General features: G+C 33.7%; 3 protein-coding genes across 12 annotated transcripts; 1 reads left to right on the plus strand and 2 right to left on the minus strand.

Moving 5' to 3' along the window:
* Positions 1-11,570: 11,570 nt before the first annotated feature.
* Positions 11,571-19,861, minus strand: LOC132625837 (uncharacterized). 4 transcript variants are annotated; one of them, XM_060340420.1, is made up of 8 exons: positions 19,707-19,861; positions 18,819-18,945; positions 17,921-17,996; positions 17,010-17,082; positions 16,219-16,314; positions 14,358-14,408; positions 12,494-12,880; positions 11,571-12,154 (listed from the first exon to the last, which is right to left on the minus strand). In XM_060340420.1, exons 1-8 carry the CDS (start codon positions 19,809-19,811, stop codon positions 11,816-11,818), a joined length of 1,254 nt encoding a protein of 417 aa, XP_060196403.1. In that variant the 5' UTR covers positions 19,812-19,861; the 3' UTR covers positions 11,571-11,815. The 4 variants fall into 4 exon arrangements, with proteins under 4 accessions (XP_060196403.1, XP_060196405.1, XP_060196406.1 ...); XM_060340422.1 differs by lacking the exon at positions 19,707-19,861 and adding an exon at positions 19,315-19,466; XM_060340423.1 differs by lacking the exon at positions 19,707-19,861 and adding an exon at positions 19,244-19,429.
* Positions 19,862-27,055: 7,194 nt separating this feature from the next.
* LOC132625838 (dolichol-phosphate mannose synthase subunit 3) lies at positions 27,056-33,470 on the plus strand. Of its 5 annotated transcripts, none has more exons than XM_060340426.1 (4): positions 27,056-27,193; positions 30,969-31,075; positions 31,702-31,809; positions 33,011-33,470. In XM_060340426.1, the coding sequence occupies exons 2-4, from the start codon at positions 30,974-30,976 to the stop codon at positions 33,068-33,070; spliced, it is 270 nt and encodes an 89-aa protein (XP_060196409.1). In that variant the 5' UTR covers positions 27,056-27,193; positions 30,969-30,973; the 3' UTR covers positions 33,071-33,470. The 5 variants fall into 5 exon arrangements, with proteins under 5 accessions (XP_060196409.1, XP_060196411.1, XP_060196408.1 ...); XM_060340428.1 differs by lacking the exon at positions 27,056-27,193 and adding an exon at positions 27,224-27,457 and having other exon boundaries at positions 31,014-31,075; XM_060340425.1 differs by lacking the exon at positions 27,056-27,193 and adding an exon at positions 27,233-27,457.
* Positions 33,471-33,782: 312 nt separating this feature from the next.
* On the minus strand, positions 33,783-39,968 carry LOC132625839 (uncharacterized). Of its 3 annotated transcripts, XM_060340431.1 has the most exons (4): positions 39,829-39,923; positions 39,603-39,662; positions 36,810-37,274; positions 33,783-36,315 (listed from the first exon to the last, which is right to left on the minus strand). In XM_060340431.1, exons 3-4 carry the CDS (start codon positions 37,163-37,165, stop codon positions 34,407-34,409), a joined length of 2,265 nt encoding a protein of 754 aa, XP_060196414.1. In that variant the 5' UTR covers positions 37,166-37,274; positions 39,603-39,662; positions 39,829-39,923; the 3' UTR covers positions 33,783-34,406. The 3 variants fall into 3 exon arrangements, with proteins under 3 accessions (XP_060196414.1, XP_060196413.1, XP_060196415.1); XM_060340430.1 differs by lacking the exon at positions 39,603-39,662 and having other exon boundaries at positions 39,829-39,968; XM_060340432.1 differs by lacking the exons at positions 39,603-39,662; positions 39,829-39,923 and adding an exon at positions 39,443-39,461.
* Between the last annotated feature and the right edge of the window lie 18,169 nt (positions 39,969-58,137).

Genomic DNA, 58,137 nt, shown 5'->3' on the forward strand with positions numbered 1-58,137 from the left:
AAACAAAACAAAGTAAAGTGTTAGTCATACAATACAAATCAAACGCACAAAAAAGAAAATATAATAGAGGTCAAATAATCGAATGGATTTGGCCCATTTTTAGGCCCAACTGCTGCGATCTGTCTGCCATTGGGCTTCGGCCCAAAATTCTTTTTTTACACGGCTGATAGTGGTGACTCGAGAGGGAAAATCACGTTGGGCTTTAGCCCAACACCGAATGCAGGAAGGAGACGAGCCCATTGGACTCGTACGTGAGGGTCATGCATAAAAACGAAAGAAAAAGGATTAGTAAAGTGAGGATTTACAGGACACGTCCCTCAAATAAAAAAGAAAGCGAGTAGCCTAAACAAATATGAAATATTACGTAAATAATGCCAACTCAATAGAGCAGCTTCAACACTCGAGACAAACAAATGATTTATGTATACATTATGTATATTTAAGTACATCTCACGTATACACATTCATAAGGATACTTAGAAGGTTAATATTGGAAAGTTTTTGCCCCCGTCTTCCCGATGTTGCACAAGTTCCAAGGGATTTCATGAATCCCAGGCATGCCTAACACCGGGGAGGGTTCAAGCTTAATCCATAATAACCAATCTAATCTCCTCATTAACGTGCTTAACCGAAAGTATACTAATATATACATTCATATACATACTTCAAATGAAATATGCTTGCAACAACGCACAAAATTTAAACCAATATGTACTGATAATATAGACTAAACACAGGACCTGCTAATACATGTTTCACTCACACGAAGATGCACAGAATATAGATTAAGTATACTGGCAACTCCCAACACATACCGAGTCTAAACATGGCATATTTGCAATATGCAAAACACCTACTGAATTCAGGAAGGACATTTATAGTATTCAGGCACATTTTCCAGTTCCCATTTTCATATTAACAAAGCAAAATACTAGTGTTTATAGCATAATATCATCACTGCCAGTGGCTTGTAGTACTAATAACTATAGCAAAATATCATCACATTTTCAGTTCACATTCTCAGTTGTTTCCAGAAAGAACACTTCAGCAGTCATTAAGGCCTAGACATCACCTAATCCCACAAACCCGACTAAAATTGTACCATTTGAAAGGGGCTGGTCATGTTTTAGAGGAATACTTGCATACAGGGAATCATACAGAGGAGAACAACTCCTTTCAAAAATAGGGTGATCTTTATGCCTTCAAATCTCCAACTCAGTTCAAAGAAGATTTCAACAGATTCAGATTTTAACAACACCATACTCAAACCATTTAGAATCACTGTCCTATTTAAACTAACTAAGAGCTACATCTAACACAGTAGCAATTAAATGACATGCCCAGATGACAAATGAAGCAAAGAAACTGGACTTAAAACAGCAAGATTTAGGAAACAACAGTGTCTTGACCATGCCATTATCTCAACTCAACTGCCTAAACTTTTTGCAAAGCAGTTTCAAATTAACAAAAACTGAATTAATGCATGAACATGCTTGACTGGACCAGTTAACTCAACACAGATTCACACAAAGTAGTAGCATTCAACAAAGGCATTCATATCCGCAAATGGACACATTTAACAAACACAGAGATGAGATACCAAGTGCAAACACAGAGGACTAGCTCATTATACCACATTTAGCATAGTTCATACATATACACCAAATTCTCAAGTTAACAAACTTCACATCTAAGCTTGAAAGAGGTTTATCATACTAACACATAATCAAATCTAAGCATCTTTACCCAAATATTCATAATGAACAACCTGAAAAAGATATCAGACCCAATCTAGATGACTCAGATCTTACTTTAAGCTAATATTTAAGCACACAGGCTCATGCTACAAGTTAACATATCACGTATCATTACCAGTTGACATAACCATCCACGCATGAACTCATATGAACACATAAATACAAATAAGACTGAAATTAAACTAAACCAAACTGAGACATAAACATATAGATGCTATTAACTACTAAATTGAAAACTAAGCCAAACTAAGACATGAACGTATAGATATCATTAACTACTAAATCGAAACTAAATTAACTAAACAGTAACATGCATAATGCTACTAAACTGAAATTAAACCAATTGGAACAACAAACATATACGAACACATAAACACTTACTAAATTGCTAAAACATGACATTAAACTAACTATGGAAGAGTTGTTTACCTTTTTCGAGTGCAGCGAACTAGGGTGCGGGGTCTTGGATCTACACTCGAATATTAACAACCTCGAATCTTGAATGTACTCAGATCCAAAATATTGACAGAGGCCAAGGAGAATGAAAACTTAGTATTTTCGAATAAACACTGAGAGATATTGGGACTAATGAAGATTAATTTTTTCTGAGGATTGAGGCGGCTGGAAAAAAACCCCCTTTCTATGGATTAAGAAGCAAATATTTATAGGGGGATTTCTAGGGTTTTCTCGGGTTCTAAAATTTGGGCGGGATTTTAAATCGAAATCCGTTCAAATCAAACGTTAAGATGCTTTGCTATGTCATCGGATCAGGAAAAAAAAAAAGAGAGACGAAACCCATTAAACTCGTCCCATGAAAAATGCAAAGGAACTGATAAAAGACAGATTTGAATTCACAAATGGCCAAAACTCATTAAGGGTTTTCAGATTGGCAAGAAAAAAAAAGAAAAAAGAAAACAGAGAGGGGAGACACGCCTCTTCAACGTTGACCCTGACGGAGCATTAATTTCCCTTTCTTAAAACGACCATGCATGATCTGTGGGGCAAAAGGGGCTCTGCGAATTGCCCTGTTCGTCGAAAGAGAGAGAGGGAGGAGAGAGAGAGAGAGAGAGAGAAGAGAGAAGAGCGGCGGATCTGATTCTCGTAAGGTTTAGAAGATGAAATGAAAAAGTGTGGGTCGGGTCGGGTAGATAGGTAGTGGGTTGGTCGGGTGGCTGGGTTTTAAAATATGGACTGGGTCGATTTGTTTGGGCTGGTCCGAAAAAATGTTTGTTGTTGATTGGGTTCGGACTTGGGCTCAAAATTTAGCTGATGAAAGAATCATTTTGGGCTTCTAAATTTAAATAAAAGACCCCTTTTAATTAACTATGTATTAACGCGTGCTAAGATATCACTTAATATAAAATATATATTCATTAGTACTCAGATAAAATTATATGATATTCGTAATAGCCGTGTGATAATATTTTAAAGTTTTAACCATAGGTAAATGCTATTATTTAATTGCGCGAAAATAAATGCGATGCGTGTGCGTAAGATGGTAAAAAATGCTGAAATGATTATAATGCAAATTATAATAATACTGGTAATAATGGTAAACAAATAATAATAATAATAATAACAATAATAATAATAATAATAATAATAATAATAATAATAATAATAATAATAATAATAATGGTAGTAGTAACGGTAATAAAAATAATAATCGCTAGTGACTACAATAGTATAATGAAACGCTGATATTAATACGAGCTAATAATTGTAGTAAAGTATAAATAATTATTTCTTAAGTTGCCAAAAATATTAGAAGCGTAAATAAATATTTTGGAGGAAGGCGGGACAAAATTGAATGCCAACAATAATAAAAAAATAATAAAAAATAGGACCCATCAAATCTATCTACCTGCTCCTACCTATCATTCTCCTCTTAGTAATAATTTCTCTATCCACACCCTATCTTTACCTTTTTTCTTCTTTGCTATAACCTCTACTATCCTGTAACTGCACTCTCTTTGTATTTGCTTACTGATCAACAGTGGTCTAGGTACCTTTTTGTTCCACAAAGCTTCATTTCTTGCCATCCATATATGGTAAATTGTTGCAGCAGTTACTGTCCATAATTTAATTTTACATCAAATTGAAAATCTTATTGCATTCTTTCTTATAATAGGTCGAACTGTAAATTTGTAATATTAAAAATGAGTCTTTCTCGTCGATATACCTTTTGGCCATATTAATATATCTCTTAGATGAAATATTTTTTTAAAAATCTTAAGTATATAAGTAGAGTGTTTATACTCTTTTGTATATGTACCTCAATTAATTCTTGATTTTACATGTGTATGTATTAATGATTTTTAAAAATAGAGAGAAGGGGCTAAACATGAGAGAATATGAAGTAGAGGAAGATATTAGGTTTAATAGGCTTTCACCAAGAATTTAGCTCTGATACAATGTGAAAATTTTACGCATCTGATTCAAAAAGTTAAAGCGATGAGTGATGAGTGAATCATGAGATTATAAACTCCGGCTCTTTGTAGTTAATCCTTATACAATAAATGAAAAATTAATGTATCCTCTAATAATTAGGTAAAGTATCAAAATTATTTTTACCAACAACAACAACAATTAAATGAGAGATAGTAAAAGATCTACACATCGTATTATTTTTCTCTTTAATAAAAAAACAACTTTTATATTAAGTATCATTCAATAAGTCAGTGCAGTAGAGACAATAAGTATGTTTAAATAAATAAAGATTTTACATTCTTAAAACAAAACAAAAAAGGAATAGGATCAATAAAGATGAGTCAAAGAAACTAATAATTTTTCATTTATAAAAAGAACATGGCGTGAGTACCAGCAATTTAAATGACCCAACTTTGTACTATATGACCCGACATACACTTTAGCCAAAAATAAAGACAAGTTTTAGCCAAACCCTAAAATTTCAATGTACATTTTTAACACCCTTTTCTTACTTTTCAGAATTTAGAATTCCTAAAATACTTTGTCTCTTTTCATTTTCTTGGAGAACAACCGACTCAGCCTTCTTCTCCGACAAAGCTCCGTCGAACTAGAGTAACCAACGACGATGCACAAACCACTGCTCATCCCCTTTCCTCTGCCACAAGCTTCTTCGTTTGCAAGATTCTCCTGTGATAGCCGGAGAAAATTCCAGATCTGGCCAATATTCATCGGAATCGTACCACGCACCACCACTGATTCATGTTCACCACTGTTTTTCCCCTTTCTCTCTATTTTGTCAGAGTTTTCCGCTGAAATTTCGTAGGTCGTATCATTTTTTGTTTGTTGCCCATAGTCGTTTTTTCAGATTTGGAAATGATCTCTCTTCAGCCACCATTTTCCGGCCAAGAGAGCCACGAGGGAGACAAATCTAGTAACGGAGCTTTAAAGCTTGCTGCCGAAGACCGCTAATTTAAAAACGCAAAACAGATCGAAATCTCTACTCACATCTTCCTTTCTTTATCTCATTCGTCGCACCGCGATGAATCACACCAGAATCATACCTAAAACTTGCAGATCTAACTGAAATTAACCGGATCTGAAAGTCACTATCGGAATCCCATCAAGTTTATTGTCAATTATGCATTGTGTAAATAGAATATAATAAATGTATAATATGTTTATAATCTTACTGGAATCACACCTAAAACTTGCATATCTAACTGAAATTAACCAGATCTGAAAGTTACTGCAGGAGAATATATTTTTCCCGATCAAGTTTGTCACCAATTATTCCGTTGTGTAAATAGTGTATAACCAATGTATAATATGTGTATAATTAGTGTGTATATATTATACACTGAGCATACATTTATTATGCATTTATTATATACAAATTATACAAAACTGTATATAATATATGTGTGTGTGTATAGAATTAAAAGTGTATATATGAAGTATATAATAAATTAATAGATAGTGTATAATATACAATCTGAATACAATATTTTTATTTTATTTTATATGGCCATTCGATTATCAATATTTTCACAGATAACTACTTATGCGTTATATCCTTGCCCCTTATAGTTGCAAGCCTTGGTTGGATAAAATTCCCTGTAAATAAATATTCAGATTGAAGTATTCAACAAACTTTAAAATTTTAGATTAATATATCCAAGACTATTTTGAACTATCTTAACACCATTTAACTTCATAAATTATGTTAAAAATCAGTAGATGTTTTTATCCATCTTATCTATTATTTGTTCAAAGTACATATTTGTCATTGGCTTTATTAAATTTTCTTGATAATTTAGCGAAATTTTAGATTTCAGATTTTCTAGTTGCTTGTTTTAATTTCTTGGATTATTTTATTTAATTTTTTAAAAATTTCTCTTTGTTTATTTGATGGGTTACCATAGCCCTAAACATTTTCTTGTCGTTTTCTTGTTTACTTAATTTATGATAGGCTCCACAACCTTAAACTGTCGAGTTTGTTGGCTAATTTGATTTTTTTTTTTTTTTAACTTACTTAGTAAGCAAGTGCGGTGGGCCATTTCATTTTTTTATTTTTTGTATTCTAGGCAATTATGCATAAAACACACGAACGTTTGCCCCAGTAACAGGAAACACAATTACGCAGACGTGTCAAGACATTATCGATCATTTTATTGGAAAACATTAAGGAAACTGTTGTGCCACGACAATGTTTATTCTAAGCTTCCAAATGTGTGTTTGCTTCATTCTATTACTCCTAATTTACGCAACAATAATTTCTTATTAGTGATCATGGGTTTGATAAACGATCAAGAGGAAGGTTATATAATCGACCCACTAAAGAGGTCGATTTATTCACTATAGGTTGATAATCGACCACGAGAGTATTTTATAATCCACTGAAAAAAGTGAGGTCAATTATCGACAGTAGGTTAATAATCGACTAAGGTAATTGATTATCGTCCTATTCGACCATAGGAGGATAATAGTCGCAAAGGCAATTGATAAGTCAATAATCAACCACAAATGAGGTCGATAAACGATCAATAAAAAGGGTTGATTAGAGATAATAGATTGATAATCGATCAAAGAATGGGGTTGATTAATAACCATCTGTCAATTTTAATTGAAACAGTAGGAAAATATTATATTTGAGTTATTTTGAGAACTACATATCATGCATCAAATGTGTAGTAATAATACAAGTTGAAACATATTGCATGGGTAATTAAGTGGCGAAACAGTTAATAACTATGACAAATTTGTGAATATAGGCAAATAATAAAAAAAAAACATTTCTATTAATTAAGGTTAAATGTTTACATATCTTGACTCTCGGGAACAAAATATGACAAATAGCCTAAAACAATAATTTCTTAATATGGGGAAAAATTAAATAAAATAAAAAGAGGTAGGAGAGGGGGAGTAAAGATGTAGAATCTTTGGTGTTAATTATCATAGTGGATATAATTTGAATAGTGTGTCCATGATTTTGGATTAGTATCTAACAAACCTCAAGGACTATAAAATTCACAAAATGACTTCTTTTTTAATGTAAAACTTGCGTGCAGATTACAACAGTGCATCGTAGATTTAGACTAGAGTCCGTGGAAATATATGTTTTTTTTAAATTCTTTATAATTATTTGTATTTGATAATGAATCGTGACTTGTATGGTAATATTAAATTTCCATAAAACATGCACCCTCCATTATTATCTCCAAAATTTTGCAACTTGCTTTGGATTTGGTGGCATGCAGGAATATCAACCGAATGAATCAAATCGCAAATCCAAATGTTTAATTAATAGAGAGATGATAAGATAAATTCCAAGTTGCAAACACCAAGTTGTGTGTCTTTTAGATAATTCGTATGATTTGCGTGTGTATCCCATTAAGTAGATATTTATAAAGAACCGCATAAATAGAGGCAGATCCAGCTTGTTGGTACCAGTTCATATGAACACAGTACTTTCACCATGAAGTGTTAATTTGTATGAAAAAAATTACTGCAATTGCTATAAAGAGTAAATATGCATAACATTTTTTAGTAATTAAGTGTAGATATGCGTAACTTTAAAAACATAATAAGTTAACTTTAAAAAATTTAAAGTTCAAGAATTTAAATCCTGAATCTGCCGATACACATAAATATTATTACTCCTACACAAAATGTTTAAATTATAAAATAAAAATTAAATAAAACAGTATAAGTTTCAGAAAATGATGAATGTTATCTAGTTTAGTTAGTTCAACCTAAAGGTCAAAATGATAAATAACAATGAATACAAGTACGAAGGGTAAAAACTCTATGTAAAAACACATATCATCCATTGGCTTGATTAAACAATGGATGCAGATAAGGTTTTTACCGTATGCCTTTATGTTTGTTTTTACTCACCAATACGACACAATATAAGGTAAATATGTCATTATCACTTTTAAAAAATACTTCCAAAGTTTTCCACAATTCTGCTTAATTGTTGCACATAGAAATAAATACGAAATAAAATTAATATGAACATGCAAACTTTTACGTGGAAACCTCCAAAGGTGTAAAATAACTACCTATCCCTGTACGATTATATCCAAACTCCACTAAACTACATAACACTACTAGAATAACATTATTTTCCCACTAAAAAATATTCAGTGACAATTTTCACATAAATTAGTGAGAAAATACAGAATAGCAGTGTTCAATTTCACATGAAAAAGAAAGAAAAAAAAACTCGTTTCTCACCATGCTTTGTTTCCAGTGAGCTGGTTCAATGGAAATGAGGTTGGAAAATCATATTTAGAAAATAAATTTTCACTGATTTACGACGGAAAAAACTTCTATTTCTAGTAGTGCGATATTGTGTGCTTCTCAGCCAGCACGTTCCTTATTCAACTTTTCACAAACAATGACGTCGCAATATGTAATTATTAGTTTAAATCATGCGATAAAATCAACATAAGAGATTAGAATAACTCTTACTATCAATTCATACTTGTCATTTTATTTTATACATGAATACAAGCAGGCCAGTAGGCCTTTCTAACGAAAAACTCATTTGAATTATTTTTCAGTTTAACATTTCCTCAAAAAATCTATGGCATTGGTCAAACACACAAAATCCCCAGATGATTGGATGGACGGCTCAACTTGGAAGAAGACTACAATTCAATAAAAATACTATATTCAACTTTATCACAAATTGCCTTTTTTCAGATATTTTCTATTGGTAATTTAAAAGACTAGGTAAGAAAAATTATTTTTTTTAAAAAAAAAAAAAAAAAGAGGCAGTAGGTGAAAAGGATAAGTTTCTTCAGTCTTTGGATAAGTTTGGCAACCAAACAAGCTATTGGTTTGCTTAGATGTGGTTTCATTGATCAATATAGGAAATAGTTTTTAGGGAAAAGGGTCAAAAATGTCCCTCTACTTTGGAAAAAGGGCTAAAAATATCTTTCGAACTAATTTTGGGTTAAAAATACCCCTCCAGTCATTAAAGTTTTCAAACATACCCATGTCTTAACGGAAATCCGCAATCTAACCCGATTTCATTTTTAAACCCGTTACATTTAAAACCGACCCAACTGAATAAAAAACACATATGGGTTGCCGCTTCTGTGCCTAGTGGCTCCAAATGTAGGACTCGAGAACAAGTTGGTCGCATATGCGTTTTTTATGTAGTTTGGTCGGTTTTAAATGGAGCGGGTTTAAAAATAAAATCGGATTATGTTGCGGATTTCCGTTAAGACAGGGGTATATTTGAAAACTTTAATGACGGGAGCGGTATTTTTCACCAAAAATTAGTTCGGAGGATATTTTTAACCTTTTTTCTAAAGTAAAGGGGCATTTTTGACCCTTTTCCCTAGTTTTTATTGTACCTCACAAATGAACAGAGTTATTCCTCCCCACAATATAAACATGCTAGTTTATAAAATAAAAACTTCTTTTGAAAAGAAGAAAAAAAACAGTGCGGTATTCAATTTTAATCACAAGAAAAATACTACTCCTACCGTCTCAATTTAAGTGTCTTAGTTTGACTGGGTAAAGAGTTTAAGAAAATTTTCTAATCTTGTGGTCTTAAACTTGTTCATGTAGAATGTAGAAATTGGAAAACTTACTACGTATAGAGATACTCTTTTTGGGACAGACTAAAAAGAAAATTAAGCCACTTAAATTGGGACGGAATTGAAATTGGAAAACTTACTGCGTATAGAGAGAATACGTACACTCTTTTTGGAACAGAATAAAAAGAAAAGTAAAGCACTTAAATTGGGATTGAGGGAGTAGCATTTTCTTGTGATTAAAATTGAATACCGCAATGTTTTTTTTTTTTTTCTTACCGAAAAATATACTTTGAGAAATTTGGGGTTGTCTAGCACAAAGTTGTAAATTAACCACAGCACACATTTGGTAGTTATAAGATTGACCAGTAGATAACACACAGAATTGGAAAAGTTTCATGCTGGATGAGACACACGTATGACATGGCATGTGAGGTTGATTATTTTTTAAGAATTGCTTTCTCCAGCCACAGCAAAACTTCGCTCATGGATTTTTCACTTTTCTACCTGGTCATGGGTTTTTTTTCGCCAATATTTTATTTATTTCATGCATATATTAATTTATCTGCTCCATTTGATGCAATTAGTACTCAAACTTCTTTATAAAGCAGTGTTTGTCCGAAAATTCTATGGTTGCTATAGTGAGGTGTTGTTATGTATGTATACTGATATTTGATATTTACATCTCATTTAGTTGTTATAAATAAAAATGCTGAAATAATTAATTTCCTGTTATAAACGAAATAATATTCTTGTAATTTTAAAACAACAATTGATTTCATATCTCATTACTTAAAAATTGAAAAGACTATAAGAAATTACCAATAAATCCATAACTAGTTGTCCATCCCGATAAATAATTAAAATCGAAGGAACATTTGCATTTAAAATTAATTAAGAATTTAAATATTTCAAGTTTGACGTAACAATTCTACAATTGTAGGTTGTTTCGTAAATTTCAGTCTCTTAGTGATAATATAGCAATTGAATTGACGAAGAATTTTATTCAAAAGCAAAATGGAATTCACAGTATTCCCTTGAAGGTTGTTTAAGAGTTTAGCATAAATATTTTAATATTTTATTTTATACATAATATATTTCTTACAAAATATTATTATACAATATTTGAGTATGATTGTTATAGATAGATAAGTTTACAAAGAGTGTAGCGATATAATTGATATACTGAATGACATTGCTCTTATAGGTAGAATGTTGTTATATAAAAGTAAAATATAACATGAAAAATCAGTTCCGAAGAAAATCAGGCCGTTAATAGTGAAATGTTGTCATAACTAATGGTAATTAAAGAGATGTTTGACCATATAATGATATTTCAGTGCACCGTGTTAACAGATTGACCAGAAGGTTACTTTGATGGAGATTAGTTCTTGTTTAGATATAACTTATATTTAACGATTAACATTTAATATTTTATTTTTATTCTTATCATTAACCACCATTTTAAATGACATTAGCTACATTCCTGAAATTCTAATCTCATGGCATTGCTAATTATTTCACTGTGCCTTGTCGCGTTATTCAATTTCTTCAATCAGATGGTTGTGTGAACAAATTTGGAGGAAAAAAAATGTAGTGTTAAGCTTAACCAAATGCAGATTAGTAAGGGATGATGGTGTAAGAAGTGGTAGCGTGGCAGGTGAAGAGAAAAGGAGAGGTGACTAGTGAAAAGGGTAAAAATGTGAGACCTACTGTGCACTTGTCAATTAATTAACACCCTCACACAATTATGACATGACATATCTCTCACACATAAAAAATTTCCACAGAATTGCAAAGCTAAATAAATTTCACCAAGACAAGAAGTTAGTTATCATGTAAATGCCCACATGAATAAATCAAAGCATCTCTATGAAATCTGTATATGAAGTTAGACAAGCAATCAGAATGATTCACGTGAATCTAGTAACTTTTTGTTAAGATCGTAAGAAGTCCACTTATAAATGTTTGACGGTGATCTCAGTTATTATTATATGTAACTTACAATCGTTTTAGAAACTCATAAACTTCAAATCCTGGATCCGTCTCTGGTAACAATATATACAAAATCCAGATTCAATCCTCAAGATCTCCCAATGGAACACAAAAGATGGATTGATTAGTTCTCCAATGAGGTAAATGCAAAAGCAGTTCCCTCTGTAACTTGAAAACATAACATTCCCATTCAGGAACTGCAGCTGAAAAAGTAACCCAGTCAAATTCATACTCCTTGTCTTTGATGGGTCTTGAATGGCCAAAGAAACGTTCCCCGAGTTGAATATCCTTCAGAAACACAGATTTTAGACGATCTATTTCAGTTTTTTGTTTCTGGGAAGTCGGAATTACTTGTGGAGTCGTTTCTTCGACCTTTGTCTTTAAATTGGAGAACTTCCAGAGATAGAACTGCACCATCTGCTACACAAAGAAGTTGCATATGAAATCGACCTACCAATTAATCAAATACTAGTATATACAATTCAAAAGATCGACGACAGGAGGGCATTCGGTATTCTGGTTGTGACATCCGGTTTAAACTTGGAAACTTCAACTTAAAATACCCTCTCTAACAAGATTAGGGGTGTCAAATGGGCAGTTGGGCTAAAACGGGTTGAGCTAACAAATGGACGGGTGTTGAGTGGGTCACGTTTTCATGGGCTAATGTTGCCACCCTTATCAAGATCAAATAACTGATGCAATGTTCAGTAGGATGCTTGCTATACTAATCTTTTCAAGGATAAGATTAAAGGAAGGTACCTGAAGTGCATGCATTATATTAAGAAATTGGGTCTCAAACAACTTGCTTTCTCGTGCTAAAAGTAGTGGCTCTGATAGTAACTCCAGTAAGTTGTAAGATGAATCCGATGCTGATAAATCGCAAGTCTCCTGAAATGGATAGATATCGAATCCAACAACATGCAATCTTCCGCAGCGTATATCAAATCCGGATAAGAAACTTGAAGCTTCGTCTGGTGGAAACCAGTACATATTGATGGACCCCGGCAAAGGTAAATATGAACACAACTTGCTATCTACAACACCCGATAAAGCTGGTGAGAGAGATGAGATGATTTTAGGGTCTTCATCATAAGAAGCGTCACGGCTGAACCATAAAGTAAGCGTAATTCGCTCCCCTTCAGTAATCTGTATGGAAGAATTAGTGAATTAGAGAAAAGAGATAGGAAGCAAGGAAACAGGCAAACAACAACAACATATCCAGTGTAATCCCACAAGTGGGGTCTCGGGAGGGTAAGATGTACGCAGATCTTATCCCTTGCCCCTACCTTTGTGGGATAGAGAGGCTGTTTCCGATAGACCCTCGGCTCTTGAAGGAAAACTGAATCCAAATACCGGCAGGACATAAGAAGACAAAATTCCTAAAATTGATGAGATACATTCAGATGACTCATCTGAGAAAATTAATCTACAGTAATTATGCTAAAATAAAATGTCCACTTTATCTAAGGAAATGATCATTCAGCACTCTGAAGTTGAAGTTGTTTCCCACACCAGCTAATTTGTTGACAACGCTTAAACAAAGCATTAGATGATCTTAGGGTGTGTTTTTGGTATGGAGGAAAAATCAGAAAATGTTTTCCAATTTTCTCATGTTTGGGCGGTCAAAATTTGTGGAAAACATTTTCTCTAGGAAAACAAGTTCCTTAAAAATGAGGAAAATGACTTCCCTAATGGAAGTCAGGAAAACATATTCCACAAGTGACATTCCACACTACTTTTCTAATACCCACCCCACCCCAAGCCCAAATCCCATCCCCACCACCCCCATACCCCTAGCCCCCATGGCAACCTCAATAGTATTTGCCTAGATTATATACAAATGCTTTTAGAACAATATTTTCTGCTTATAATAAGTAAGAAACCCACTTATTTTCCGGGGAAACATTTTCCTTCATACCAAACACACCTTTAGGTTTTTCTGAGCAAGAGCACCTTCTATTGGTTTCATTGGCATCACAGACTAACCAGAGTTTCTTTAAGTTCAATTATTTGTCTATTTATTTTGTCACACTTCAATAAACTCCATACAACCACGAGTTGAACCAGTTGCTTCTCTTCTCTGAAGTTGGTTGATCCATTGATCCATGTGGAAGTGGTTAAAGAATAAGATTATAAATATCTTTTTTCAGTGCCAATCTATTATTTTCTCAAAGCAGTAAGGCTTTCATTAGTAGAAGATGACAAAATTAGAGCTTGTGTCTGGATTTGACAAGCATGTGTATAGTTCAGTTAAAGGTACCATGTATCTGTACAAATATCAGGAGGACGATGTATCTTTATCCAGAAAAAAGCAAAACAGAAAAAAAAAATGGAACAGTGACAATATAAGAGGATTGGAGTAAATTGGAAAACACACAAAGAGTCCGTTTGGCTTAGCTTAAAAAAAGTGGCTTATAAGCTGGTTTGACCAAAAAACAGCTTATGCCCAACTTATTATTTTTATTTTTTTTTGGCTTATTTTAAGCACTTTTTTAGCTTATAAGCTGCTTTGCCAAACACCTAAAAAACCAAAAAACAGCTTATAAGCTGGTTTGACCACTTATAAGCCAATCCAAACGGGCTCAAAGAGGTTCTACTTTTACTAAAAGAAGAGGGAGCATACCTCATCAACAGAATGTATATTTTGGTCATCAGCCGTATACATGATAACATCCTAATGAGATAGAAGTATCATCAGTAAGGAAGAGCAGTCAAGAGGGGGAAAAAGAGTAAAATGGAAATTACACAACAGAGCAGAATCCAGATAATATAATATTTACATTTCACTATAGAACAATACATTTCAGTCAGATAGCAAATTATAACTTGCATGAGAAGCTATAACAAACAAGCTTCGTATTGATCAATAAAAGGAACTTACAAGCAGATTGTTCATCAACTTCAGCAACCAAAAGAGCAAAAGGGAAGTTCCAGAAAAGTTCTACAAAATTTGCACCCAAGGGTGTGGCCTAGTGGTCAATTTTTTTCCCCATAAGAACTGTCCCTATTTCATTGCCACTTAAAGATGATTACATTTGAAGAAGGAGGACTAGACCTTGCCCTCTTGGAGAGATTTGTACAAGATTTTTGAGCAAAAAGTATGCACATCAGCGGCAACAGAGAAGCACTTCAAGGTGGTTAAAAATAAATCATCCCCGGCTTCCTTTTTTTTGACTCTAAAAGAAGGAAATTGCCATCTATCTATGTTCAAGAGTCTCCTAATTTGTCTTGGGATAGAGTTTGGATGAGTAGAAACTCTAGTAACCTCAGCAGTATGACTCATGGAAGCAAGCTTATCTGCAACTTTTTTGGCTTCTCTAAAACAATGCTTAATAATTACCCCATGTCTTAGAACAAGCTTTCCAATTTCTTCAATTGTTTCCTTTATCCTCCAAGGAGTGGTCCAATTGTCATCTATGCAGTTCCGGAGGAGTAATGAATCAGTCTCCGCAACAATGAGATTGTGTCCATTGTCGATGCACCACTTGAGGTCAAAAAGGAAAGCATTTGCCTCAGCAGTGTTGCTGGTACCATTTCCAAGTGGAAGGATGAAAGCCCATTATACAATTGTCCATGGAGTCTCTAACCACTCCGCCTCCTCCACTTGAGCTACCTATACAAGACCCATCTGAATTCATCTTGACAAAAAGAAGAGGTGGTTTAAGCCATTTGACAGGAACGGTAGTAGTATCAACTAGTATAGATTCCATGAGCTTGAGAAGGTTGTCCCAGTTATCAGGAATTTCAAGCTTTGAAAATGTTTTCTTGGTCAACTGGCAGATGTTGAAGGAAATTAAAGATACAGATCTGATGGTAGAAGGCTTTTCTTCCTCATATCTAGAGTTGCATCTTGATCTCCAAAGTTCCCACATTGTGATAGGTGGGAGAATTTTTAAAATGTAAGCTGCTACTGGGTTTTTTGTTATGCGATTCCAGCACCTATGCCGCAATCTCTGAGATTATAATTCCTGGTGTTGATGCCCATGGCCTAGTGGTCAATGAAGTGGGATGAAGTGGGATGAAATCCCTGAGGTCTCAGTTTCAAATCTTAGCCGAGACAAAAAAAACTAGGTGAGCCTTGGTCGACAGAGTTACCTGCCACCTGTGTTGGTGGGAGGGAGCAAATCTCCCATGGAATTAGTCGAGGTGCGCGCAAGCAGGCCCAGACATCACGGTTGTCAAAAAGAAAATAGAAAAGGGAGGTTCCAGAAAAGTTCTACAAAACTAATAAAGAAAATTATACGTATTAGCATAGCCCTAATGGAATATTTTCTCTTCTATATATAAGCATCTTCAGTGTACATTCTCTTTTAAACCAGGGTCCCAAATTGACAGAACTAAGAGACTTGTTCAAAATTTACATTACATTGGGGGAAAAAAAGGATTTACATTGCAAACAACCATACAAAATGCCAGAGAACGTGACATATTCCAAATGTAACTTAAGTAGTCAAATGCACCACCAAGTCCACACATTTACTTACACCAGCCACGGGCACAATGTCTGCTGGTTCTCCATCCTTGAAGTGAAAGATACCACCCTTGAAATCTGCTTCATAACTATTTAAATAACACACTGCCTTCAACAAAAGAATTAAGAATTGTCAACTGGAGTAAACAAATAAGGACCTCAAGATTTCATAACAGTGTGATTCAACATTACACCTCTTTTCACTTTAGTGTTCTGCAAATATCAAATATCCAAACATCTACTCATAGACCAATATCCATAAAGAACCCATTTGATTAATTGTCTCTGTTACCACAATTTTGACTTTCTGTATGCGTCATACAAAGTAAAAATTATTTACATCCAGCACATTAGATCATAATAAGAAGCTATTACATGGTCCATATTAATCCAATAATAAGTATTTCCATAGCATGCAACTTGACATCATGCACAAATACTATGTCTGATTTCCCGGAGAGCAAAAATTCGACCTCTCACCAACCTTCTTAAGGCATTTATGACACCACTAAAGCCTAATTAAATTCATCTATAGTCTTCTTTTACAATCCCACTTCAATGACTAAACCAATCATTTATTGGCTAACTTTTCAAAATCATTAAACTCGTACCCATCACTAGAGTGACTAAACATCATTTATAGCTGATCAAATGTTGTCGGTAATCAACAAAATCAATTTTGAGAACATGAGAATACTAATAACAGCAAGCTGCAAGAAGACTCAATACATTGTTAATAACATAAAACTAAAAATATGTCGCAGATAACGACGACGGAAGATACAACAATAAGTAAAGACGCACCGCAAAATCCCGTTGTTTAAGGTAAGGTCTATTGTCATCACTGTGCCAACCGATGCTTGCTCCTCTACACCAGCTGTAATTCATACAAACATTAGACAAATAGCTCCATATCAGTGGAAATTTTATTTCACTACGATAAAAAACAAGAAGGATAAAATCCTGAAGGTGAAATAATGCCATTGAACTATTTGCTTGTGACAATGAAGGGCTAAAAACTGTACAAAGAACTAAAAATAGAGTGAAACTGAACTTGTTAAACCCCCAAGCTTCTGATGGATTTTGTCCAAGTTCCATCTGGGGAAATATATCTTCTACTGCTACAAGAAATATCTATATACCAAACTGACCCAAAGTCTTTTTCCTAGTTGGACGGGTTATCTCTCTTTATTCTTGTAGCTTCTCTCAATTATGGATTCTATAACTTGAAAAGGCACATACAACAATAACATCAACTAATCCTCATTCCAAAATAGTTGAAATAGCCTGTATATGAATCCTCTATATTCATTCTCCTCTATCCAAGTTCACCCAGTATTTAGACGTAGACTATTTTTTCTATGTTGCTCGGACTCTTCAAAGTTACCTACGGGTGCGTGTCGGGTCCTTCATAGCATTTTTTGAGGATCCAGCACAGGTGCGGCAACATTTATTGAGAGTCCAAACAACATAGATTTTTTTTTTTTTTTGCTTTCCATCTCAGGGCCCCATACCCGTATTGGGGCCCGACTAAATCCGATTCGCGCTGTGATTGGGGGGGTAAAGCGCTCCCTAACAAAGGGTACCACATATACTAATCATCCTCATTCATCCGGGCTTGAGACCGACTATGCTTTGGCAAAGCTCACATAGGCAGAGTTAAAACGATATGATCATGAATAAGTTTAGAAGGGAAAAGAAATTGGAGTTTGAACCTGATTAGACCAGTGAATTCAACAAACAACTCATACTGGCACCCAAAATACTCTTCTGCTTTCTCCCTTAACCTTTCTACCAACACCCACAAAGCAAAAATCAAAAAATTAAGTAAAAATAACAAAAAATTCACCTTTAAACTAATAATACACTTTTGTTCTCATAGCTAATGATAAATTCTGATTTTGGTCTTTGTAATATTTGGCTAAGCACATCTAACCTTCAATTAACTAAAACGTGTGGTGCCATTTTATAGGAAATATAACTATTTATAGAATTACATTACCCTCAAATACGAAGTAACAATATAAACTTTAAAACAACACATCGATAATTGAATAATTCAACACTTGGGACCCATTTGGCCATGAGAATTATTCACTTTTTTCGGGGATACTTTTTCACTTTATTTGAAAACCAATATTTGGCCATGAAACAACCTCTCTACCTCCCAAGGTAGGGGTTTGCGTACACACTGCACTCCCGAGACCCAACTTGTGGGATTACACTGGGTTGTTGTTGTTGTTGTTTGTCCATGAAAATTCCAAATTTGAAAAACAACTTATAACTTATTTTCCAACTCCATCTTCATAATTCCAAATAAAATGCTTTCTTCTCTACTTTGCAAAAAATAACCAAACACAACTCCATCGTCAACTCCAACGTCATAAATTCCAATTAAAGTGAATTTCTTTTTTTTTTTTTTTTTGAATCTGTTACCAAACGCCTACTTAATAACTCGTTAAATTTGTAAAACTTGACAATCAAAGGGATCAAAAATGCACATATCAAGGTTAAACGTGCTTAACCAAAAATCACAAGGACCAAAACCATAATTTTATCAATATTTGAAGGACTAAAAGCGATAATTTCCCAAACTTAAAAATTAGATTTTACCTCTAATGGGAATAATGGGCATGATCAAATGAGCACAGTTAGTAGCAATAAGATGAGATAATGTTGTAGAAAACACATTTGGCCTGTACCCTACCGTACCACAACTCTTGTGTATAAACTCTAACTCCTGCAATTAACAAAACCAAAAAAACAACAAAATTCTTCAACATGTAGTATGTAAAAGTATAAAAGGAATGATTTGTTCTATCATATTTTTACTTTCTTTAAGGGATCGTTTGGTACACACGATAAGATGGGATATCTCAGGATTAACTTTATATTGTGTTTCAAGTCTAGTAATAGACCATGATGATTTTGCAACAACAAATAGAAACAAGCAAAACTAACACAAATTTCAAAAAAAAAAAAAAAAACAGAACTTTATGAACACTAGGGTCTTAGCAAGATTGAAAAAAAACAAGTACTTTTGTCAACTTTAAAGGCAATATGGAGCTCAAAATGCTTAATTTTTTACAGTCAACCAAACATATTTGACCTGTACAACAACTCTTGTGTATAAACTCTTAACTCCTGCAATTAAAACAAAACAAAACAAAAACAAAAAACCACAATTCTTCACATGTAGTATGTAACCTCCGTGTCAATTTATTTGTCTTGTTTTGACTTTGACACGTAGTCTAAGAAAGTAAAAGAAAGACTTATTCATTTTTTAATATTATGATCTTAATTAAATTAAAGATATATAAAATGATCAAAATATTCTTTAATATTGTGATGTTAAACACGTCACGTGAAAAGTTAAAATTAAAGAATTGACAAAAAAAAAAACATTCTTTTTTTTTTTTTTAGCGGACTAAAAAGAAAAGTAATACAAATAAATTGAAACAAAGGGTACCATTGTTTGAGTTTCTAAATTTGGAAACTGACCTTGCAAAGATCTAAAGAGAGAAAGTTATGTAGAATGAGACGAGGGTGTTTGCTATCTGCCATTTTTTGTAAATTGTAACTCTTTGTATGATGAAATTGAAACATGAGGCTTTATATTTGGGCTGGTCAGTTTTAGTTTGGACTTTTGCACTAGTAGCTACTTTTAGGGCTTTTCTTTAACATTTAGTAAGCGCTTGCAAGGTATTTAAATGTTAGCCATATAATCGGTTTCTTTCTTCTCTACTACTTTACTTCTGTGCTTCTTCAACATCGTACTCTTCTTCTACTTCTTCGCATAGGGAAGAAAGAGAGTGAATGGACAAATGATGCTTCAATCTCAAATTTAATTCCAAGACTTTTAACTTCAGCATAGTTCAATCAAGAGCAGTTGAATCTTCAGGGACAATTTGCAGGATTGGCCTTAGCTTCCGGGGGCGAATTTGTGTGTAAATTTTGGGTCACGTAATCACATAATCACTCGATTAATCTCGATATATTATGTGTATAATTCTGAAAATATATCTAATATTAACTAAGTGAATACATGGTTATAATAGGCTGAGTGGAGCACTGATCAAAGGTTATCTTTGTATTTTGAAGGTCACGGGTTCAATCCCCAGCTTGGGCAGCTTTTTTAACTTTTGCCATTATTTTTTAAAGTAATGGTGAACTCATTCTCATGAAATTCTGGATTCGCCTCTATTCGCTACGTTGGGGTGGTCTTTAATTTTTGTCCCTCAAATTGGTGGTCTTTTAACTTTTGTCCTTCGCTAAAAATTTCTTGGTTTCAGATTCAAACTCTCTCTCAGTCAAAAAAATTTAAAAAATTGCAAGGTAAAATTTTGCAAATATGGACAGAATAATTCTGTCCATGTAAATTCTGCCTTATGGGGCATAATTTTGCAAATTTCTACTTTGCGATTTTTTTTTACTGAGCTGGAATTCGAACCCACGACCTTAGGATATTAGGCGAAAGATAAAACTTAAAGACCACCAATTTGAAGGTAAAAAATTAAAGACCACTCCATATGAAAGACCATCCCCGCAAAAAAATGAATCTTCACGATATTACCCTGAAGTTCAAATTTCACAGTTCAAAACTTTAGGACAATTCATCTTGAAGTTCAGTTTAACCTAAGCCTGCTATCCGGTTCAACCGGAATCGGACTGGTAACCGGTTATAAAACCGGCCGGTTCCGGTTTATCGGTTCCAAACATAGAAATCGGAACCAGACCGGTCCAAAACATTAGAAAACCCTTTTTTGTTTTGTTTTTTGTATAGTATATATATATATCATAGTATTTATTAGTATATTGTAGGTATATTTATATATGTTATATAAGTTTATAAGTAAAGTTTATATATTTACTAACTAACAGCATATACGTATATATATATTAAGTTATATGCTTAAGTTATACTACATATACCTAAAATATATTAAGAATATACTTATATATATCAATATACTTAGGTTATATAACTTATATATATATATATATATATATATATATATATATATATATATATATATATATATATATATATATATTTAAGTTATATGTATACTTATATATATATTTCGGCAAGTTATATATATTATATATATATATGTTTAAGTTATATGTATATTATGTATACTTATGTATATTTAAGTTATATGCATTATAACTTAAGTTTTTTCTAAGTTTATAAATTCCTATTTTATAAATTAAGTATATTTATATTATAAGTATATTCTTAGTATATTTTAGTTATTTTTCAAGTATATAACTTTCTAGTTTTTAATTTAAGTAGATGTATATTATAAGTATATTCTTATTATATTTTAGGTATATTCCTAACTTAATATAAGTAAAAATATGAACACAAGTAAATAGAAGAAAGCTCAACGAGCCATATATTTTATTCATTCATGGATAACATTTATTTGCAAGTTGTAGTTTTTTTTAACTTGCAAATAATACATGAGTTGCAAAGAAATAGTAGAATAATAAAATCAAAAAGTGTGAATCATTTGGCTAATATCCGCCATATCATATTCGGTCATGGAGATATCTTCAAAATCTTCCATTTGATCCACTCCACTTGCTATCAAATCTTCAATCTCTTCCTCTTCGCCTTCCACCCCTTCTAAGTTTTGGTTGCATCGCTCCGATTTAATCCAATCGCGAATGCACACTAGTACTTGCAAGCTAAATCCGGATAATGAGTGTCTATGGTCTCCAATTTGTTGTCTTCCTTGGCTAAATGCACTCTCCGAAGCCACGGTTGATATTTGAACCGTAAGGATATCTCGAGCCATTCTTGAAAGTATCGGATGACTCGCCTTGTATTTCTTCCACCATGCTAAGACGTCCAAATCATCTAGTTGGTTGATATCCACATTTGGCTGCATCAAATAAAAGTGATATTCATCAAAGTTAGCATTATGAGAAAGAGTTGGATGTGAATGTAAAACTTTTAAATGCGACAAGCCCTTTTTACTACTTTGAGAAGTAGTAGGGCGTGGAGTAACGGGTGTAGCATTTTCTTTCAAATTAGAATAATGACTAAAATTTTTACTAAACTCGGCATCAATCGCGAGCTCGGCGTCAGTTAAAGATGGTTCAACTTCCTCTTCAATTTCTAAAAAGGTATAAATTGGATTAACTAATGCTCTAGTATAAGACATTTTTAAACAAGGATTTAAAAGAGAACCCGATATAAATAAAGTTGAGATGGAAAAAAAAAAATTTCTTAAATTTTGTTGTCATATTAAAAATAGCCGCTTGAGGACCGGATTTATTTTTATACTCTTGTAAAACTCTAGCTATTTCCGCTAAGTAGGCTAAAATTTCGGTTACCGTGGGATAGAATTTTCTAGAAAAAGCAAGAGTTGCATTATAAATTTTTTGTAAAAGTTCAACAAATTCCTTAACATCTTTCCAATCGGTAATATTTAACCAATCATCACTATCTGTATTAAAATGGCTGTGAACTTGTTGTATGGGAATCCTATAATCATATGCTTGTTGTAACATAATGTAAGTATAGTTCCACTAGTGTCAACTTCTACTTGAATTTTCCTAGGTCTAAGGCCATTTTCCACACAAGAATTCTTAAAAAATCTCAATTTTGCTCTATTAGCATTACAAAAAAGAAACGCAACCGCATTTCTAACTTTTTGAATAGAATCTTCAAAACACTCAAGACCATCTTTAACAATCAAGTTTAAAATGTGACAACTATATCTCACATGAAAAATATTTTTTAGCGGAAGGTTTAATTCCCTTTTTAAAAGACCAATCGCCTTTATATTATTAGAAGCATTATCTAAAGCAATACAAAGCGTTTTTCTATAAATGTTAAAAAATCTCATAATAGTAGACATTGAATCCGCTAAAACTTTTTCGTCGTGACGAGCTTTCCCTTCATTATATAAAAAAGCTATAATTCTTTTTTGCATCACCCAATTATCATCAACCCAATGACATGTAATAGCAAAAAAATCTAACTTGTTAAGACTAAGACCCAAATCGGCGGTAAGAGAAACACTACAATTTAAAGAATTAAATACATGGTGCAAATAAAATCTATATTTTTTATACAAATCTATAACATCCGCTCTACAAGTACTTATAGGAATGCCCTCAAAAAACGGATTATAACAACGTTGAATATAAGTAACAAACCCCAAACCCGAAGGAAAGGAAAATGGTAGAGCATCAAAAGCAATCATTTTACCTATTTCTACACACTCTTTTTTCTTGTCATAGCAAAAAATTTTACCGGTTCGTGGGTCTATCGTCATTTGAATACCCCCCACATTTGAAACCGTTTGCTCTCCCCAAACATCCTTATGTTTAGCTTTCATATGACCCGTTAGTGTACCTGTTCCACCATCCTTACTAGTTTGTTGCCTAAAAGCAAATTCTTGTTTACATAAATCACATTTAGCTATTTGTCTTTCCTTATTCTTAGTCATAAATTTCCAAATTTTAGCGGTTGACTTACGAGTTCTTGGCGGTTTGTCTTGTGTATGTGATTGTGCACCTGTCTCTCCTATGGGATTTTTGGGGCCTTGTGTTTCATCATCATCATCATCAATTTTATTAAAAGTGTCGGTATAATGTTGTTGCATTGCCTCATGATCTAAAAGTAGATTATTTCCACCAATATCAATACCTAAATTAGGTGTTTCGTTCACAAATGTTTCCTCATTAAACCCACTCCTAACAATACCACTACTACCGGCATCACGTCTAAATCTCTTCACCATTATTAAATATAATTAAATTTAATCACACTCAAATAAATCACAAAAAAATCAATTGCAACTAATTAGATTGCTAGAATTAAATTGCGTAAATTAAATAGCGGAAAATAAAGATAGAGTTGGAACGAAGGTACCAAATTGGATTGCTAGAATTAAATTGCGTAAATTAAATAGCGGAAAATAAAGATAGAGTTGGAACGAAGGTACCAAATTGCCGGACTAATTTCCAACAAAGTGAAGGCGGCTAGAATTGCAAATCCACCAAAGCTTTGGAGCTACTTCGGATTGTTGCAAAATCAACAACTCCACCAACAATATTATAATTGCAAAATTAATAATTGAAACTATAATAAAAATTTATAATATTTAATTGAGAGAAATTTAAAGTGGCTAATTGTTGCAAAGTAGCTATAATTGAGAGAAATTGAGAGAAAGAGAAGAGTGAATTGGTGTGGATTAAAATTGAAAATGGAGAGAGGTTTATATAGAGGTGGGGAATGGGTTAAAGTGTAAAAAAAAAAAGGTTTGGGGGGTTGGGGGGGCCAAAAGGGGACTTTGGAGCAATTTGAATAACGGCTATATTTAAAAAAAAAAAAAACTTTTTTGACCGGTTCTGATTTAGCGGTCCCAAAAATACAAAATCGGACCGGTAATATTTATACAGTTAACCATAACCGGTGAACCGATTCCACCGGTTCCGGTTTTACCGGTCCGGTTACGGGTTTGAACCAGTAAAACCAGACCGATTGCCGGGCTTAGTTTAACCCCTTTAGTTTTTTCTTCGCGACAATGACAAGTTCTCCGCTTCATTGTGATGTCAATATAAATATAAGGATTACGCATTCATAGTTTAATCATGTCACTCAAAGAAATGCATAATTTACATTCAATTTGAACTGAAATTACTAAAGTTTAAGTTATTAAAAAAAAAAAAAAAAACTTAACTTCATGACAAAATATTCTGAAATTTGAACTGAAGAAACTGAACTTCAGAACATAGTGTCTTGAAGTTTAAAATTTATGACTAAACTCTAGATACTTTGGAAAGACTGGCTAATTCTTAAACAGCTGTCTTAACAGTGACTACTTGGTGCCATTTTCACTCTTGTAGCCTAAACGACTCATCGGCCCAAACAACCTATTTCACACCATGTGAAAATTGGCTAATTTTTAGATACAAGACAAGGCCACAAAAATAGAATTTGCATAAATTAGCCGCTCTTATCTGTTCAAGTAATTGCATGGTTTATCCTTCAAATGGACTAATCTTTAACTTTTGTACCTAAAAAATGGGCTGGTCTTTAATATTTGGCCTTTAAAATCAAATTTATATCCGTGAAAATATAAGTTTTTTAAGATGCTGAAATAACTTGTGCATATTATAATGCGTAATTTATTCCCCTATAAATATAAATTCGATTCTGAAGGGAAAAAAAATAAAAGACCAGCCCTTCAAAAGGGCAAAGATAAAAGACAACCACAAAATAGAGACAATCTAATAGCCATTATAAGTAGGCGTTTGGACATGCGATTTCATCTCATGAGATGAAATCAGCGTTTGGATATGCAATTTCATCTCTGATTTCATCTCATGAGATGAAATCCAAATCATCCAAAAAGGCATGATTTGGGATTTGAAATCATGATTTCAAAAAATATAAATGTAAAATTTGACTCATATGTTTATATTTTGTAAAAAAAAAGACCCATGAGTTGGTAGATATAATTACCAATCATGTTTATCAACCATTTGCATTAAATATTAATCTGTAAGTTGTTAAAATATACTTACCAATCATGTTTACCATATGGGAGGATTATGTTAAATAGTAGTTACATTACTATTCATGTTAAATTTTTCTTTTTATTGAATTAAAGTTTGATCAATTGATGTTGTATTTTTTAAAAAAGCCTTTTAGTAGCGTATTAATTTTATCATGAACTATGATTTACTCATTTGGTAAGATTGTATAAGAATTGAGAAAATTTTGATGGTTTTCACAACTTGTGAGGTTTTTATGTTTATAAAAAAACTACAACTTAAGAAATCCAAATTGCATGTCCAAACATGATTTCATCTCATGAGATGAAATCATGTTCAAACGGCTAATTGAGATTTAAGTTTGGGCACATGAATTAAAAAATTCATTAACTTCTAAAAATTAAGAGGGGTTTTGTCTAAAATACCCTTAATTAAGATTTTTTTTTAAATCGGCATAATTATTATGGGAATACGAGAATATGTCAAGGGTAAATTTGGGAAAGAGAACAAAATACTTCTTGATTTTGTGAAACCTCTCAATTATTTTAGTCAAACTTTTAAAGGCTAAAACCTCAATTATTTTGGAGCAGGAGGGAGTAAATTATCTAAAAATATTAGTATTTGGTTGAAAGTTAAACACCTAATATATACTCCCTCCATTTACTTTTACTTATCTAATATTCTAAAAATAAATTTTCATTCAATTTATTTTTTTCTGTTTTATCCATAGTATTAATTACTCACTTCAAATTATTTTTCAAATCTAATAAAAATATGTACTCCCTCTGTTTCAATGTATGTGAACCTATTTCCTTTTTAATCCCTGCCAAAATGAATGACCTCTTTCCTAATTTGGAAACAAATTCACTTTATGAAATGATTTACAATCACACAAATATTCAATACTTGTTCTGAACCACAAATTTCAAAAGCCTTCACTCTTTCTTAAATGTCGCACCCAGTCAAATGAGTTCACATAAATTGAAATGGAGAGAGTATCAATTAATATGAGTACATTGTTAAATTATGTGCTCTATTTATTGTTTTTTAAACAATATGAAAAATTCAAAGTGCACGAGGAAAAGTGAACCGGAGGGAGTAATTAACTTTTTCACTTTTTTTTGGAATTTTTGAAGTTGGAGTTGTGTTTGTTCATAGTTTTTGAAATTGTAGTTTTTAGTGAAATATAATGTAAAAAAGTAATTTTTTTTAAAAAAATAAGTTTTTCTTGTTTTTAGTATTTTGAAATACAATTCCGAAAAAAAATGAATAATTTTTATAGCCAAACGCTAAAAATAAAAAAAGCGAAAAAAATTTCTAAAAAAAATGAATAATTTTTATGGCCAAACGGCGACTAAAGAGGGAGGAAAGAGAAGACGCACAAATTACAAACCTGAATTTGTAGAGATCCTGTTAAACAGAATTAGCAATCATAAATCCGAGCGGCGATTCACATTAAATACCAGGTTTGTTAGTTTTACTTTTCGCTAACTGTTTTCTTTATTCAAAACAAAATTTATTGGCTTCTTTTTTCCTGTCTTATAGAATTACTTGGTGATAAAAGATTACATTTTTATGTACCAAAGAAAGAAAAGATTAGATTTTTATCATATGGGTGTGATTAGATTAGCTAAAATTTAATTGGGATTTCTCTAAAATTTCATGGGCTTAGAGTTAATTGAGAACTTCATTAATAAACAAAATTATGAGAAGAAAATATTCAATACCAGGTTTGTTTTTTGATTGTAGTTTTACTTGTCATTAACTGTTTTCTTTGTTCAAAACAAACTTTATTTGCTTCTTTATTCCTGTCTTGTAGTAATTACTTGGTGATAAAAGGTTACATTTTTAGGTACCAAAAGAAATAAAGATTACATTTTTATGATATGGGGTGTGATTAAATTAGCTAAATTTGAATTGGGATTTCTCTAAAAGTTTATGGGGTTATTGGTGGATTTTTGGGTGATGGTGGTGATAAAATTCCACTAAAACAATGTATAATTTACCAAGGGAAATGTTTTCCTGAAATTAGTGGGAGAATGACTTATAGTATATACGAGATTTCTTGATATCTCGGACAATTTCTATTGGTGGCAGAGTCAGGATTTTCGTCGAGGGGTTCAAAATATAAAAAAAGTAAACATAAGAAGAAGCCTAAGGGGGTTTGACGTCTACTATAAATACATAAAAAATCATTGTAACCTTGTAAAAATAGTGTTTTTTTCCGCCGAGGGGGTTCGGATGAACACCCTCGGCATAGTGTGGCTCCGCCACTGATTATATGTACGCAAAAAACAATGTAATTGAACCCCCTGTCAGTACGCTAGCTCCGCTCATGTGGCCCTTCCTCTCTATGTGGTATTTGGTAATTTAAATTTTGAGTAAATTAAGAATTTTTTTTCCTGCTGAAGTTTTGAATCGACTTTCTTACTTAACCCTTGCAAGATCAATGCGTTTTCCTTCTTCCAGATTAAACAAAGGCGGTACTTGTGCTGGTGGGGGGTGGCAGGTACCCCTAGAATTAATCGAGGTGTGTGCAAGCCTGCTCGGACACCATGGTTACCAAAGCAATTTGCAACCCCTTTGGAAATATTAGAATGGTATTTCTTTCTGGTATTTCGTACAGTGCCCAACCGATTACAAGAATACCAGCTACATTACCTATTATCCAAAGAGGAACCATATTATGTATACAATTCAACATGCTAAACAACTTATTAGAAATACAACACAGCCAGTCATAAGTGTCGTTGTAATCCTTTTGCTATCGCATCTAGATCGTATATAACATAGTTGTATATTTAGATTCCCTAAGTTAGTAATTCTCTTGAGCCACCCGAAACAAAGCCCATAAAGTAATTGTGGCTAGAGGTGTTGTTTGAATTTATGACTTTTGATATTGTTAAGGTTTTTGATTTTTGTTGTGCAACTTTAGTGGATATTCAACTTGTATAGAACTTAATTTTATTTGTTACTCTGTCATCTAAACCAGTTAGTCGAGGTGCGTGCCGCCTTTTGCAGTTTATTTTCTGATTATATTTTCTAAGCAGTTTTTGATAGTTTATGTTGCATGTTATTGTTCTAAGACTGTTTTATTTTAGCTTATATATTTGCTTATGTTGTTTTTGTGTTTTTCCATTTACTCATATGTAATGACTTTAGTCTAGCACTTTGTGCCAAATGGTTGAGTTTGCGTTGCAATTGCAATCTTATTCTTATTCAATGTGGAGTTTGACTTACTTTAAATTTTCCAACTGCTTATGATATATTAGAATTGAGATTCTCTACTGGAGCAACCACTTGTCTGATGCAGGGGTTTACAATTTCTATTGTTTTTTCGATTCATTTTTTTGATCCAGCATATGCTGTGTCTTTCTTTTTGTGCCTTGGTTTATTTCTTCATGTCAGTACTGCACTTCCTTTTGTTTGTTCTTAGGGGTCGTTTGGTAGAGTGTATTAGGTAGAATAATGCTAGTGTAAAATTTAGTACAGTGTTTGGTTGCAAATTTAAGTATACTACAACTAAGAGCCCGTTTGGATTGGCTTACAGCTTAAAGCTGTTTGCAGCTTATAAGCTGAAAAAAATAAGTTGGGGTAGTCCAACTTATTTTTTTTGGCTTATAAGCTATTTTCAGCTTATAAGCTGCTTTAGATAAACTAAGTCAAATGGGTCCAATTATTTTTTTGAGCTTATTTTAAGCATAAAATGACTTTAAGCTGACCAGCCAAACACTCAAAAAAGCTGAAAACAGCTTATAAGCCAACTTATAAGCCAATACAAACGGGCTCTAATACCTGTATTACTTATACACCCTATTCAGTACTATTCTTATCCATAGTAAACCATGGCATTAACAATATCAGTACTATTCTTATACTTATACACCCTATTCAGTAAGTATTATTTAAAAATGATGAGATGCTTGTTATTATTAATACAACAAACCAAACAGTCGATAAGAAAAGAATGCCAGCATAACTTATCTTTCAACCAAATGACGCCTAATGAGCTAAAGCATTCCAGCCTTCTCTACTGGTGCCGTTTGCTATCTTAATTCTTCCTATGTTGCCAGTTACCCCATTTTCTACTCCTTGACTACTAGAATATTATCTGCTTAAGGAATGTAAGCTCTAGATTGTTTCACTTTCCTGGTAGTGGAGTTCAATGGTGGCAAGTCTCTGAATTAATGATCAAGTGCACTGCAAACCAGAAGCTATTCCTTCTATTTGAATTGTCTTTGATGATCGTAAACTATACCTAGACTGCCCATCATTCTGTAATATCAGTACCAATGATGAGCTTTTGAACAGATTATCAACGTAAATTTCAACAGATTCCTTTAAAAATATGCTGTTGATGGTGCTTGCTTATCTGGTTTATGTTTAGAGATTTAATGTGTTTCCAGTAATAGTAAACAAATGGAGGGAAGGGCGAGAAATAATTTAAGTGGTGAAAACCAATGGAATATTTGTGATTGGAAAGTTTCAAGCAACAACACTAAGATACATCAACAGTTAGAAGAACATTGCTAGATGGGTTGACAGTAGGTTTTAGTTCTTTCATTTATTATTATTTTTTTATCTGATCTGCTGTAACCATATTGGATTTTAGTAGTTGGCTTCAGATAGTGCTCCAGAATTTTGTTAGTTTGCTGCATCATCCAGTATATTGTTAGTTTGGATTTAAGGTTTTGTAAATTTGAAAAATTATGTGGAGATCTTTGCTTTTTTTTTTTTTTGCTTTCTTGCATTGTCTTTGATTCTGACAGGAAAAGTAGTTTGTTCCTCAGAAGATCGATCATAATCAACTAACATTGGACATCCATGTAGGCCGTGAAGTTTAATGTTAACAGGGCATTTTGTTTTAGGGCTTTCTACACATTTGGCCGCTTGACCACTAATATTTCCCCTGCTCACGTATATACATAAATTATACATCTGCTAGCTACTTTTTTGGGTGGCAGCTATACAGTGTAAAAATCCCTTTTTTATTTAATAGATGTAAATCAATTTTTCTAGGATGGGAGGGGTGGGAGAACCAAAGAAAGGAAAATATTTACTCACCAACCAAACATTGAAACATATTTTCCACTCACCAACCAAACACCGGAAAATAAGTAAGAAAACCTTTTAGTTTCCTTCATACCAACCACACCCTGAAAGTTTATTTGATTGGCTTCTTAATGTTTCAGTCGTTGGCTTCTATTATATCTTTATCAATGAAAAACTTTATTGCTGCAGATCCAATGAAACAAATCGTGAAGATTTTGACGTTATTGCTTGCAGTAACTGCTGTTTGGATAGGCTTGTTGCAGACATCGACAATTCCAGAGAGCTATACTTGGCTGGTGAGCTCTTATTGACCATCTTTATGTGGGAGAAAATGACAAAAATAGTCCTTTATGTTTGAGGGTAGGTTCAAAACAGTCCCTTAAGTATGCACTTAACAGTTTTGGTCAAGTTTGTCAAAAGTTAAACCCTTTTAGTCTCCGTCAAATATTTATCGAACTTTGTCCAGTAGATTTGACGAGAACTATAAACAAAGAGGAAATTATCGGGACTCACATTTAGAGGTACAAAGTTTCTGTCAGCTTTTTGAGGTGTAATTTCTGCTATTTATAAAAAAAAAAAAAATAAAAAAAAAATTAGTGTCTAATGCAGTTTTTTGTGTTTGATATTTTAGGTTTTGATGGGACTTTCTTGGTGTTATGATTAAATTTTGTTTTCCCACTATTTCCATCAAAACTAACGAACATAAATTGTTAAATCGTTAAATATCTGATGGAGACCATAACTTTTCGCAAACTGAAAGGACTAAGACTATTAAGTACATACTTAGGGCACTATTTTGAACCTACCCTAAAAAATATAAGGGACCATCTTTGTCATTTTCTCTTACCCTTTTGGCAATGGCCTTTGGTTGAATTTCTGTATGTTTTCAGCGATTCTTAGTTTATTGCTAATGTTTTTGCAGTTGCCTCTATACCTCATCGTGTCCCTCGGTTGCTATGGTCTGTTAATGGTTGGCATTGGCCTAATGAATTTTCCCACATGTCCTCAAGAGGCTCTTTTCTTACAACAGGTACATTTGCATTTTTCCTTTGAGAAAGTGTTCATGGTACTTTTGGTTAGTCCTTTTGATATTTGACTAAACATTTAACCTTCAGTTACTTGAAATGTGCACTTTTGATCCCTTTGCTTGTGAATAATCACTAATTATTTGAAGTAATAATTGTTCCACCATTAAATTTGGTGTTATGTTAAACTCGTATTGTTACTCCATACTTGAGGTCGGGTTAATGTACTTCTAACAATAGTCAAACATAGCATATTCCCGACATAAAGGGACTAGTGTTATCAAAGGCGCGCTTTAAGCATGCTTAATCCCTGAAGCGAGGCTCAAAACATGTTGAGCGCTTCGCCTCGCTTTATGTGCGCTTCAGTGCCGTCATCAAGGCTCTAAGACATTCTTTTCCTTGTCAATGAGCCTCTCTTGGAGAGATGACACTAGATGATTGATATTTCACTTTATCGTAATATTTTTACAATTTCTTTGCCCACATATTTGTTATGCATGCTTATTATTATTAATCTTGGACTAGACATATATATATATTTGTATTTTTGCACCATTGCGCTTTTTTTCATTAAAGCCCATGCTTTATTTGCGCTTAAAGCCCCAGCTAACCTTAGAGCTTTTTTGCGCTTTTCGCTTTTGATAACATTGAAAGGGACCAAAAGACACGTTTTAACTGAAGGTTAAAATGTGTTAAAGTCATTCTCTCTTGTCCAAATTTATGTGAAGGTGTTTGATCGGGCACAGAATTTAAAAAAGAAAGGAAGACTTTGGAACTTGTAGTCTAAAATAAGTCATAGGTATTGTGTGACCGCAAATCATCTCATTAACGGTAAAATGAGCATTTTAAAGTTAAATTATTACTAAACATAGAAAGATGTTATTCTTTTTGAGACTGACAAAAAAGGAAAGAGTGTCACATAATTGTGACGGAGGGAGTATATAACAAGGACCAAAATCAGAATTTACCCATAATCAAGGGACCAACAATACTATTATTCCAAGAACATTGCCTATATTCTGCCAGCTGAAAGTTTGATTGTTAGCCAAGATATATAGTGCATGTAAAACAAAGGCTTCTTGGCATTTCATTGTGAATAAAAGGATCAAATAATTGGCAAAAGGGTCCAGAATAGGATGATGGACTTTGCTGGAAACATAACTAAAAGCATATCTCATATTTGCTCATTTGTTGTTTCTTCTGTAGGATATTGTTGAAGCCAAGGACTTCCTGAAGAAAAAAGGGGTAGACGTTGGTGCTGATTGATTGAATCTTGTTTAAATCGCGATTGTGGTTGTTTAACCTGTCCAAAAACACGTTCAGTGAAGATGAAAAGTTAGAAGTCGGATTTCAGTAACATGCTTCAAGTAGGAACATAACTGTCCTAATTTTTTGGTGCCAGTCTACGCCACACTACAGCTGACTTCCCAAGTTATCGCTTGACTCGGACATTTTTTTTTTTTTTAAACTAGGCTTCAAGTAGTTGAAGTTGGGATCAAGAGAACAAGAGGCATGGATTTTTCTTGGCTCTGTTTTGATTGTTTTACCAGTCTTTAATCTTCTATTTTAGCACTTCATTTGATAGTAAGGAATATGAAGACCTAAGTTGTTCTTTTCCTAATCATTTTAGTATTTATTTGAAAACAGATTACAGTTTTACTCCTAATCTCTTGCGCATTCTTGGAGTTAATTACTCAAATGGTCGTCCAACTTATAACTTTTTGTTTCGTAAAATCACATAAATAATAACTCAAATGGTCATCCAACCTTTTGGTACAATAAATAGAGATTCCCAATTCACATAAATAATAACTAAGAATTTTGCGAAAATTCAACTTGACCTATCATATTAGGTCAAAAAAAAATCGGTGTAAACTGCATGTTGGAGTCAATTATATGAATCCTCATTTGCAAAGAAACAGACAAATGATCATGTCATCATAGGCAGAGTACAACACCACCACCACCACCTCATCAATTGCAAAGAAGTTGGAGCCAACTATATAAATCATCATTGAACATTTCGCTCCATTTAAACTCATCTCATGTTATACAAAATAAAATAAAAATATTAAAATAACTAGAAATTCTCTATATTTTCTACTAACATGAAAACACAGGCCTATATAAGCACATCCCAACAATATATTCTGTACATTGACTAATTTTACTCTGGCTAACAACCTACTGCAACCTGGGGCTTGGGATTGACACTGTGACTACGCTCACACAGGTGTCTCAGCCATTGGCAGGAATTTCGCCCGCATCCGATCCCTAATTCTTGTTCACCCCGGATGATCGTGTTGGGTGAATTGTGACCTTGTATGATCGTGTCGGGTGAGCAACAGCCGCTTCGTCACAGAACTTACTTATGGGCTAACGGGTCACACTTTGGCCAAGTATCCTACAAAGAGACTCCCGAGAGCCAGAAGTATTACAGGAATGATTCAAATTTTCAGTTTAAGTGCAAAAAACTGATACACTCATAATGTGCCTCACAAGAACCCAATGTTATCTCTGAAACTTGATCTGTAAGACCCCATCGCAAGCTTAAACTGGAGAAGGGGTTCACTGATAAAATTGGTGATACCTTCAACAATATTTACTGTGCAACAGAACTGCATTTAGTACGTTTATTATGTCCTACCCCGCCACACTTTGAACACCGTATAGGTCTTTTTACAGTTTCAACTTGAAGTCCTTTAGGTTCTTTCCGGGGACGACCAGGAGGTCTTTTAACACGCGGTGAAAGTGGACATAGCACGATGTCATTACCTGAGGAAGCCGAAGAAACAATGCCATCTGGATGTGGTATATCAAATTTTGCTAGTTCATCCATAACTTCAGCATATATATGTTCTTGAGTCTCCCTTTTGTACCAATCAGCAACATACTGATAAATATTCATTCTGGCCATGGTAATCGCGTTGCATGCATGGCTGCACGGAATCCCAGTCATTTGCCACTCTAAACATGTACATGTCCAGAGTTTGAGATTTACAACTTCTTCTTTGCCATGCAGGTCCCGTAATTTAAACTCAATATCAGATAGAACCGTCACCGCTAGGTGATCACCGACCTTTTGGTTTTCGAAAATCTTTTCAGCAACCCGAGGACCGATCGAAGGGTTCCATTCTTCGATTTTGAGCTTGTTACTCTGTAATAACATATAAAGCTTCTCATGATAAGTTTCCATCAACTCTAGGACATGTACAAATTTCAATTTCTCCTCCTCTATAAAAGAGCTGAGAAAATCCGTAGATTTACAATTCAGATGGTCCCACCGAGGTTTCCTGAACAAGGCATTAGACCAACGCTCCGGCTGGCTAGCTATTACCCAATTGTACAATTCTCTTCGGAAAGAACAGATCTTTCCCAGAGCTTCATTATAACTATCTAGTGTTCGTGCATGTGCAATATCGGTCAAGTACTTAACTGCAATCTCCTTACCTCTCCCCTGCACTTTAAAGGCAGTATTTCCGTCCACAAATTTATTAAAACTCTCTTTTATGCAATGAAAACAAAAGCTGTGGTTTTCATGGCCAAACATTTTGTCTAAGCTGGAGAGGAAAGGGAGACTCGTGCCAGAAACAACAACGACCTCACGATTCTGCACAACGAGCTTTAGCTTTTCTAGAAACCACAGAAGATCTTCCTCATTCATGGACAGGAGAACGCCGTAAGATAGAGGATACATCTCGTTATCCGCATCCAAAGCCGAAGCAACTATAAAGGAGCTGTTGTTGTGGAGCCCATTCAAGTTGTAAACGTCGATAAAGATTAAAGGTCTACATCCGACGTGGAACCCACGTATCGAGCAATCATATGACATAAAAAGCCGCTTGAATCTGTTTTCCTCGGTGCATGAATATGTAGCAATAGTTCCGGGCATTGCTTCGGTTAACCGATTGCATAGCCAGGGGATTAATTTATAGGATTCACCTGACTTCTCATCAATTGCCTCACGAATCCTCTGCTTTACACTCCAAGCCTGACGGTAGGTCAATTTGATCGCCAAATTCTTCTCAGCATCCTCGCACACTTTACGAGGCAAACAATCAGGACTTCCCAATATGTCTTCTTGCATGATACCCCCTAACCACTTCATCCTGATACGAGGCTTAAGTTGCGATGAATCTAGAGGAGGATGCGAGTGAGAATCAACAAATTTCCTAATGGAAACATTTTGAGATTTTTTCTCGATCCCAGCACTTACTTTCCACAGGCAGCCATCGGAAGCACAATGTATGCTAATATATCTAGGTTTGTTGTGCAAAATCCTGTAGTGAAATCTATTCGCGATCGAGTACTTGAAAACTGATAGCCTAAAAGCATCGGCGTTCTCGAAAGCTTGTCCTTCCCCAACAAGTAATTCACTCCAGTTGGCAGCAGCATCTGGAGTTCCATCAGTGATCCATTGGTGTGAAGGGGAGGGAATTGGAGTATCGGCACTCACTTGTTCTTCCTCAGCACTTCCGAGAGAAACTGCTTCGATCTCAGTGGTTGAAACCCTGTGATAAAACATACAACATTATTTACAATCAAACTCTAGGTATTTCAATTTTTTTTTGAGTAAATGACAAAAATGGTCCCTTATGTTTGAGGGTAGGTTTAAAATAGTCCCTTAAGTATGCAGTTAACAGTTTTGGTCCTTCAAGTTTGCCAAAAGTTAACACTTGTAGTCTCCGTCAAATATGTACCGAACTCTGTCCGTTAGATTTGACAGGAACTATGAGAAAAAAAAAAGGAAATTAGTGGTAACTTACATTTAGACGTACAATTTTTGTACTTCTAGAGTGCTATTTCTAGATTTGACAAAGTTCGATAAATATTTGATGGAGATCAGAAGTGTTAACTTTTGGCAAACTTAAAGGACCAAAACTGTTAAGTGCATACTTAAGGGACTACTTTGAACCCACCCTCAAACATAAAAGACCATTTTTGTCATTTCTCCAAAAAAATTACCATAATAAGAACTTGTGGACCCTTATAAAATGACCATTACCTAGTGGTAGCCATATTAGGAGCAACTGCAGAATTAGGCTCCTTCTCCGAACTTGAGGCATAAACATGGGCAAAACCGTCATTAAATTGCAACAAAGTATCGACACCTTCTTGGTCTCTAAGTCGTATCAATTGAGCCTTATCAAACTTCACGGTAAACTGCAAGACTTTATCCGAAGGATCAATCCCTAATCGGTCGAAAACTGCATTCACAAAATCATTGTACTTTATGCCTGTCTTCACAATAATCTGATCGGTAATACCTCCCACATACGAAGTGGATCCATCTGGAAGCACTTCGTTCTTTCCGCCCCAATGGCAGAAACAAAACAGCATTTTATCTTCAGTTCCCATCATGAAGTAGTGTGCATGACCACAGAGCCAAAAAGGGCAACAAACTCTTCCTTCTTTTTCTTTTTTCGGAGAAAAACCTGATCACGTAGTGTCTGGGATTTGAACTAAAAACCTGATCAAGAAATAAAATGAATTTAACGGAAGTTACTTATGAAGGCTGAATGTACTAAAATCACAATCCATAAGAAAGATCAAAATAGCACGAGGACTAACCAAGCATCTTCAAATACAGGATTAAAATTTTGTAAAAACATCTCAAGCTTTATGATCTTGGAACAAAACCATATTCTCGATACAGGATACAAATCAACAACCAGTACCACAAAACTAGGATAATGAAAAAATTTTGGTCGTTGGAACAATAGCTTTATCTAAATATGTCAGCCAACAAATAGGTATCATTTTTCGCTTTATCTAAAATTCACTTGTGCATCAGCAAGAGACCTTATTAGACAGAGGAAAGCAAAAAATGATACCTATAGCAAGTTGTGGAAGAAAGGAATTCCTTTCAAGACCCCCTTCCTAAATTGGAGAATCTTGAAGAGAAAACTCCCACTAGATGATGCGTTAAGCCAACAAATAGTGTCCAAATGTAATTGTTGCAGCACCCCCTAGGCAGAAACTACTCAACATATATTTGTGGAGGGTGATATAGCTGAGAGAGTCTGGAGTTTTTTTGCTAATTCAATGGCCATTAAACTCAATAAATCCCATATCAGGCTACTTATGTGGAGCTGGTGGGCGCATGACTACTCCAATCCTTTGGAAAAAAAAAAACCTTTGTGCTATTCTTCCCAACATCATCAACTGGGAGTTATGGAAGAGAAGGTGTAATAGCAGATATGGACAGAACTCCACCTCTGTGTACAGAATCATATCTCAAGTATGCTTTCAAGTTAAAATTCTATTATATAAGCATTTTAAGCAGATTAACCTTCACTTGTCTTGGAAAAATATTTGTTGTGTTGCAGATAATTATGTACCGACCATCACAAGCATTCCAATTTATTGGGATAAGCCACCTCTAATCAGTTGCAAAATCAATACAGATGGAAGTTCTCTATGTGGATTGAACAAAGCTGGAGCGGGAGGAATTATCAGGAATCAATATGGAGAGATGCTACTTGCTTATTCTGAAAGACTGGAATTCTGCAGCAAAAACATTGCTGAGGTCAAAGCGGCTATCCTAGGACTTCAATATGGCTATACTCTAGGAATGCAAAATGTGATCCTAGAAATGGACTCCAAAATTATCATTGATATGATAAATGGAGCTAACAAGCCATCATGGAAACTCCAAGCACTAATTGATATTATCAAAGACTGGCTAAGGAAATTGAATGGCACAGCTAGACATTGCTACAGAGAAGCAAACATAGTAGCTGACATTCTTTCAAAACAAGGCTCCATTCTCGGTCTAAACAGTGTTTATCAAGACCATAGGAATCTTCCAAAGAATGCCATTGGTGAGTATAGACTAGATAAGGCTGGAATGGCTAATTTTAGGATAAGGAGGAAGAAAGTAGGTATTGGCTAATGCCTACAGAACAAATGATGAATCTCTCAAAGAAGAAGATTCACCATTTGTTCAGCTATTCTTTTGTAAGCTGATTCGAAAAAGGGGAAATCCCTCTTTAGCATAGGAATGGTCTGTTATTCCTTTATGCTGGACGGTTACAATGTAACTGTCCTTTTTGTGTAATTTTGTTCATAATAAAATTGAATATTTAAGAAGAAAAAAAATGTCAGCCAAAAATGAAAACCACCTACCTAGGTAAATCTCCTCTCCAGTTTCTGTCATATCACTACCAAACATAAAATAAACATAGGACTTCAACAAATACAATAGGGTGTCAAAACAGAATCCCAACAAACCAAAAAGTTTCAAACTTTAACAAAGAATCAGAAAATCTCAAAATGAGTTCAAAGAAAACTTTATACAACCACTTTTCATGACATAATCAGCTATTTTTGCTGTGAAACATGAAATAAGCAAACAAGACAAGGATATTAAGCCATAAAAATCCTCAAGAAAACAAAAAAGACTCAAACTTTAACAACCAGAATTCTTCAAAATGGGTTCAAAACTTACCCCCTCACAAATTTTACAGGAAAGTCAGCTATTTTTGTTTGTGAAACATCAAATTAGCAAAGAATTCCATCAAATCCCAAAGGGTCAAAACAGAACCCCCAGCAAAGCAAAAAGTTCCACACTTTGAAGTATCAAGATTCAGCCTTTTCACTTTCCAAATTCAATAATTCAAGACATACAGTATTTACCTCTAAGCTGCAAATTCTTGAATTTTAACCAAATGGGGTTTCTCTAATATGCTTTTTAAACTATAACAATAACAAAAAAAAAAAAAAAAAAAAATCAAAACAGAAACCCAAGCAAAGCAAAAAGTTCCAAATTCAATAATTCAAGACATACAGTATTTACCTTTAAGCTGCAAATTCTTGAATTTTAACCAAATGGGGTTTCTCTAATATGCTTTTTAAACTATAACAACAACAAAAAAAAAAAAAAAAAAAAAAAAATCAAAACAGAAACCCAAGCAAAGCAAAAAATTCCAAATTCAATAATTCAAAAATCATCTCATTATACTATCAATGAAATACATACTGTTAGCTTATCTATAAGCAAGAAAAAGAAAAAAAAATGTTACCTTTAAGCTCCAAAAACAAATTAAAAAAAATCCCCTTTTTAGTTCAGTGATGAATTAGGGCTTCAATATTCAATCGGGTAAAGGGATGCCAGTAATGTGTTTGCGATAGTAATTTAAATCAGTGTTTCAAAAGGCGGGCGTTTTATATGCGCCTCGACGAGGCGTAAGCCCATGAGTATTTAATTTTTAGTATTTCTTAAAATAATATAATTATAATAAATATTTTTAAATAGGTAAAATTACATAAAAAAAATAAAAAAAACTTTAAATAAATGAAATATATATATATATATATATATATATATATATATATATATATATATATATATATATATATATATTTCATTTATTTAAAGTTTTTTTTATTTTTTTTATGTAATTTTACCTATTTATATATATATGTATGTATGTATGTATATGTGTGTCTGTGTGTGTGAGAGCGCGCGTGCGCGCTTGATCCTCACAAAAAAATGATCAAAGCAATCCATTATACACCGCTTATAACTTGTAATTATATATAACATAATTTTACAAGTATAAACAATACAATGAAATAAAAGCTATTATGAAATGCAAAACAATTCTAACATTTTAACTTTCAAACACGGAAAAAAACACAGTTTCTTAAAACACTATTACTATCATACTATTCATTTTATCTCCCTATAAGCAAATAATCAATAAAATTTATCAATATTACAATTAAAACATAACTTCTTCATGAACAAAAAATAAAATTACATGATAATTTTGATACATAGGACTTATGACCAATGACAAGTGAAAATGTATAATTTCGCTATGTGTTTTTTTTAAAAAAATTAAGTGATATTCACCCTCACGACGTTTTCAAATAGTAAATATCCAATACTACGACTTGTTATTGAGTTACACCCAATCTTCTATTTCTATAGATGAAAAACTATTAAGTATCATTATTTTGTTAAACAATTATGAGGGTGAATGATTTTAATTAAGGAATTTAAAATATAATTTGTGTAAGAACTGTTAGGCGAGCCCTGGGCGTTGGGCGTTAGGCGTGTTTAGGGCGTACGGTTGGGCGCTTAGGGCGTAAGCCTCATAGGAACTAAGCCCCGCAAGTTAGCCCCAGGGCGTTTTGCCACTGTCCTGCCCCGAGGCGAATCCTGACACTGCCTTTTAAAACAATGATTTAAATGCTGCTTTTCTTTTATATTTTATAATATGAAGAGTAGTACTGTTTTTTCCTAAATAATTTTTAAATATATTAACAATAAATTCTACCGAAAAGGCTCAAATATGACATCACCGTTACCAAAAAGGTTAATCTATGTTTTATAATACTATATATGACACGTAGCTTCCAATTAGAAGTACACATCATTTAATTAAACCAGCACAAATTAAATCCTAAATTAAACTAAAATTCTGACTCATACACCCGACCCACCCAAATTTCCTAAATCTCAACTTATGAGGTGGAGTTCGGATCTCAAGAGTCAAATGAGTATCTCTTTGACCATGGTATTTTCATAAACTTTATACATATTTTGAATTGTTAATTATTGAAATTTATAATACTTTTTACGTAATTTTTAAATATATAAATTTTAATTTAAAAACCTAAAAGATATTATGTTCAAATTCATGATCAAAATTAAAAAGTCTGTCTCTCAAAAGTCGGACTATGACACATAGATAGAAAGAGTAATACTTTTTTGGTTATAAAATTTTTATTTCATAAAGAGTGAAAAAAGTCAATATTAATATTTGTTGACACCTAATTTTTGACCTCCCATATCTTGTTTTGATTACCCAAAGCCCTTGAATATTAAATAAAGTGAAATATGTGTTTTTAGAAACCAAAGTAATTTTATAAAACTATTTAGACAATATTTTACCAATATTTGATAAAATATTTCCTACAATATTATAAAATTAATCTAAGTATTTTACAATTACAATGTGTTGCTAAATTAACCAAGAAAAATAATTTACAACAGTTATTTGCTCAAGTAAACTGTCAAATTGTCAATTGTTAAGTATTTCACTCTATTTTTCAAGGAAATTGATTAATTAAAATAAATAGTCTTTTGCCCCTCAAATTTCAATTTCTGCATAATCAAGTCATATTGATAATTTATAAAATTAATCATAATCGCTTTAAATAGTTAATTATGGTTGTATTTATAAATTGCTTATGATGAGTTAATTATGGCTTCAATTGAGATAATCAATTAGTTAGTCAAATAGGGTCATAATTGAAATAACAAAATTCATGTTTAATTCAATTAAGGCCATACTTGTAAATTCACTATTTTATGAAAATCAGTTGTGTTTTTTTTTAATTACTTAGTTTTAATTAAATTGTTTTAGTAATCACCCTTTTTAGTTTTTGTCCATTTATTAATTTGCACATTTTCTTTATACATATATATACACGTTGGTATATATATATTTTTGGTTATAAAAAATTTTATTTCATAAAGAATGAAAAAAGTCAATATTAATATTTACTTTGATTTTTTTTTTAAAGAATAACCTTCATACGTCGAGTTTTTTCTTCTAAAACGACTTGAATGGACAAATAAGATTGTCACGCCCCAAACCCAACGAAGCGAGACCAGCACCTGGTGTCTTACTTGACCGAGCGTACCAACCTGAAACACATACCCTCTGAACATAGATAGAGAAATCTAGGCCGACAAGGCCAAACAATACACCATTCTGTAACTTATGAAAGATCTGTAAACGACAAATAACATTTTTTTTGCGCCGAATGTCCTTTAAAGGCACTGGTCTTTAATTTTTGCCCCTCAAATTGTTGGTCTTTAATTTTTTTCCCTTCACTTAAAAACCCATGGATTTCGGGTTCAAACCCCTACTCAGTCAAAAAAAATTTAAAAAAAAATTGTCAGATAGAGTTTTGGATTCAAGCTCTACCTTAAGGTAGAGGTTGAACCTTATAAGGCAGAGTTTGGGCAAAAGTCTACCTTAAGACCTAATTTTGGGTGAAATAATGCAAAACCCTGCCTTAAGGCTAACTTTTGTTTGAATATGCCTAATTTTGCTACAAACCTCTGTCTTGCGAAATTCTTTTTTTTTTTACTGACCCAGGTTTGAAATCAGAACCTCGGGGTATTAGGCGAAGGGCAAAAATTAAAGACCAACAATTTGAGGACAAAAATTAAAGATCAGTGCCTTTGAAGGGCAATCGTGCAAATGATCCGACAAATAACTCCACTGAACTGTAATCAACCCAAAAGATATATACAAATATGGGCCGACAAGACCACCACGAGTATTCAACACTATACATATCAAAAGAAATATAAACAAGGATCGACGAGGCCATTATGCTGCAAACTGTACATACGGGACATATTTAAAAGTTCCTAAAGAACAACAGTTGTCCTGTGGTCGGGACAAGGCCCTGACCTGCCCATCAAGTCTACACATACAACATATGCCCTCAAAACTCTAGACCTAGTAACTCCGGATGATGTGAAGCTTACCAATCAAGCTGAACTCTGGCAACGCCTACTGGGGGGACCTATCTGTCTGTCTGACAGGACCTGTAGACATTAAATATAGTGTCCCCGGCAAAAGAGACGTCAATACGAAACAATGTACCAAGCAACGTAGAACACTCTATGAATTTTTGGAATTCATTTATTTCTCTAAGGTATAGCTTGCTTTGGTTTTGGTGCATTTTATGTTACAGGTTTATATGAACTCAGAAGTATCATAAAACAAAAATAAACTTCTTTTTCCCTTATCAAATCAATAAAGTCGTGAAATTCTTCATTTTTCGTAAATTTAATTTATCCAAATCAATACTTTTAAAACATTAGGATCAATAACAAGAATGATCACTGCACTCTATCCATTATAACAACAAAGTCATAAAAAACGATTTGCATTAAACTAAGTAAACTTTACCTACTATAACAATACAACCACAAAACTATTTATTTATCACATAAAAGCAACTCAACTAGTATCTTTTCTTTTCATCCAACTGGTAATTTCTTTCTACATGTCTCGGTAATGGCGGAGCCTTAATGCTAGCTATGAATTAGGCAGAACCCAATAGCTTTCTCTCAAAGGTGTTACAACGATATTGTCGAAGAATGCATGTAAACCTTTGGGTATAAAGTTGGGTTGGATATTGTCTTGGGTTGGGCCATGTTGTGTGATTAGGTTAGCCACCCCATTGTGTTGTGACTTATCTTGTTCTATTGTTGTTGGCTCGATGCCACGTGGAGAGTAGATATTTGAGACTATTGATATATCTTGATTATGATACTGTAGTATCGTACTTGTTGTCATTTGAGATGAGGATAATAATTCTATTATGGCTTATTATGTAGCCTTTTTATGATATTATTGGTGTTCCCATGCGTGCTACTTTTGATACTGATTTGATTATTGACATTGAACTCATACATTTCACGCATTCTCATCCTTCATAATATATTGTTGATACATTGATGATACTTAAGGAAACATTGTTATGAGCTGCGCTCAGTTGGATGAGAGTGACATGAGGACCGATGCCTGATGTTTATCCCGGAATCGAGGATGAGGGCTGGTAGCGATTGTCGAGGATGTTGCCAGAATCGTAAGGTACATGGACTTCGAGGCTCCCCCATGGGTTGTGCTGTCGAGATGTGATATTCCATCATTGGAGTACATGTGTACGGTGTATATTCATTGAGCTCATATTCCATACACTATAACATTGCATTGTACTATGGCTTCAATTGTGACATTCTTGTGATGTACTTGTGATATACGGATTCAGATTAAATATATTGAGACTTGACACATTTAGGTTTAGATGCTATAACATAGGTGATGATGTGTACTTGGTTACTGGCTCGTGTTTGACTTATACCTTGTTGATTTACTTGTTTATCTTACTTTATTGCCTTGATATATGTTAGCTAATCTTAGTCCGCCTATGATACCTACCAGTACTTGTTGTTTGTACTGACCTGCACTTGCTGCATTCTTTTATAAATGCAGAGTTCTAGGTGAGTTCGACCTCTACACCTCGTGGCTGATAGCTGTTCAAGGATCTGCTGATTCGAGTCTTCAGGGTGAGCAAGGGGGCGTTCGCTGCCTGAAGATTCCTATATCTATTATATCTTTATTTCCGTTCGAAGACATATGTTTGAGACTATTGATGTATTTTTATTACCTTCAGACTTGTAGTATCTAGTTAGAGGCTCTTGTATGGTTAGACCAGACTCTGGGTGGATTTGATGTATTTCCTTACTTCCGCATGTTTTTATATCATTATTGTTAGACTTACATATTTCTATCTCTTCCGCTTATTTATTTATTTATTTATTTATTTATTTATTTATTTATTATTTCATGTCTCTAAGATTGTTGGGATAAGGGTTCGCCTACCAAGGTGGGAAAGGTAGGTGCCCGCGCGACTTAGCGAAACTGGGTCGTGACAGGGCCCACTTACCTCAAACAAAGTACGTTCTCCCTTCGCTTTATTCTATTTATTTATTTTATTTTAATTTTCTATGCCCCTTTGCTTGTTTCATTTATTCACAGATTTTGTGGTTGTACTTTGCTTGTTTCGATTCTCCACAGAATTTGTGGTTGTGCTTTGCTTGATGCTTTTGTTTCATATGAAATTTATAGTCGACCCGATTCTTTTTGTATCTAGTCAGCTAGGGGCGGAGCCAAGTATACACAAGGTTAAAATTATTTTTTATATATAAATAGTAGATGTTGAACCCCCTTGGCTTTCTTGTTTCTTACATTTTTATATTTTTGAGCCCCCTAGTGAAAAATCCTGGCTCTGCCACTGTGGTCAGCGTTAAAATAGGTGGTCTGCAGAGATGGAGTTAGGATTTTGAGTTTATGGGATCTGGTTATGAATTAAATTATTTTGACATATTAGAGTTAATGTTCAAAAACACATCTGAACTATCACTTTTTTCGCGAGTTTCACACCCCAGCTAATAGTTTTTCCCTTTTCCTACTTGCACTATTATTTCGATATTTTCTTTAACTACGAATGATCATCTATCATGCCTTGATACGTCATGTATTAACATGGTTAGTGATTTTACTACACAACTTCACTAGCTTGATATATTAATACATCATAATTTATCATATACACGAGCTTGCACTGGACTGTATTTGAATCGCAGACAGTTCTACTTTGATTTGCTTTAAGTTGTTATGCAACAATATCAAGTTAAATTGGAACCTTACAATATTAATATGTGCTGATGGAAAATAGATTGACACATGGCTTACACCTAATCGTAGCCATATTAGGAGAAACTGCAGAATTAGGCTCCTTCTCCAAACTTGATTGTGATTCTTGATTGTTTAGAGAAAACAGAGTAAAGGAGAAGTATTTATTTTTTCCTTATTGACTTGTAAGTCAAGCTCTTTACACCAAGTAACACTCCATCCAAACCAATCAAAATTTTAAACGATTTTCAATTTGAAATGTTGTTGTCAAGGTCTATACACCAACTAATACTCTTATCCTAACTAATCGAACTTTTCTTGATTTTTGGACGCGAAATGTTTTCATTAAGGTATATACATCAATGAATACTCTTATAGAGTTTTCTCTTTTCCATGTTACCAGTTAAAAAAAAAGACTTTTCAATCTCCAATAATAATTTAATTTGATTAAATAATTTTTTCCTATTGTTAAAGTTAATATTCTCAAGGTGCCAGAAAGTGATCTCTCTGATAAGGTATAAGTTGAGTGATTTTGTTGGTACAAATACAAGGCTAGAGGCTTATTACAAAATTTCACTAAATTGATATATAAATACATCATAATTAATGATCTGCATGAGCTTGCATTGGACTGTATTTGAATTGTAGACAGTTCAACTTTGATTTGGTTTAGGCAGTTTTTGCAACAATATCAAGTAAAATTGGAACCTTGAAATACTGTGTGCTCCTAGAAACTAAATGAAGACATGGCTTACACCTAGTGGTAGAGCAACTACAGAATTTGGCTCCTTTTCTGCACTTAATTGTCATTCCTGTTTGTGTAGAGAAAGCAGACTAAAGGAGATTTTTTTTTCTTTTAACATGAAGATCTTTTTTTCTTCTTCTTGACTTGTAAGTCAAGGTCTATATCAATCAAAATTTTAAAGGATTTTCGACTTGAAATATTGTTGTCAATGTCTATATACCAACCAATACTCTTATCCTAACTAATCAAACTCTTGTGAAATGTTTTTGTCAAGGTCTATACACAATTACCACTATTAACTTTTCTTTCTCCTCTAAAAATTAAATTGATGAAATAATTATTTCCTCCTTTTAAAGTCAATATTCTCAAGTTGCGTTATTCAGTATTATGTCTTGTACTGTTTGATAAATAATATTAATAATGTGTAATTATTGGGTCAGGACTATTTACAGAGAGTTGAAATTTTGACGTCTTCATCCGATAATGTATCAAACAAAATTGTATTAGTACAGGTGATAGAATTTTTGTGTTGTAGATTTCATTTGAATCTTTCTACGCAACGACTTTTCCACTGACTTGAGAATATAAGTTTGAGGGCATTTTCCAGCATTCATTTGAATTCACCAGAGAATGTGCATATGTAATTGACCACTCTAAATTTGACCGAAAGTGACTAGGTGAGCTTCCTGGAACTTATTACTCCAAAGCAACAGTTGTAAATTTTCTTTGCTTTCTTGATAACTCAATATTATTTAATAGAGGAACAAAGCAAAAACTTCTTGTTATCTTTTTCCACTAAGTACTACGATTTGATCATTTTAGGATTTTCAACTTGAAATGTTGTTGTCTAGGTCTATACATCAATCACTACTCTTATCCTAACTAATCGAACTCTTCTTGATTTTTTGACGTGAAATGTTTTCGTTAAGGTCTCTACGTCAATTAATACTCTTGTAGACTTTTCTTGTACATGTTCTGAATAATATCCGGCTTTTATTATTTTCAAAATCAACTTTTTTTCTTCTTTGAAATTGTAAAATTCCTAAAATAAAAAATAGTTGAAAGAGACGTCAAGTTGTTGGAATATAATATTTTCATTTTATAAATATTTTCTTTTTTTCCTTTTTGGCCTAACTAATCAAAACTTCTATGAATTTTTGGCGTCTAAGTCAAGGTCTATACACCAAATAACACTCTTATGCTAACCAATCAACATTTTAATGGAATATTTACTTGTAATATAATGTTAATTAAGATACACCAATCAATACTTTTTTTTATTTTTTTTATTTTTGACTTCAAATGTTTTACTCAAGGTCATTACCACTGGCGGAGCCAGAGATTTTATGAAGGGTGTGCAAAATTTAAAGAAGAAACTAACAAAGATTTCCATTGAGTGGGTTCACATCCATCTTGCTCAACGTAACCTAGCGACTTTACCATAAACGACGTCAATAATTTATTTTCCACCAGATACAAAACGTCTATTTTTTCTAGTTTGGGTATAAATTGTATAAAATAAAATAATAGATTTATAATGGAGGGGTCGAGGTTTTTACTGAACATATCACACATTCAAGAAAAAATTACATTGATTTATCGATTTTAGCTTAAATTTAATGTTTTTTTCAATCTACGGATTTTGCTACTTCTTAATTTTAATGGATGTATGTTAAATTTCTTGTGTTTTGATAGAGCGTGTGAGAGTTCTAATCAAAAGTTTCGAATCTCAATTAGTTCTCCCAATTCTCCTATAAAACTATGGAAGAAATTAACCCTTATTAACTTTTTTATGTCCAAACCTCCTAATAACCTACTTAGGGAGGGAATGAAAAATACAATGATATATGTAATTGTATTTAACCTGTTCTTCCAATTCTTTTGGTGGAAAGTTGTTTGAAATATTATTTTATATTTGATACAACTAAATACCCAAACTAAAGTTTCTATTAAATTTAATAATTAATAAGTAGTACCTAATGACTCCTATAGAAGAAAGTCAAATACAGTATAACTTTGTTTAAGGGAGAGGCCGTGGAGAGAGATAGAAAAAGGTGTTTTTGAAGAATAAAAAAAGAAAGCTAGCTGAGATTAGGTGGACCCATAAAAAATCTCTTGAAAAGAATATGTGAAATGTGCAAGTTGTGTGAATTAGGCCGTGAATTATTTGTCCAACAAATGAAGGAAAAAAAACCAGCCAAATTCGAACCAACGACCCCAAAGCACTTTTGAAAGCTCTTTCTCACTGAGCCAAAAGTTGTTACTGTGTCAAGGGTGTGCGGAAGTATGTATATGTTGTATTTAACACATTTTGACCTACCTACACGGTATAATTTTCCGACGAAGCGTGTTCACTTGCACACCCTTGATAGGCTGTAGCTCCGCCCCTGGTCATTACACCAATTAATACTTTTATAGACTTTTAAAAAATTTGACTTGTAATGTAACTAATTCCCATGAACTTTGTGAACTAACACCAAAGAATGCAATGAAAAATTGCTTCCTTATTGATCATGTCTGCAAATATGCACATCAAATTTTGGACCTTTAAAGCAAAGTATTTCACTCCAAAAACTCACCCTTGTTCTTTGGGGAATGGAAGATTAAGGTAAATCTTGGATTTTTCGTCAGAAAAATTCACGAGTACTTTTAAGATAAAATTCCCATCTAGTTTGATTTAATGAGGTATGCAGACTCTTTTAGAACTGGGAAAAAGAGTAAGAGCCCGCTTGGATTGGCTTATAAGTTGACTTATAAGCTGTTTTCAGCTTTTTTGAGTGTTTGGCTGGCCAGCTTAAAGTCATTTTATGCTTAAAATAAGCTCAAAAAAATAATTGGACCCATTTGACTTAGTTTATCTAAAGCAGCTTATAAGCTGAAAACAACTTATAAGCCAAAAAAAATAAGTTGGACTACCCCAACTTATTTTTTTCAGCTTATAAGCTGCAAACAGCTTTAAGCTGTAAGCCAATCCAAACGGGCTCTAAGTTAAAGATTCTTGCTTTAAGGAAAATAAAGAACTAGGAAATAAATGCATTCTTGAGCTTACAGGTACCGTAGTGCATAAAGCATCCCGCGTTAGCAGAATTCAGTGAAGGGTTGTTAGAAAAATAGGATTCAGAAGAGGGAAATAAATAATCCAACTTTGATAGAGTAATATCTGCCCTTAAGAAATGTAAGCCTACCACTTCGTTGCTACAGCAATGGCGGCGAAATTCCTCCAGGATTTTGCAAAGCCTATGAAATTTAAATTTCAGCAATTAACTTGAATTTCCCACAAGAACTGAATTGTGTTTTGTAATGAGTATTTAGAAAATAAGAAAATAAATTAGTCGTCTGTGTTTTTTCCTCTTTGGTTTGAAGTAGTACCACATAATTATAATACTTTATGAGTCTGTTCAAAGATGACTTTTCGTAGCAGACATATCCTTTAGTAATAGACACTTAATAACAATCATTTCTGAAATTAAAATCTAATAAAAACGTTTTGTAAAAATAAGGGATAGTTACAGTAGTAACCATCCGGCTCCCACGTTTACTATTATTAGCCCTTTTTTTTTAATTTCTTAAAATAACCCTAGAATACAGACCTTGTTTCTTCTTTTGAAAATCACTTTCTAAATTCCAAAATTCACCGATCTTAATTTTTTCTATAATCTGCTTTCTTCTTCTTCTTCTTTAAAGGATCCCAATAATGGAGTTCTTTCATAAAACAATTATCTGTACAAATCACCAAAACAACTGTTTGAACCCATCTTTTCTATCATTTAATATATTTGATGTATATTCACTGTATATAAATATTACAGAGTGTATTTCACAAATTAATACACATTATACATTGAGTATGCAGTGTATATTTGATGTATAATCAGTGTAAATCTGTGAATCTATAGTTCATATATATCAGTGTAAATCCGTGTACAATTCATGTGTGTGTGTATAGTGTATATGTGGATATACACTTATTATACAGTCATTATACATTAATTATACACTGATTATTATATGACCAATCAAGGTTTTGCCCGGTTCATCTTCTATTTAACTTTTCCATTGATTTTCAGTTCAAATCCAGTCAGGATTTGAATCACGTTTTATGCACAAACAAAAAACTATCCTTCAACATGACGAGACAAATCTAAAGAAAAAAATTAAAAAGAAAGAGAAGAAGAATAACAAGATAAAGCTGGTCTGGTTTCAGGGATGAAGCTGTGTGCAATATTAGGTGTAGATTTTGTGAATGAATAGATCAAATGAATTAGGCTAAAAAAAGAAAGTCACACCTTCTAAAATTAAAGATCGGGTAAAATAAAAAGAATAAGGCTATTTTTAGTTTTGGGCTTAAATGGGCAGCTATATGAGTTAAATAATCTGAAAATAAACCAAAAACATTTTAGTTAATTTCAGAGTAACCACGAAACTTTAATCTCTTAAACAAATAGCTTTCTTCTCTTTGAAAGAGTAACTCTCTTCTTTCTTCGAGCTCTTAATTTTCGTTGGAACACATGGAATTAAAAAGTATGGTTAATTACACGCATACGCACTGAATTTTATACACTATAATAATAAGTTATAAATATATTGTGATCACATAAATGTAAATTTTATCCACTTTAATAATAAACATACCCTCCCCTCCTCCCCCCCCCCCCCCCCCCCCCCCCCTCTTAAAATGTAGTGTTTGAGCACGCTTGTGCGCATCTCGACTAATTTTACGTGATACCGTCTACCATCTATCAGCAATAGCCAACAAGTAACAGGTAGCTTTGTCCTTATACAGATAAGAAGAATTCACCTAATGGTTCTTTTCCCCCATTTCATTCACTACCAGGCCATACTTATAGATGCAAAAAAAAATGTATAGTAAAGTCACTTATTTCATTTTTATATATAAATTTTCTCCTACAAGATAATTTCACAAGGAAATTATATTATGGCACCAAAAATGTCACGCCCCAAAACCCACCCTGGACGTAACCGGCATCCGACATCATGAACAACATCGGAAGAACCTAAACGACACAATAATAACACTTGAACCCACCAGGTTCAATACTCGCCTCCAACAGTTTATAAAATAAATGTAACATCAAGTTCCTTTTTAATAATCTTTCCTTATTAAATTAAAATAAGTTATAAGTAATTACATATATAAGGGTCACAATTAAGGAATAAAATCAGCGGAATTCTAATATAAGTACATAGTCATAAACGTGGCAAACACCCATTAAGTCGTACGAGACTTTAACATTCTACCCACAATTCTGACAACTATCTATGGAGCTTCTAAGAGACACAACAATCATCTAACTTCGGGACGCAGCCCGGAAATCTAAAATAATAAATGAAACAGGACGTATCCCACGAACAAGGATGTGGGTTCACCAAATCAATAGCAGCAACAAGTTCTCCTAAGCGTCGAGAGTATCACGAACCTGCTCTTTTCCGTTACCTAACATACCATAAAAAATAATAATGGTATGCCTGAGTACTTTCGTACTCAGTGAGTGCCTCGGGGACAACAAGTAATATAAAAATAAAATATAATAATACATAAAGAAATCAGTCCAGAAAAGATAGTATAAAAAAACTGTCATTCCACTTTATGATTCTTAATATCATTTGTTAAACAGTTTATAAAGCCATTTTAAAATCCCAATTTCAATTATGCTTTAAATCGATCAGGCATAAATACCAGTTCCATAATAAAGATGGATATCACAAGCGCCTATATAGGCCCAACTCATTATCAACAACACTGCGCAATATAATGGAATATGGATTCATGGTGGTTACTCTTCCCCCCGAATAGCAAGGCACACTGCGCAATACACCACAATATGGATTCACGATGGCTACTCTTCCTCCCGAATAGCAAGGCAATTAATACACCCCAGGTAGCGAACTCGGAAGTGGCCACTCTTCCCCCCAAATGGCAAGGCACACTGCGCAATACACCGCAATATGGATTCACGGCGGCTACTCTTCCTTCCGAATAGCAAGGCAATTAATACACCCCAGGTAGCGAACCCGGAAGTGGCCACTCTCCCCCCCAAATGTCAAGGCAATTAATACACTAGGATCCATAGTGGCTACTTTTCCTCCCGAATAGCAAGGCAACATAACAACAAAGTCCATGGCATGGAAGCTGATTCACAATTTGTCTCAAAGTAGTCACACCATCAATAACATTAAAGTTCATTATGCCATATCGAAAGAATAAGTCATTCCAATCAATGTTTGGAAAACGTATAACTTTTTTACAAAAGATTTCCATGTCCCAATTCATCAATGAGAATGTCATTACCAACTCTTAACCATCATTATTAAGCATCTCTCATAGAGGAAAACATTCATAATATCTTATACATATATAGGGTTTGTTACAATCTAGGTTTAATGTGGGTTTGTCCCCTCACACACATTAACCACCATTTAGACATGAATTAGCGTTCAAGAAACATGAAAAGATTACTTTTCCTTTCATTCATTAAAGAATCTTGAATAAAATTTATACTTCCAACAATAGTTTCAAAAAGTGATTCAAAAGAGAGATATGCAAATCACCTTTATAGTCAAAAATGATTTTAAAAGAGACATACCTTAATTCCCGCTCAAGCGTACTTCCCACAATCCAAGAATTATTCTACAATATTTTTAGATAGGAGAGGTTAGAACTCTATCCTATTTCCACCCATGAACCCTTCTTGCCAACAAAAGCTAGGGTTTTCGTCACTAGAACGTGTTCTTGAACACTTCGTAAATAAATCATGGTTTCTAATCTCATAGGACAACCTACACTAGTCTAAACCCTTTCAATAGTATCACAAAATTCAAGGATCATACCTTATTGAAGGAATATTAACTTCTCCCAAACGTCCCTTTCTTCTTCTCTTTCTTGGGTTTCAAGAATCTAGGGTTTGTGGAAGATGAACTAGTGTTAATTTGATGCTAGACTGATGAAGTAATGATGGGAATTGATCAAGAACTTACCTCTTATGTTTTGGGGAAACCCTAGGGTTGTTTCCTCTCAAAAATTCGTCCAAAACGAACTGGGAATGAATATAATGAAGTTAGGATTTTATAAAACTCGGGAAAAATCGCTTCAGGCATAAAATGGCCTGCTGCGTCGCCCTGGGCGGCGCACACAGTATATCCATTTCGACGGCGTCAAAATTTTGAGTTTGCTGGAAATTTGGCTTGGGGCGCCGCCAGGGCGCCGTGCACGCCTAATTTTCGTACTGCACAGATGATGCTCAGTAAAATGGGCATAACTCCTAGCACAAAACTTTGTTATATTTGGGAAACCTACCGTTGGAAATCTATTTCGAAGACCTACAACTTTTATTGAGGAGGTTTTCCCAAATTCCCAACCTATCTTCACCAAACTGGCTTAGAAGTCAGACCTACTGAAATTTAGACGAGTTTGAGAACTCTTACGAACTTCACTATTTGGGTTGACTTGAAAACGACTGTTTATCACCCGAATTCATCCCGAATGGATTCATATGGCTAAAATATTAACTTAATACTGGTTTTCATACATTCACACCTAACTCAGATTTACGGGGTATTACAAAAAATTAACAAATAACTTTTCCGCATGATATTTCATATCATAATATCCCACATGTTATGCCCACACGCTTAAAGAATTTATGCCCTGCTAGGTATAAGTTCAATTTTGAAGGACAAAAATTAAAGAGAAAAGGTGTAAATATAACCCCCCCAACTTTGCGATTTAGAGCAGATCTACCCTCATTAAGAAAATGATGCATATATACCCCTACCGTTACACAAATGGTGCAAACATACCCATTTCGCTGCCATTTTTTTAAAATCATTTAGCTTATTTTTTAATTAAGAAATTGTCACGTGACTTTGAACAAATATCCCTATTTTTAAAGCTACGAGGCAATTTTTTTCGCTAGTGGATTGTCTCATCGTTTAAAAAAAAAAACCTCTTTGGATTTAAAAAAAAAAAAAAGGCTGCCCCTTTTTTTAAATGAACCAGATCCGACCACTAGGAAAAAATTATGTCGTGGCTTTAAAAAAAATAGGTAGACTTACCTTTTTAAAGTCATGTGGCATTTTTAATTAAAAAACAAGCTCTTAAAAAAATTGTTAGCGAAAAGGGTATATTTGCACTATTTCTGCAGTGGCAAGGGTATATATGTACTACTTTTTTAATGAGGAATATATGTGCTAGTTGAGGAGTATATTTGCACCTATTCCCAGAATTAAAAATCAACCCATTTGAAGGGCAAAAATCAAAGTCGAGCCCATTTGAAGGGAAAACAGTGCAATTAAACGAAAAGAAACTTAAACATCTGCCCAATATCTACACAACCCACAGGGTAACTTTGACCCATACAAAAAAAAAAAGGGTCTAAGTATGGTGTATGTTGTTGCAATTGCAAAAGGGAAAACTTAACAATGTACGTTCTCTCTTCTCTTGTATCTCTCTATTTATTTTTGTGTGCTCCTTTGTTTGTTTCAATTCTCCATAGAATTTCCTTTGTTTAGGACTGTATTTGAATCGCAGACGGTTTCTACTTTGATTTAAATGGAATAATATCTAGTTAAATGGAACCTTGCAATAATACTGTGTGTTGATGGAAAATAAACTAAGGTATGGCTTACACCTTGTGGTAAACATATCAGGAGCAACTGCAGAATTAGGCTCCTTCTCTGAACTTGATTGAGATTATTGATTGTATAGAGAAAGCATAGTAAAAGACAAGTATGTTATTTATTTATTTCCTTGTTGACTTGTAAGTCAAGGTCTTTACACCAAGTAACACTTGTTGACACCCAATTTTGTCCCGCCTCTCTGCCAAAATACCTATTTTTAAGCTTCTAATATTTTTTTTGGAAAAAATAAAAAATATATATATATTATGTGTTTACTATAATTATTAGCCTCTTATCAATACCGCTATTGCATTATTCTATTAATTATTCTTATTACTATTACCGCATTTTATTATTATTATTATTATTATTATTATTATTATTATTATTATCATTATTATATATTACTATTATTATAATTCATAATTTTTTATCATTTCGGCATTTTACCAGCTTACGCACACGCATCGCATTTATCTTTGCATAATTAAATAATAGTATTTATTTTACTGTGGATTTTTCGCAATATTATTGCACTGCTATTACAACGCCATTTTTATCTAAGCATTAATGACGACATATTCCATATTGAGCAATATTTTAACAGAAGTTATTTAAACAAGTCTTTTATTTAAATTTAGAAGCCAAACTATTTCTTGCACTCGGTCCGTATTTTGACTTACCGGGCTCCAAATCAAATCCCGATTGACTCCTAATATTTTTTTGGACTAGTCCATATCTCTTATCTCAATTTTTAGAATAATTCGTGTTTTAATTTATTAGCCTATTGTTTTAATACCCAGTCTAAAATTGACCCGGTCCACTCGTGGACCGGGTCCGATCCATTTTGTCATTTGAATAAGGGAACCCTTTTAGGGTTCCCCTTCATTTGCCCCACTTTCTTCCGCCGCTCCCTCCTCACCTCCTCTCCTCGTCTCCCTCCCCATTTTCATCGTCATCTCCACCACCTCCTTTTCGCCATCCTCTCATCTTCCTCCCCTTTACCCCTAAACCCTAGCTATCTCCTCCCTTCTTATCACCACCATCACCACCGTCGCCACCACGTTACCTCCGCCTCCCTCTTCTTCGTCCCTTTCTTCTCTCCTCCCATCTCCGCCATCTCCATCTATCTCTCCGTCGCCTCCATCACCTACACCCACCTTACCCTCTGACACCCCACTAACTCCACCACGCCCCACTTCACTGACACCTCACCACCTTCGTCACCGACATCCCATCGAAATCCCACTCACCCCGACACCATCTGACATCCCACTCCCCTCTGCTCCACTCAACTTCACCACGTTACACCCACGCCTCCACTGCTCCGACACCGTCACACCACTTCACTTTGTCCCCCACTTCGTCACACCACCCGCTCCTCTCTCTCTTCTTTGTAATAAGCCCTAGAATCGCTATAAATAGAGGTTGGATAAGTCATCGGAGGGGGGACTGATAGAAAAAAAACCCACCCTTTTCCCTCAAAAATACGGAGGCTGGAAAACCCCCCGGGGAAAATTGAGGCTTTCGAATCGCAAAATCCCCCCCTGAAATTAAATTCTGAAACAAGCTTTTTTTTTTTCGCTGTTCTTGAAATCCTGAAAATCTCCAAAATATGAGTCTTTTAATCACCTAAATTCCGAGTTCTATTAGCACTTTGATCTTGTTTATTTATCAAATCAGAATACTACATCAATTCTATTCCATTTTCATTGGTTTTGGTATCATTGTGAACCCGAGCATCGCAAGCTCGGATTCGATAGTGTTCGAGTGGATATCGAGACCTTCGCCTCACTTCGCTGCACCCGAAGAAGGTAATTCTTCATTTTTTCTTAGCTGCTCTGTGTTATTTTAATTTGTTATTATGTGATTAAAACATGTTAATTTAGTCTGTCGAGTTAAGCATGGTAATAAGCTAGCTTAGTTGATGTTAGTTAAGCTTGTCTTATTTGTTAGTTTAGCTCAGTTTGTTTCTAGTTAAACATGTTCATATACGGATTTAGTAGAGTTTCATTGATTTAATCATTGTTTAGAATAATTCAGGTGTCATTAGTTTAAAGCCTACTGTAAGGTGCATATCAGTCCGATTCCTGCTCATCATTTTCCTAAGCATATGATATAATCCTATTCACTATCCTGTTAGTTCATTCATTAATGAAGTCTCATAGCCAGATTAAATGAGATGATGACATTGTAAAAGGACTAAGTATGTTAAGGTTAAGTATCCGAGCTTGTTCGAATCATGTTATTTGTCCTAAGCTAAACATGTCCAAAGTGTTTCAACACCACTTGTTTAGTTGGGATCTCATCTGATTAAGGCCTAATAAAGACCATTATCATGCCTATTTGGTTTACTTTTGCCTATTGTTAGAAGAATGATATTAATCCTCGTCTATTTTCTGGAACTTGGGTCTGTTGGCTCAATGTTATGACGTCAGATGAGTGTATGTCCATGTATGGCCTAGAAATCTGCTAATCAGGCTAATATGATTAAAATGTGCTATGCTTGGTAATCCTATTGACTGTTTGCGTCAAATCTGGATTGATGTGTGTTGGACTTGATCAATATGGTTAAATATACATTAGACAGTGTATAAGTTTTCCTGTTTTAACACTATAATTAGTGTACTCAACTCTTTGTCTGGTTTTAACTAGCATGGGAATTAATCTTGACTGCCTGAGACATACCTGTACCCCGTTTATTAAGTCCAGAG

This window comes from Lycium barbarum, chromosome 2 (assembly GCF_019175385.1).
Source record: "Lycium barbarum isolate Lr01 chromosome 2, ASM1917538v2, whole genome shotgun sequence".
In the NCBI taxonomy this organism is placed as follows: Eukaryota; Viridiplantae; Streptophyta; class Magnoliopsida; order Solanales; family Solanaceae; genus Lycium; species Lycium barbarum.

Bases quoted from the DNA above. Each gene is read 5' to 3' on its own strand.
- LOC132625837 (XM_060340420.1), bottom strand. From the start codon at position 19,811: ATGTTTCAATTTCATCATACAAAGAGTTACAATTTACAAAAAATGGCA. The intron at 18,946-19,706 runs GTCAGTTTCCAA...TGTTAATTGCAG, and splicing joins TCTCTTTAGATCTTTGCAAG to GAGTTAGAGTTTATACACAA. The intron at 12,155-12,493 runs GTACCTTCCTTT...TTCTTTGTGTAG, and splicing joins ATATAATGCATGCACTTCAG to CAGATGGTGCAGTTCTATCT.
- LOC132625839 (XM_060340430.1), bottom strand. From the start codon at position 37,165: ATGATGGGAACTGAAGATAAAATGCTGTTTTGTTTCTGCCATTGGGGC. The intron at 36,316-36,809 runs GTAATGGTCATT...GTTTTATCACAG, and splicing joins CCTAATATGGCTACCACTAG to GGTTTCAACCACTGAGATCG.
- LOC132625838 (XM_060340425.1), top strand. From the start codon at position 27,433: ATGAGAAGAAAATATTCAATACCAG. The intron at 27,458-30,968 runs GTTTGTTTTTTG...TTATTGCTGCAG, and splicing joins AAGAAAATATTCAATACCAG to ATCCAATGAAACAAATCGTG. The intron at 31,076-31,701 runs GTGAGCTCTTAT...ATGTTTTTGCAG, and splicing joins CAGAGAGCTATACTTGGCTG to TTGCCTCTATACCTCATCGT.